The sequence below is a fragment of the Nuphar pumila genome, chromosome 3, assembly GCF_984573655.1.
Source record: "Nuphar pumila chromosome 3, dmNupPumi1.hap1.1, whole genome shotgun sequence".
In the NCBI taxonomy this organism is placed as follows: Eukaryota; Viridiplantae; Streptophyta; class Magnoliopsida; order Nymphaeales; family Nymphaeaceae; genus Nuphar; species Nuphar pumila.
Window position 1 is genome coordinate 147,375,193 of NC_143251.1, and position 60,948 is coordinate 147,436,140.

The 60,948-nt window shown below is 39.7% G+C and overlaps 3 protein-coding genes across 6 annotated transcripts; 1 reads left to right on the forward strand and 2 right to left on the reverse strand.

Annotated features, from left to right (window-relative positions):
* Window positions 1-19,318: 19,318 nt before the first annotated feature.
* LOC149844340 (calcium uniporter protein 1, mitochondrial-like) lies at window positions 19,319-28,362 on the reverse strand. Its single transcript, XM_090002152.1, has 2 exons — window positions 27,759-28,362; window positions 19,319-19,928 (listed from the first exon to the last, which is right to left on the reverse strand). The coding sequence occupies exons 1-2, from the start codon at window positions 28,185-28,187 to the stop codon at window positions 19,476-19,478; spliced, it is 882 nt and encodes a 293-aa protein (XP_089858278.1). The 5' UTR covers window positions 28,188-28,362; the 3' UTR covers window positions 19,319-19,475.
* Window positions 28,363-33,308: 4,946 nt separating this feature from the next.
* Window positions 33,309-45,763, forward strand: LOC149844341 (putative galacturonosyltransferase 7). Of its 4 annotated transcripts, XM_090002153.1 has the most exons (9): window positions 33,309-33,577; window positions 34,318-34,349; window positions 34,624-34,683; window positions 41,727-41,835; window positions 41,934-41,986; window positions 42,114-42,427; window positions 43,676-44,033; window positions 44,119-44,670; window positions 45,024-45,763. In XM_090002153.1, the coding sequence occupies exons 1-9, from the start codon at window positions 33,439-33,441 to the stop codon at window positions 45,300-45,302; spliced, it is 1,896 nt and encodes a 631-aa protein (XP_089858279.1). In that variant the 5' UTR covers window positions 33,309-33,438; the 3' UTR covers window positions 45,303-45,763. The 4 variants fall into 4 exon arrangements, with proteins under 4 accessions (XP_089858279.1, XP_089858280.1, XP_089858281.1 ...); XM_090002154.1 differs by lacking the exons at window positions 41,727-41,835; window positions 41,934-41,986 and having other exon boundaries at window positions 33,315-33,577; XM_090002155.1 differs by lacking the exons at window positions 33,309-33,577; window positions 34,318-34,349 and having other exon boundaries at window positions 34,650-34,742.
* Window positions 45,764-48,239: 2,476 nt separating this feature from the next.
* LOC149844342 (L-ascorbate oxidase homolog) lies at window positions 48,240-50,304 on the reverse strand. Its single transcript, XM_090001078.1, has 3 exons — window positions 49,783-50,304; window positions 48,767-49,608; window positions 48,240-48,643 (listed from the first exon to the last, which is right to left on the reverse strand). The coding sequence occupies exons 1-3, from the start codon at window positions 50,302-50,304 to the stop codon at window positions 48,346-48,348; spliced, it is 1,662 nt and encodes a 553-aa protein (XP_089857204.1). The 3' UTR covers window positions 48,240-48,345.
* Between the last annotated feature and the right edge of the window lie 10,644 nt (window positions 50,305-60,948).

A 60,948-nucleotide genomic window follows, 5' to 3' on the forward strand; every position in this document is an offset into this window, starting at 1 on the left:
GAAAGTTAGTTTTTAAAACTAGTGTTTTTAAAGGTGTTTTAAAAAGCCAAATGTAGAAAATGCCAAGTGGCATTACATTTGGGGATTTTTTAGGAAAGTCTAGGGGTTAATTAGGCATTAGTTTAGATAATTTAGGTTAGGGGTAGTTAGGTCTTTCCACCCAAAAATCACCCCCCCTTGTTAGAGTCCAAAAAATTCAAAATTCCCAATTTTTAAACCTAAAAAATTTCTATAAATAGTCTGCATAGGGGGGTCGATTTTTCCAACTTGCTCTCCTTGGGATTCTTGGAGCTTCTCTCTCCTCTTCAGCCCTTCCTCCATTGCAGTCACCTCAAGGTAATTATTTTGTTTAATTTTTAGCTTTTATTTCATGTTTTAATAGTTTTAAATCAATTTTAGCCATTAATACCTCCTATTTCATGGATTCAACCATGGTTTTACCTCAAGAACCATCAAGAATCAGCAAGAACAATCCAAGAAGGTGATCTAACCCTATTTTTATTGATTTACAGGGATTTTAATCCATTAGAATTGATTTTAATATGATTCTTTACATTATTAACCAATAAAATATATGATTTACCCTTTTAATGGGTTAAATCTATGTTTTAAAGGTGATATCAAATTCCAGCCATTGATTCCCTGTTTTTATTTTATTTTCATGGTTTATTCATGTTTGTTCTACGTTCTATAGCATAGAAATAATTTTTATTTACTGTTTTATGGTTTATTTTATTGATTTACATTAGTTAATGCATGGTTTTTCAAGTTTCTTAAATTTCTGTGTGTTTTAGGTTTAGAACAGTAAAGATAATGTTATTTAGGATTGAAGTACTCATTGTTTATTTCTGATTTTTTTATATGTGGTGCATGCATGAGTTATTGAGTTACTGTAGAAAAATCAGAGGTTTTGGATCTCGGGAACTCTGTCAAAAAAATCAGACATCAAATCGGGTTTTTAAAGCTTTAAAATCATGGTTAAAATCAAGAAGGTAACTTGCTGTTATGATATTTCTCTCATCTTATATCCTATTTTAGATCTGTAAATTGCTATGGATTGTCTGCTGTGAAATTTTCGGATTTTTTGGTTACTGTTTAGTATTTTTCCCCTTTCAGGGAATCTATTTTTAAATTTAAAATTCATTAGGGTTTACCAAAACCCTAATCAGACTTGTGTTAGTCATAAATCCCAAACCACAGATTTGATTCATGATCTGTAAAAAGTGAGTATTATTATTTTTCTGTCTACTATTCACCACTAAAATTTCAGAGATTTTTGTTTAGGATTGCTATTTATGTAGGTATTTTAAATCTGAAGTAGCTGTTTTAATCCCTGTTAAAAGTGATATATTTTAGCTCAGATTGCCGGAAGGGTTTCCCCCTAACCGAAGATGCTTTTTCCAATCTGTAAATTGGAAAATCTCTGTTTTTCTTCTTAGTTAGTCTCTGTAAAATTTCATAAATTTCCATGGAGATTTGACCCCTGATTCAGGTCTTGGATTGAAATTGGTTGGTGAATTAGGTCAAAAATAGCATATTTTTAGGGTTTAATGTAATTTTTGGATTAATTCAATGTCAAAAAATTATTTTTATAATTTCAATTCGACATTAGGGTTATAACAAGTGCAGGTACCAATTTTTATGGATTTTGGAATCCATTTGATCTCTGAATTAATAAAATTGCAAAACCGGGTTCTTGAAAGATCCCAAAACACTGCTAAAATCACAGTTTTTGTGATATTATTGGATTTTCGTGCATGAGCATATATTTTTAGGATTTAATCATGTTCATAATCATATTAAGATGCTTTAGGTTTAATTTTGTGCTCATTTGATTTCATTTAGTGCATAAAACCTAAGTTTTTATCAAAAATCTATTTCTAAAAACCCTGATTTCAAGGCCATAGTCTTGCTATCAGGGGCAATTTAGTTATTTGACCTAAATTTCGAAATCCCTAACCTTAATTTGCATGTGTTTAAGTATGTCATATCATATTTTAGCCTAATTTATTTGCATTCAAATTTCAAAACTTGCATTTTATCAAAATATCTTTCTAAAAACTCTAATTTCAAGGCCATAGTCTTGTTATTAGGGGTATTTTGGTCATTTTGACCCCAATTTCGAAATTTCATATCTTATCTTCCTTATTTATTCAATTTTATTTCATACTTTATCATTTTGATTTAAGGGAATCATGGCAAAAAGGCTTATATCTAGCAAAATCCAGCAATTTCCTGATATTGCTGGATAAATCTAGAAAAGCCAACATATATTCACTAACAAAGTTTTCTAGTTTTTGCAGGTACATTGAAGACTTTATTTTTCATGTATTTAAATTTTAATAGTGATGTAAACTAAATTAAACTTTAGAATAAGAATTTACATTTCATGCTTAGCTTAGGCAGCATTGCATATAGTTTATTTTTTTTAATAATGTGTGATGGATGATGATTCATGCATATTCAAACTCACCATGGTCTACACGAATGGCATATGCACTAGCTTCTATGAAGTTTATAAACTTGGTAGAATTTGTATTTATGGTCATAGTCAGAATACGAATGATACTTAGATTTATGATCTTCACATTAGCCATATTCAGCCTACACTCTTAGGCTAACTTAAAAAAATGCACTGCATTTCTCAAAAATACAAAAAGTATTTCTCAAATCCTCAAATCCATATTCATTCATTTCATGCATTTGCCAATTCCAATCTCATTTCAAAGAAGTTCATTTTCTCAAAATCTCCTAAGTCTTATAGCAAAAACGATTTTCCCAAAAGCATTGAATTTCAAAGAATATTTCAAGTGTTTTTCAAGTTCATAAACTCAATTTTCCAAAGTTATGCAGTCAATTTCAAAGTTTGAAGTTAGAATTTTTCTAAGTCTTATTCAAAAGAATATGGATTTGCCAATGATATTTCAAATATTTCCCAAGTTCCAAATTCAAATTTTCTAAGTTAGAATTTCAATTTCAAAGTTTGAATTCAGAGAAACCAAGTTTCTCAGAATCGATTTTCACCAAATGTCAAGGATTCCTCAAAATCGATTTTTATTTCTCTCAGAAGTACATTTCAAATCCCAATTCACGATTTTCCAAGATTTACATTTTCTAAATATTTCAATCATTCAAAGCAAACATCATGTTTTCAAATGTGCATTTTCTGAAAATTCATAGCACATGCCTGATTCTATGTGCATTTAGAAATTAGAATATGATTTAGACAAGTTGAATAAAGTAGAGCATAAGATTGATCCTTGGTTCAATTACCCCTGTTAAAGGTGGCAGGAACGGTTGAACCTCGTACCGACAGGCGAGTCCCATTCTTCGGAATTATCCCGCATTTTAAAACAGAGGCGAGTTATTTTCAAAATCTTTTTCAAAGGTCAGTTTGATTTGCAAAAGTTAAAAATTTTGCGATGATAACAGTGTGTCCGAAACGCCATCTTTGGGACGTCTTTTAAGTCCATGCATATCAAAAGATAACCAAACCTAAGGACCAACTTCAAAAAATAGTGCACCCCATGGAGTTCATCTAGCAACTCGTCGATTATCAAAACTGGGCATTTGTCCTTAATTGTAATTTGATTAATAGTCCAGTAATTGATGCAGAACTGCCAAGATTTGTCCTTCTTCTTCACCAACAGAACCGAAGAAGAATACAGACTCTTGTTGGTCCGAATAATCTCATTAGATAGCATCTCCCTGACCAAGCTCTCAATTTTTAGCTTATGGGCGTGTGCATACCTGTAAGGTTATACATTTGCAAACTTAGCACGCGGCTCAATAGAGATTTCATGGTCGTGGGACCGAGAGGGTGGTAGGCCCTTGGGCTTGTCAAACACTGTGCCCAACTCCTGAAGCAAGGCCTCTAGGTCAATCGGGGTCTCTGTAGGGGTCATGGATACCCTATTTGTCGATATCATCAAAAACACCTAAGAGACGCTCTCATGAACAACCTTGGTGAGTTATTTAGAAACTGCTAGAGACAAAGGTGTCCTAGGAGGAGCTCGAATTGAGAACTGATGACCCTCGTACTCAAACTCCATCGTCATGACCTTGAAATTCCAGCATACCAAACCCGAGGACTAGAGCCACTCATTCCTAAAACCATATTCGCACCCTTAATCGGCAGCATGAACATATATGTGGTCAGGATAGCTCTTTGGATCTCCAAACAGATCTTAGGGTAAAGGGAAGTACATCTGAGCTTGCTATTGTTCCATACCACTACCTCAAAGGGCTGCTGAGGGATAGTCATGCACTTGGCTCGTTTGGCCGTCTAAGCACACACAAAGTTGTGCATCAAACCGGTGTCTATCAACACTAAAATCATTAACAGACCGATTCTACCAAGTACCCTCATCGTCTGAGGCACCTCCACACCGGTTAGCATGTGGTACAATAATCTCTGGAACCTCCTCTAGAGTATTATCACCTATATCAGTCAACTCGGGATCATTGAGCTTATCGTCCTCAACCTCACTATCGATAAGGTAGAGATTCAGGACCTTACACTTGTGGTCCCTGGTCCATACCTCATCGCAGTAATAACAGAGGCCCTTCTTATGGTGCTCCTACATGTGATCGCGAGAGAGCCGCTTGACTTGCATCTTGGGTTATAGTTCGGATGGTTGACTAGGTGTCTGGGAGTGATCCATGGCCCACTTGGTAGACCTAGGAGGGGCAGTGTTAAATAAATTTTTTTGAATAGAGAAAGATGGGGCTTACCCAGATTTACAAAAATACTTTTCAAAATTGTGGGGACACCGTATATGCGCCTCGATCATCTTTCGCCTGAAGGGAAGGTAGGATCCATGCAAGTTCTTCAATCTACGTATCCCGATTTGCACCGACACGATGCTCGAATATGCAATAAAGATCAAAGTGTATTAGTATCCATTCTTTAAAATAATACAAAATGATATAAAAGAATGAATGATCTAAAAATTACCTTTTTCGGGCTTAGAGGCTTGTTAAGCTTTTAAGTTCTTTCTCGATCCTTGCGATGCTTCTGCGTAGGAATGGAAATGGTTGCAACTTCGACAGTACTTTGGCACAAACAGGCTAATTCAAGAGATGATGGTATGAAGAGGCTCGGACTTGTTCTCTCTAAGATCAAAGCTTAGAAAGAAAAATTTTAGATGATCAGACTATAAAGATGAGGCCCTATTTATAGTTTTCTGAGTGGGATATAGGTCACCGAATTTTTTAAGGTTTAGATCTGATTCAAATGGGTTCAAGTCCATTCTCAAATAAGGATAGGACTCGTCTAAAAGAGTCCTCCCCTCTTGAAAATCGGGCAGGAGGGAGGGAGGTTGGAATGGATAAGATGAGAATAAGCCAAACTGTTTGAGGGGCGGGACGATGGAACAACAAACAAACAGTTGTCTCGAGATGGGACATCACCCCTAGGCTAGACCAAACCAAGAAGACGGGCCGAACAGTGGCAACCCCATCATTTGGGTCCCAAATGGAGATCGAGAAGGAGTCGGATGGCAGAATGGGTTGTCGTTCGGATCTGAAATGGAGAGAGAAAGAGGGATGGACGGTGGGGGTGCCCATCGTCTGGAGCCCGAGATGGCAAGGGTACCTGCCATTCAGGGCCTGAGATTACCTGTTATCCAGGGAGCGGGATGGCGGGGTACCAAATGTCTGGGGCCCAACCAAGGGGGAAAAGAGGGTGGGATGGCAGGGGTATATGCCATCTGAGCCCCGAATGAGGAGAGCCATGAGACAGATGACAACTGGGCCACCGTCCATGACTGACCGAACAAGGAAGTCAGATTGGGGCTCGACCAGACATGGAGGATAAACCGGATGGAGGCAAGCCTGCCATCCAGGTCCCAAATATAGGAAAGCAAAGGTGTTAGATGGCAGCAAGTGTGTCGGCATCTGAGACAAGTCCATGATAGTAAGACAGAATGGAAAGGTGAGGGGATGATGACCTGGACATGATGAAGACACACAATATGCCATCCCCAGACAAGACTCCGAGGATTTGGACATTTTGAGAAAATTTGTGTACCTATATATGCCCCTCTTTGTCATTAATCGATATGATTCAATTTATGACAAAAAACTCGACATGCACAAATTTGAAATACTAGATTGTCAAGTTTATGCTTAATCTTGCTGAACGAAGTCAGACCAATTTAAAAACCACTAGGTTGTGAGGACCATTTGGGTCCCGCCGAATGAGGTCAGGTTAGTGTTTTGAAAGAAAAACTGAGTTATGGAGACCACTTGGGGTCCCACCGAACGAAGACGGACCAGTTTTGAAAATCACTGGGATATGGAGACAGTTTGGGTCCCATCAACCTAGGTCGGGCTAGTGTTTTGAAAGAAAATTAGGGTTATGGGACTGTTTGGGTCTCGCCAAACAAGGTCGGGCCAACATTTTTTTATGAAAAATTGGGTTGCCAAGGCCGTGTTTGGTCTCACCGAACTAGGTCAGGCCAACATTCGAAGGGAGAAGTTGGATTGTCAAAACCGCCATGGGTCTCACCGAATGAGGTCAGATCAGTCTGAGGACAACTGAATTGCCATGACCATTTCATGGTCTTGCCGAGCAAGGTCGGTGCATGTGCAGCAGTAACTAGATTGCCAAGACCATTTGGTGGTCTTGCTAAGTGAAGTCGGTGCTAGTGCAAGGACAACTGGATTGCCAAAACCATTTGGTGGTCTTGTCAAATAAGGTCAGTGTCAGTGTAAGGAAAAGAACTGGGATGTGAAGATCATTTTGTGTCTCGTTGAATAAGGTCAGACCAGTTTAGGAACTGCTTTATTTGTAGTAGAGAGAAAAAATGATGGGCTTCACACAGGAATAGCATAAGAGGATTGTGGCTCCCTTTTATGCCTTTTGAGCCCATTTTGATTTTTTATTCCTTTTAATGATTTTCTTTTTAAGAATTTATGGGGTAACCATCAGGAGTCCTACACCTCTTAAGGTTCATGAATAGGGTAGAGTTGCCCGGTAAGGCCTTAGAACAGAGGTGTCCTCCCTAGAATGCTCAATTCAGACATGAGACTTTTTGCCCCTACTAAGAGGAGTCTGGCACTGAAGAAAAAGGAGATGTTTTTGTGTACTCCTCAGACTTGGATCCATGTGGCTAGACTCTTTGATGCATTATGATGCATCCAATAAACTTTATAATATGCAGTGAGACTCATGCATTTATAGTAGAGTGAATAGTCTATGACAACCATAAATAATTGATCATATAAGGTCAATAATTTTTGTTTTTCTATCATTTCTTCTCAAGATTAGAACATTTCTAACAAGTTAGTTCCTACACTTAAGATTCTTACACTTTAGACTTTTCTCCTCTCAGGTTCATCTAAAATAGCGACACTTGGCTTTATTGAAAAAAAAATCTCTAATTCTGCCTTTGTTTTTTTTAATGACTAGTTAGAGGGACATGTGATCAAGTTTCAAAGCATTCATGTTTGGTCTAATGGTCCCCACTAAGGTTTGAACTATGAAGGACTAGTGCTTGATTGAGAACACATTCAAGTGCACCTTCTGCCCCTAGGTAAGTTTTATGGGGTCTTCATTTTTAGCTTGGGAGGTTTTATTCCTCACTTTTTCCATCTTTTGATTTGAGACCTGTCAATCGTAGGTCTCATGGCTTTTCAATCCAAGAAGAATACTCCTAGCTATCCAACCTTTGCCTCAAAAGGTCATATGATTGAAGCATGTCACCTTGTCATAAGTCTAGAGGTAAGTATTGACTTTCTCGTAGCACACACCTTTCTATTATAACCTCTACCTCTAAGACAGTCTAATGACCAGAGACTGTCACCTTGTCATGGACTTAGGGTAGGTGTTAGCCTAAATGCACTGCTCTCTTTTTTTACTTTACTTTTCTTTTTCACATTTTTATACTTTTCTTCTTTTTTTTCATGCTTTTCAATTTTTTTCCATCGAGATAAAAGAAAAGGTGCCTCAAGAGGCCAACCTATGAAGCTAATTTGCATCAAAGGTATCCAACAACTAACTCTTTTCCTGGAGAAATGGTTGCTTAGGTGGGTCTCACGGGTTCTAAACTTATACATTTATAATAATCTCATGCCCCTATAATTCATTATTATAGACTCATGGGCTAGAACTATTAGATTAAGGTATATTAGTCACTTTCTTATCTTTCTCCAAGACTTGGATGCCTTATATTATAGACTCTTGGGTGCAGGGTTGCCTTTCTCTAAGCACACTGATCTTTTTCAGAATGAGAGGTGAAAGGGCTTGAGTGATTGTTTGACTTTTGTAAGCCCAGGCTGAGTTGATGTAGAGGAAGTATCAATCCTATGTTCTCATATGCAACCAGACTCTCCACTGAGTTGATTATCGTAGACCTCTTTCTGAAGTGATCCTTCAAGACCCATGTGAGTTTTTCCCTTTTGCCCCTTTTTTGTTCAGGTCCTTCGTAACGTATAGCCTAGGTCCCTACTTTTGGCATTGTTGTGAGAGGCTCTCTTATGTCCAACTACCTTTTCCCAATCCCTCGAAAGGTTGATACCCCAGGTACAAAGCGATTTTAAACTATTTTCATATTTTTGCACATGCTAGTATAAGGGGTGACTCTTGATGTGAGAGTCGTTTACCCTGCCCTTGTTCTTGAAAGCCTTGGGCCTTTTGGAATGGTCAAACGTTGATGCTTGGCCCAAACTAGATAATTTTACGTTCATGATCGATCTTGATGATGCTTTCTTCTTCGGATAAACTACTGATATCTTGATTTGCCCCTTAGATTTGGACAATGGAGACTGTACAGAGAGGTCATCCTTTTTTGTGATCGATGAATGTCAGAGAAGGAATCTTGGTATATTGTTGTTTGAAGGATTCAGACAAATCATATTTATCTAAGGAGACTCACTTGAAATTTTCTGGTTTTCTAGAATTTACCTACTTTATAGCCTCATGCCTCCTTGGTGGTAGACTTAACGAGCCACCAGTAGTTGACAAAAGCTGGCATTGCATGCAAGGGCTCAGACAATATTGACTTGACCATTCGACGAGTCTGACTTTATATAGACATTATTGTCTCTGTTGTGCTTCAAAAACTCGTCATACACTCCTCTTTTTTATACCTATCTCAAAGGTGGCAGCCTTTTTGATGAGTTTGACATATGTTTCGACCTGAGCCATATTGATTTGGCTCCTCGAAAGTTAGGAGAAGTTGGCCATTATTATAACCAGGGCATGAGAGTCAAAAATTGGTTCCTTCAACTTATTTTCTATGGACCACCATCTATTGATAAATTCATGTGCCCCCATCTTTCTTTTGCTTCAAGTCGTACAACTGATTGATGGTAGGAAGGGAAGCAAGGTTGAATCAAAATTGATCCATGAAGAGGTTGATGATTTGTTTAAATTCCCTGGCACCTTGGAAGTTTAGGGTGGCAAACCATTCCAATGTCTCTCCCTTCATACTCTAGGGGAACCAGTTTATTAGTCTCTTATCGTTGTTTTGATATTTGGCCATACTTCCCATAAATAGGGTCATATGAGTTCTTGGATCACCTTTCCCACTAAATTTTAAAAACTTTGGAGGAGTATCATTATCATCATCATAACCCTTGGGTAGAAAATCTTTCAAAGAGTATTCTCTACGATTCTTATTCATATATCTCATTTTGGTGTTGAAACTTTAGACCATGTCTTCCAGGGTCTTTAATTTTTTGTCTGATTCAGATGCTAGAGTTTGAACCGGAGAGGTCACTCGGGGTCTATGAGCTCTTCTCTCTCAATCAAACACTTGGGATTCACCCCATTGAATGTATTCCTTTTCAGAATCTTACTCTTGGGCTCTCTTGTCCTTCCTGTAGGCTCGTGTATGCTCATGTTCAGAATTTAGGGCTCTTTTGGCCCTTCTGTTGGCTTGTGCCTACTCTTGTTCTATTTTCTCTTGTATGTCTCTTATTTTCTCTTCTATCTTCTCCATGTTCCATCTGGCTTGTGTTAGCACATCTCCTTCTTTAGACCGGGCTTTGGAATATGAGTTCTTAGAGGTTCGTTTCCTGGTAAACTCATTTGAACTATAGGTATCAGTCTTATACTATGTGGAAGGATTCTTATGAGAACGATGTGAGTGCCTTCTTGAGTGAGGTTTTGGGATCTCGGGTCCCTTTCATTTTCTTGGATCTCGCTCAAGCTCACCAAGGAGATCTATGTGGGGTCTCCTCTTCGGGATCCATGTCAAAGAGAGTATTTTGCATCATATGGGGTGACATCCTGTATATGAGATTTTCCATAGATGATATCCCATAGGTAGCATTTTCGAGAGATGATTCCACAAGAATAGATGAGGTTTGATCTTTTGGGTTTTAGATCACGTATTCATAATACCTCAAACAATGATTCACAAAGGCCCAAACAAATAATGAGAGTTTTCAAAATAATGGGTACCCTAGTTCTCCTCGAAAGTTGTGAGGTCTCTTCAAGTTTTGCAGACAAGGGCTCCCTTTTGAATCCACTATCGATATACCCAAGCTAACCTCTTAAAGGTACTGATAGATGAAATATCTGACTTCAAAAGGTATCACGACCGATATACTCAAGTTCACCACTTAAGAGTACTAGTGGGGAGATTCGAAGATCCAAATGATAGGACAGGATTTTTCAAACAAAAAATGGGCTCTATTCCTAAAAGATGGATAAAAATCAAAAGCATACAAAAGAAATTAAACAATGTCTCACCCAAAAATCCTAACTTACTGGAAGTGATATTTTCCTAAATTCTTTGTGACAGGATATTCTCCAATGAGGGTTTTCTAAACAGTGTTTATAAAACTTAGCCCTATTATGAATGAATGCAACTAATGCAAAAAACTTATACGCAAGGTGAGGAAAATAAATTATCCTAAAATAAATAAATAAAATGATTGGGAAGGTCACTAAAACGACCAAGTGAAGTGATTGCAAGGTTTTGAACAACAGGGGCCCGAACGACAAAACTCTGAATGGTGCAAGTTTGAAAGGCGAGTCCCGCAGACACATGCATCTACAGACAGCAGAAGCCAGACAACGAGGTCCAAAAGGTTTTCATATGGTGGGTTTGGGAACAAACCATTGTCTGAGATGGATGGACCCTAGAATAGAGTTCCAGACAATGGGTCCTGAGATCATAACATATGGTGGGACCCTGGAACAAGGTTCTGGATGGCGAGTCCCGAGATCATATCAGACAATGGGACCCTAGAACAAAGTTTTAGACGATGGGTCCCGATATCAAGTGTCAAACGACTGATCAGAGTCAGATGATGGGTCCTGCAGAAGATGCAAGGGAACAAACGGCGAGTCGTGCAAAGTTTTCAGATTAGAGCGTCAAGCCTGTGATAGCTAGACCAAAGAACAGATGGCGGGAGTCATACGACCTGAGGGTCGGACAGCCATGAGTCAGATGGAAAATCTCGTAGATAGAGGAACTACAAACTTCTGGTCTACAGACGAAGAGTCCCACAGATAGTGAGTCTACAGACAGCAGGAGTCCAGACAGCGGGGGTCTAGACGACCATGGGTCAGGCGGCGGGCTAGCCGGACAGTGGATCCCGCAGACAAAGAAACTACAGACTTCGAGTCTACAAACAAAGAGTCTCACAGACAACAGGAGTCCAGATGGCAGGGGTCCAGATGACGGAAGTTCAGATGGCAGATCCTGGTGGTGAGTCCTGCAAACAGTGGGTCTGCATACGACGAGAGTTTGGATGGCAGGGTCCGGACGGCAAAGGCGGACAATCATAGAATTTGATTGTCTAAATAAAATAAAAAATAGACATTTTGAGTCTCGAGATGCTTTTCTAACTATATAAATTGGAGAAAAAACAACGGCGTCCCATCATGATCGCCAAAGACTGTTAAAAAAAATCAAATAGGGAAAGATGGCACTTACCTAGATTTACTAAAATACTTTCTAAAATTATGGGGTATACGAGCCTCGATCATCTTTCGCTTAACGAGAAGGTATGATCTAGGCAAGTTCTCTAATCTCCATAGCCGAATTGCACCAGCGAGATGCTTAAATATGCAATAAAAATCAAAGTGTATTAGTATTTATTCTTTAAAATAATAAAAATAATATAAAAGAATGAATGATCTGAAAATCACCTTTTTCGAGTTTCAAAGCCCGTTAAGCTTTTAAGTTCTTTCTCGATCCTTGTGATGCTCCTGCATAGCGATGGAAATGGTTGCAACTTTAGTAGTACTTCAGCACAAGCAAACTAATTCAAGAGAGGATGGTATGAAGAGGCTCAAGCTTGTTCTCTCTAGGATCAAAGTTTAGGCCAAAAATTTTCAGATGATTAGACTATAAGGGTGAGACCCTATTTATAGTTTTCTGAGTGGGATATAGGTTACCGGATTTTTTTAGGTTTAAATCTGATCCAAATGGGTCCAAGTCTATTCCCAAATGAGGGTAAGACTCATCTAAAACAATCCTCCCCTCATGAAAATCGCGCAGGAGGGGAGGAGGTTGGAATGGATAAGTTGAGGATAATGGCCTGGATAGGAGGAAGACACACAGTATGTCATCCCCGAATAAGACTCTGGGGTTTTGGATTGCTTGAGGCCAGGTTCTCTTGGGACGTGTTCATCTAACTAGACGTCCTACCTGGTTGGGTTGAACGTGAATTCATCCGTAACAGTTTCTACTCGATCACCCATGGCAATTTGAAACCTTGCATAAAGGATATAGGTCATGCGGCCTGAACCTCGATCTTTGAATCCGGTTTGAGGCCAGCGATAAAGGTCACAATCAATAACTCTTGGAACCAGCCGATGATGAGGTTACTCAACCTCTCAAACTCTGCCTGGTAGTCGATAACATTACCCTGTTGGTAGATCTTGGACAGTGAGACATGGTGATTCACTAGGGCTCTGGAAAAACCCTCCTAAGTAGGCATCCCCAACTGGGACACCAACCAATGATACTAGTAGATGACATCTTTCTCGAAATAGATAGAGTCGAAGGCCACCTAGTCCTCCTCGGGCATCCTAGCAATAAAAAAATATTTCCCATCCTGAAACATCAATTGTAGGGTCGGGCCCTATAAATTTAGAAAATTTCAACTGAGGTTGGCGAGCCTGATAAAGTTTGTTGGTGGACCCCAAGGTCTGGCCGCCCGAGTCGGATTTCTTGTTACGATCATCCTGATCGTTATCGCGTTCATCCATGCACACAAAAAGCTATCGAAATCACTCTTATAGCTTCCCGTTGAGCGTAGCCATGTCATTGAACAATTTAGTGAGTTGCTCATCAACTCGAGTAGATCTAGAATCGAACACAGTGCAGAGTTCACCGTACATCTCCTGTGACCGAGTCATATCATGGGTTTTCAAGGTTATAAAAACAAGAAGGGCATGGGCCCTCACTGAATAGACTCGTGATATGAAAAAGAGTTACGGTAATGGTATCAGTAGCATTGCATGTGCAAACGACCAAGTTGGCATTGGGCTCCCATCCACAAGACCAACACGTCCCAGAACAATAGTCGAGTAACTTGGTCAGTCAAACCCTCCCAAAAGTACTTAGGTTGCACCAAAATATGTATTTAGCTTGGTGCAAGCTGGAAAAGAATTCAGCCATACATCTACAAAGTCGTTGGAATTGTTGTCTGACTCTTTGGAGAGCCAAAAAATGTCACGAAAAATGAAATTGAATCCTCCGGATTCAGGTTAGATTAGCATTGGATCTAATCTAACATTCCACTCGATAAAAATCTAATACAACGAAATTAAAAATATGATTCAAAATGTTAACACGTGTGCCAATTCATACCTGAGCGAAAACGAGAAGGGCATGGGCCCTTGCTGCATCGACCATGGCAGTCTGTTGGTCAGTGTGGCTCGCAAGATCAAACTACTCTAATACCAAATGTCAGGACCCAATTCCCAGAGGGGTCAATCCTGTGATTCTGGCCTTGCAAAGCATAAATCCAAGTTCGGAAAGGAACAAGACCTGTGCAGCAAAGGGTCGGGTTGGATATTAGGTTGTGGCAGGGCAGCAGCAAAGGAGGGTGGGAGATAGGTGTCGAACACGATACAGCGAGCAAGGTGTGTCACTGAGCAGGGACACAGCTAGGCAAGGAAGTGAGAGGCATATCCCAAGGTAGGGGACACAACCAGATAGGCATGGAAGGAGGCCGAGTGGCTAGGGCGTATCCCAAGGCAAGGGGACATGACCAAGGAAAAAATGATAGGGAGAGAGAGTTGGATGTCTCCCCTTGTGGACACGAAAAATGAGGTGAATACGTTCTCGACTTGCCAGCGATGAGCGGGGATGGACAAATGGATGGAGCAGAGTCTTTTCCTCGGAGAACAATCACACAAACCGGAACGAAATTTAGATATTGAACTCAATAAATCTCATTAAGAGTTAAAGTAATTATAAATGCCTATTTATAAAAACAAGAAAATATAAAAATGTAAAAATATACCTACAATCCACCCTAAAGAGGATTCTAGATATAGGGTCCCACCAAAGTCCCAGCCTGGGCAGGACTTCGGGCTTGGTAGGTCTCTTTAGAGAATCCTTGAAGAAGTGGGTCTCTCTCTCTCTTTCTCTGAACAGTCCCAGAGGGCGGAAGTCCAGTTGGGCAGATCCTGAGGGTGGATCCAACTGGTCACGTGTACTTACAAGTGCTACTTGAAAATTTGCACTCCAGAAATGTTCACTTTAAATTACAGATGCACAATGTGTGCGCAAGCTAGTTTTACAAAAAATCCTATGGATTACCAAGCATCCGCCTGTGTAGTTATACACTGCCGGTCCCAAGCCCGGATAAAGGAGGAGGGTTGCGGTAGGCCTGTGACAGCCAGCATAAAAACTTTGTCATATCCTATGAAAATGAACCAATATGAGAATTTCGTTGGGGCGTTCCCTACTGAGCGACGCGCTGTACTCTCTAGGCCCGGAGGCAGTGATAAATGTGCAAGGGTTGCTAGGTCGTCGCCCAGAAGCGACGCGTCACACCGGCGCCCGGGTGTGGTGTCAAATAGGCAAGGGTTCCCTCACTTTGTTGGACGGGTGGGGGTAAAGAAGTTAGTCCAAGACCATAAAATTAGGTTAGCCACTTGGAACATAGGGTCTTTAACTGGTAAGTTGGTAGAGTTAGTAGATGTTATGTGTAGGAGAAAGATTGATATTTTATGTCTTCAAGAGACCAAATGGGTAGGTGAGAAAGCTAAAGTGATAGAACCTTGGGGATATAAGATTTGGTATACAGGAATAAATAGGAATAGGAATGGAGTAGGGATTGTTATGAGTCGTCAGTTTATAGATAATGTAGTTGAAGTCCGTAGGAAGGGTGATAGAATTTTACTTATTAAATTAGTATTAGGTACGGATATTATTAATATTATTAGTGTTTATGCACCTCAAGTAGGTTTAGATGATTCCATTAAGCATCAATTTTGGGAAGATTTAGATGGAGTAGTACAAGAGACATCTTATGGAGAAAAGCTTTTCATCGGCGGTGACCTTAATGGACATGTAGGCATTAGTAGGGATGGATTTGAGAATATCCATGGAGGCTATGGTATAGGAGAAAGAAATGAAAGTGGAGAAAGGATTTTAGATTTTTGTTTGTCCTATGATATGATCTTAGCAAACACTTGGTTTAGGAAGAGGGAGTCTCACCTAGTAACATTTAAAAGTGGGGTTAATACGAGTCAGATAGATTTTTTCCTACTTAGAAAGAGAGATAGGGGTTGTTGCATCGATTGTAAGGTTATACCAGGAGAAAGTGTAGCTACACAACATAGAGTCTTAATTTTAGATCTTAGAATTAGACAATGTCGCAAAAGGGATAGACATAGGATAGATCCTAGAATTAAGTGGTGGGCACTGAAAGGAGCTAAACAAGGAATGTTTGTAGAGCAGGTAGTTAAGGAAGTTGATTGGTGTCTCGAGGAGGATTCAGAATCAATGTGGAATAAGATAGCGGGTGGTATGAGAAAAGTAGCTAAGGAGGTATTGGGTGAGTCTAAAGGCGGTGCACCACTAGGTAAGGATACATCATGGTGGAACGAGGATGTCAAATTAGCTATTAAGGTTAAAAGAGAGTGTTATAGAAATCTAAGTAAGAGTCGTGATAATGAGAATTTGGAGAAGTATATGATAGCAAAGAAGGAAGCTAAAAAAGTTGTTCGAAACGCGAGGGCTAAGGTATATAAGGAGGTTTATGACAAGTTGGATACCAAAGAAGGCGAGAAGGATATTTATAGGCTTGCAAAGATGAGAGATAGGAAATCGAAGGATTTGGGTATGGTTAGATGTATCAAAGATGAAACGCAAAGGGTTTTAGTCAAATATGAGGAGATTAAGGAGAGATGGAAAGATTATTTTGATAAGCTATTTAATGATAGTCATGCTCAAGATCTTGGAGACTTCTCCATTCCTTTTCATGAGATAAATCGTGACTTCATGCGCAAGATTCAAAAGAAAGAAATTGCAGAGGCTTTGAAGAAAATGAAATCAAGAAGGGCAGTTGGCCCAGATGGTATACCTATCGAGGCTTGGAAATGCTTGGGAGAGAAAGGTTTAGAATGGTTGACAAATCTTTTTAACTTGATTTGGCGAACAAATAAGATGCCTAATGAGTGGAGGAAGAGTACTTTGGTGCCTTTATATAAGAATAAGGGTGATATACAAGATTGCACAAACTATCGTGGTATAAAACTCATGAGTCATACTATGAAACTTTGGGAGAGGGTGATTGAGTCTAGGTTGAGGAAGGTTGTCATGATATCGGAGAATCAATTTGGTTTTATGCCTGGAAGATCAACTATGGAAGCTATACATCTTCTTAGACAACTTATTGAAAGATATAGAGAGAGGAACAAAGATTTGCATATGGTTTTTATTGATTTAGAGAAGGCATACGATAGAGTACCTAGGGACGTTCTCTGGTGGACAATGATGAAGAAAGGTGTTTCTCTCAAGTACATTAGTATAATTAAAGATATGTATGAAGGAGTAGTAACCAATGTCCGCACTTGTGGAGGGGTGACAACCAATTTCCCGATAACGGTTGGGTTACATCAAGGATCTGCTTTAAGCCCTTTCCTATTTGCGATAGTGATGGATGAGCTTACGAGATCAATTCAAGAAAATGTACCGTGGTGTATGTTGTTTGCTGATGATATTGTTTTGATTGATGAGTCTAGAGCTGGGGTTAATGCTAAGTTAGAATTATGGAGACAGACATTGGAAGCTAGAGGTTTTAAGTTGAGTAAGAGTAAGACTGAATATATGGAATGTCGGTTTAGTAAGCAACGAAGTAGTGATGGGAGTGTAGTGAAGCTTGGTGAGCAAGATATACCGGTGAATGATTATTTCAAATATTTGGGATCCATCATTCAAAAGTATGGAGAAATTGATGGAGATGTAAATCATAGGATAAAGGTTGGGTGGATGAAATGGAAAAGTGCTATTGGAGTGCTGTGCGATCGTAGAATGCCATTGCGGTTGAAGGGAAAGTTTTATAGGACGACTATTAGACCCGCTTTACTATATGGTACGGAATGTTGGGCTGCCAAGAGACATCATATTCAAAAAATGAGTGTAGCTGAGATGCGGATGCTTAGATGGATGTGTGGAAATACAATAAAAGATAAGATTCGGAACGAAGAGATACGTAAGAAGGTAGGTGTTGCACCCATTGAAAATAAGATGCGAGAGAATCGTTTACGGTGGTTTGGACATATTCGGCGAAGGCCTAATGATGCTCCAGTTAGAAGGTTGGAGAAATGGGAAAATATATTAGTTAAAAGAGGTCGGGGTAGGCCTAGGAAGACTTGGATGGAGATGATAGGAAAGGATATGAATGCTTTGAACCTCACCGAGGACATGGCGTTGGATAGAAATGATTGGAGGAAAAGGATTCATGTGGAAGACCCAAAATGAATTTCTTTTTTGGTTCATATCGCTGACCCCAATTGTTTTGGGATGAAGGCGTAGTTGTTGTTGTTGTTGTTGTTGTATTACCAAGCATCCTTATGTTCTGTCCCAAAACCATCTCTGATTCTCTATATGTATGTGAAAACTGTAAAAATCTTACATTTCTGCCTAATGCTTCAGCTTCTCTCACCCCAAACCTCTTCTGCCAAGTACAGGGTCTCTTGCTCAGTTTTGCTTTGGTTAAAATGCCCATAGTGTGATCGTTACCAGTTTCAGCTACAAGAAGTGATGCTAAAACTGCACTCAACTGCAAGTCACAAATATAAAATTTCTACTACCATGTGACCGTCCAAGTTTCACAAAACCCTGATTCTTGGTAGACGGCAATGACTTTGGTGATGCTGAGATTTATCACAGTTAAATGGATTATTAAAAAAAAACATGGTGTTAAATGGAAAAAACAGGGCCAGAAACTACGTAGCTTTTCATCTTTTACAAGAAAACCAAGAGAATTTCAATATCAGAGGCAGCGATGGAAATACAACACAAGCAAAACTCAAAGTCAAATAAAACCATGGATGCTAGATGACTGACAAAATAGAACACCAGATTGACATCCAAAGAAGGTTAATATGACATCACTCATGTAGCACGGTGCAGTAAACAGATCCATCAATGGCTTCACATGTTGCATTTGTCTTTCACAGTCATGGACCTAACAGATTCACAATGACCTTTCCAAGCATATTATTCCTTGTGTTGCAAAATGAGCCTTATGTTATTACTAAAGTTACACAGCATGAGTGCAGGTCCATGACAGCCTGAATCATGCATCTGGAATCTCAAGCCAAGAAGACTGCCTTTGGTGCCCCTCTGTGAGTCAGAAAAGTGGTTCAACACTAAGAAATAGAGATCTTTGGAGTTGTATCTTGTGATATGCATGAATTAGTGGGAGCAATAATAAAAGGAATGAAAGCTCACAAGGCCTGAAATAGGAGCATGAACCTACTCCAGCTAACTATAGCATAATAGAATAAATACTAAAAAGAGAAATAGAGGACCTACCGAAGTGACAAAACCAAGAATAGCACCATAAACAAGGAAAGAGAAAGAAAAGAAAGCTCCCATCCCATTGATAAAGGTGGATAAATGTATTCAGATCTCTCCACGAACAGAAAACATAAAGAAACAAACAAATAGTAGCCTTTTCTTTCCATATCATAACATATAAAATGCGGCAACAAGTGTGCTGCTCATGTTACATTATTCAATGGCTATACTCACAGTAAGAGACAGTAAATAGAAAGCTGGTGATCATTGAAGATGTTAGGTTAAATAGAAGGATCAGAAAACAGCAATGTTCGATGGCTATGTGCATACAGGAAGAGATGATGAATACACGGTGATCATTAAAGCTGTTAAGTTAAATAGTCATAGTATATACCCATCCAACCAGAATTGCTAGGCTAAAGTAATACATCAGATGGAAATATTACATTCTGGAAACGCACATACGTCTGCAACTCAGTGGAAAGCTACAACCATGACAGCTGAAAGGGAAAACGCCATGGATTGTCAACCTCTTATAATTGACTCTACCTCTCTTATGCCCTCAAGGGGAGACTTGAGTTTCCTCTGCAATTCATTAAACCGATCAACATTAAAGTTGTGTTTCTTGATGATCTTCTTCTGTCGTGAAAGAAAAAGCCTCTTCATCAGATCTTGGTATGTAGGATCTCTTGATGTGAAGAGGAAGTAAGCATAACCTATGAGCAGTCCAGATGTTGTTGCGAAGAATGCAATTGGCTCCATGACATCCCAAGAGAACTCCCAGAATGTCAAACGAAAGAAGAGGCCAACCTGGACAACAAAGAAGCCCAAACCAGACCATAGTATTCGCCTCACTTGTCTATGTGCCAAAGTGTCGATTTCTTCCTTCATTTTATGTAGCTTCTGCAACTCTTCCCTCCTAGGGTCATTTTCCGGTGCCAAAGCCAGAGGCATGGCCCTGCTCACAAGTTCAACAACCTGGAAAGGAAAAGAAGCAGGCGTTTTAATAGATGAAGCTTTCAATTCAGTTGTTTTTACAAGAAGACATCGATGGTCTAGTTGGAAAATTTTAATGCAATCCAAAATAAATAAGAGAGAGAGAGAGAGAGAGGCTTAGAGAGACTAAGAAAAGCTTTAGAGCATCCACTGTGGAGTCCGGCGAGGGTTTTCCGGCGAGGCGGCATACCTCAGACGGCATCACTGTTACAGTGACCCTGCAAAAACAAAAAAACAGAAACAGAAGAAACACAGGAAAAAGACAGCGTACCTGATGCTGCCATTTACGGAGGTTGGAGGTCGCCGGAGAAAAAGAATCTTCAACTCAACCTGTCTGCAGCCACCACAAGCGCAGGCCTCCTTATGCAGACGGTGAGTCGACCTCTTCCCCTCTCAAATTTCGGTATTTTGCTTATTTAAAGGGTTGCTTATGAGACCCTTTTATAAGCCACGAAATGGGAACGGTTGAGTAACCGTTCCCTCTGTTTTTCAGGTTTAACGGAAGGAACACCTCATGTGAGGAAGCGTTACCCACATCGTGGGTAACCACCACCAACGTGGTGGTTTAACCCAACATTCTCCCACTTGTTCCGACGATAAACCTTTTAACCTGAAAACCTTATGGGAATAACTTGATGAATAGAATGGCCTTTATATTCTATTCTTAAGGTCCTTAGTTGAATCTCTAATCCTTATGAGATTAACAACAACCAAAATGAGAATCAAAAAACTGAAAGTGATCACTTTATTTATATGCATATGTCAAAAAGAGTTTAACAATCTCATCCTCATTACATGTTCGGAATATAATCCCGGTGCTAGCCCTTTAGTAAGAGGATCAGCGATCATCTCTTTGGTACCAATATTGACAATATGCACTAAATGATTCTCCGTCCTTTCTTTAACAACAAAATACTTCAATTCCATATGCTTGCATGACGTAGTACTTTTGTTGTTGTTCGAAAAGGACACTGCAGCTTCATTATCACAGTAGACCTTCAGTGGCTTCCCAATGGAATCGACCACCATTAACTGTGATATGAAGTTCTTTAACCATATAGCCTGCGAAGTAGTCTCGTACAATGCAATGAATTCTGCCTCCATGGTGTGGGCAGCAGTGGTCGTCTGCTTTCCACTCCTCCAAGAGATCGCTCCCCCAGCAAGTAAGAAGACGTACCCAGTAGTAGACTTTCTACTATCAAGGCATCCTCCTAAATCCGCATCTGAGTAGCCAATGACCTCGAGGTGATCAACTTTATGATACGTTAACATATAGTCTTTTGTCCCTTGCAAATACCGCAAGACTTTCTTGGCAGCCTTCCAATGGGGTAAACCTGGATTAGACTGAAATCTGCCAAGTACCCCTACTGCAAAAGAAATATCTGGTCGAGAACATGTCTGCGCGTACTGCAAGCTGCCAACAACTGATGCATATGGATAAGCACTCATCTGTGCTTTGTCAATATCGTTCTGTGGACAATCCTTTAGGCTCAGCTTGTCACCTTTTGATATGGGTGTAGAAGTAGGAGAACAATTCTCCATCCCATATCTCTTTAACACCTTTTCTATATAGGATCTTTGGGAGAGGCCTAAAAACCCTTTTGCTCGGTCTCGACGAATCTCAATGCCAAGAACATAAGCAGCCGCACCCATATCTTTCATATCAAAATGTGATGCAAGAAACTGTTTTGTCTCTGAAAGTAACTTAATATCGTTGGTTGCAAGTAAGATGTCATCCACATACAACATCAATATAATGAACTTACTCCCACTTTTCTTAAGGTATATACATTGATCAATAATGTTTTCTGTAAACCCGAAAGTCACAATGACTTGGGAAAATTTAATATACCATTGTCGGGAGGCCTGTTTAAGTCCATATATTGATTTGTTAAGCTTACAAACCAAACGATCATTTTCAGAGAAACCAAGAGGTTGTTTCATGTATACCTCTTCATTCAGATCCCCGTTGAGGAACGCTGTTTTCACATCCATCTGATGTAGCTCTAACTCATAATGAGCTACGAGGGCCAGAATAATCCTCATTGACTCCTTAGTTGAGACAGGAGAAAATGTCTCATTATAGTCAATGCCCTCCATCTGGGTGAATCCTTTAGCAACCAATCTTGCTTTATGTCTCTCTATGTTACCTTTGGAGTCCTTCTTGGTCTTAAAAACCCATTTACACCCTACGGGCTTTACTCCTTTATGTAACGTGACAAGATCCCACACTTGATTTTTAGCCATAGAGTCTAACTCTTCTTTCATGGCTTCAATCCAGTGCGAAGATTGTTTGCTCTCAACAGCTTCCATAAAATTCAACGGGTCATCATCCATATCTATGAAATCACCAGGCTCCTGAAGGTACACCACATAATCAAGATGTATTGCAGATCTCCTAATCCTTGTGGATCTCCAAACAGGTCGTTCCTCAGGCTCAGATTGAACCTGATCATCATGTTCGTGCTCTTCCGCATTGTCCACAATAGGTTCACTTTGGATTTGTGCATTAACAATCGAATGATCAATCACACCATCATTAGGAATAACAATGTGGTATCTTTCGATGTTTTCCTTAACAGGTGATGAAACTGGATCCTGTATTTCCTCAAAACCAATGCTTTGAAGTGCACTTAATCCTACTGAACCATCTTCTAGGAATTTAGCCTTATCCGTTTCAACAATCTGTGGTGAGTGAGATGGGCAATAAAACCTGTACCCTTTTGATCTTTCTGGATAACCAATGAAATATCCACTGGTTGTTCTTGGATCAAAGGCTTTAATGTGGGGGTTATATAGTTTAGCCTCTGCAGGACATCCCCATATGTGCATATAAGACAGTGATGGTTTCCTACCTGTCCACAACTCGTAAGGAGTTTTAGGCACAGATTTCGTAGGAACCTTATTCAAAATATGCACAGATGTCCTTAAGGCTTCACCCCACAACTTTATGGGAAGTGTTGAATAATTCGACATAGCCCTGACCATTTCTTTAAGCGTACGATTTCTCCTTTCAGCTACACCATTCTGATAGGCACTACCAGGCATGGTATATTGAGGCACAATGCCCTCCTCTTTAAGAAATCGCGCTAATGGTCCTTCCCTTTGCCCCATCTCAGTAAACCTACCATAATATTCGTCACCTCTATCAGACCTGACTATTTTAATAACCTTATCGGTTTGTTTCTCTACTTCTATCTTAAATTCCTTAAACATCTGAAAAACATCAGATTTTTCAAAAATCAAGTAGAGATACATATACCGAGAATAGTCATCAATAAAGGTGACGAAATATTTTTCGCCTGTGTAACATGGGAAAAACGGTCCACATACATCCGTATGGACTATTTCTAATATCTCACTACTGCGTTTGGCACCCTCTTTATATGTGTTTGTATGCTTAGCCTTTATGCAATCAACACATGGGTCATTGTCAGTAAAATCTAGAGATTGCAAGATCCCTTCATTTACCAGTCTCTTTATTCTCTTTTCAGAGATATGACCCAACCTTCGATGCCAAAGCATGTAAGATTTATCATTCATCATGCTACGTTTATTTCCAACTAATGCGTATTCAGAAGTCAAAGACTCCTGAGTTTGGATCTTCACATTCAATCTATATAAACCATCATAAACTGATGCAGAACCAATTTCAATTGAATTTCTGAATATGAACAATTTGGAATTTTCAAACTTAAAACAATATCCAAATTTATCCAACATTGAAATTGAAATTAAGTTTCTACTATACGATGGAATATAAAAGACATCATGAAGATCTAAAACTACGCCTGTATCCAGAGTAATCCTGCAGGTTCCAACACCCTTCACATGTGAACGCATCTTGTTTCCCGAATAGATGCTTTTCTCATGCATTGTTGGTTCCCTTCTGCTCAGGAACAGCTGTAGACAGTTGGAAATATGAACAGTAGCACCAGAATCAATCCACCAGCTATTTTCAGGAATTTGTAATAAATTACATTCATGAGAAACAAATGACAAATTACCTCTCTTTTCCAACCACTTCTTGTACTTTATGCAATCTGCCTTTATGTGTCCCTTCTTCTTGCAAAAGAAGCACTTTATGGGAGCAGAGTTGGATTGCTTGTCTTGGGATGACTTATCCCCAGTTGGCTTCTTCCTAGCATTTCTCTTAAATGCATTCTTCCTTGGTCCTACCTTGGACGTATGAGAAGCCATATGTGCACTTTGCACCTTCTCACCTTTCATCCTCTATTCTTCTTCAACACACTTGGACATAAGTTCATTAAATGTTCATTCATCATTATGTGTGTTGTACGAGATTTTGAAAGGTCCGTATTCCAAGGGTAAGGACGTTAGAACTAAATGCACTAGGAAAGAATCAGAGATAGTGAGCTTCATGTCATTCAGCTGAGACGCTATGTTTCTCATCTCCAAAATGTGTTGGCGAATGTTTCCCCCTCCAGTATATTTCATAGATATCAATTTTGACATCAGGGTACTGGCTCTGGCCTTGTTTGAACTCACAAACTGTGTCTCAATGGCATTCATGAATTCTCTCACTGTTCTGCATTGTGGGATAGCACTCCGAATGTTCTTAGCTACTTTAGATTGCAAAAGCAACAAGCTAAGTCTATTTGAGCGCTCCCACTTCTCAAAAGCAATCTTTTGATCAGCAGTACTCTGATCAGTGAGGGCAGCGGGTTCATCTATCCTTAGGGCCAGATCTAAATCCATATACCCTAATGCAAATAAAACAGTTTCTTTCCAATCACTAAAATTAGATCCATCTAGAAAAGGTATGGAGCTAGAGCCATCTAAAATCACATAACTAGAAACTGCATGACAAAAGACATGTATCAGGAAACATTCATACGAGACTAAAACTTTAGTGGAAAAAGCAAAATAATAAAGGCCCTTGATATGCTTCTTTCCCGGCGAGTGAAGGGGGTCATCGGAGTCCTACTTTGGTAAGAGTTCTGACACGCGAAACCACTTCGCCTACCAACCATATTCGGTAAAACTAAGGTTCTTGTGAAGATAGACCATCAACACAAGGTATCTTTGGATACACATGTGTTATGTATCTCGACACATTTACCTTATTCTACCCTACTTAAATTCCAAACACGATAAAACTACCTTTGGGTCGTCTATCGTTTCATGAATATAAGTACAATGTGCATATCGGCTTAGGAACTGTATGATAGTATAAAATTCATTCATGACTCATGTGTATTCAGTCACTTTGGTGACATGAAAACACTGATTCATTTAACTATCCTTAATGCTAATATGCAAAATTATATTTTAAAATACTCCGTAAACCGAATGGACTAGACATATGACCCTTGAAATGGTTCTTAAACTGAATAAACCAGTCATATGTATCACGAACCGGTCTTAAAGCACTCTGAACCGGTCTGAAACAACCCCGAACCGGTCATCCAAGGGTCTGAACCGGTTCTGAACCTTATGAACCGGGTCAAATATGAACAAAAGTTCATTAAAACCCTATAACCGTATGCCAAAACCCCTATATTTTCTTATATTTAAGAAAACAGGGTCTTAGCATCTCGGAACCGGTGAGAAACTGGAAGGAACCGGCCAAAAACGGCTCTGAACCAGTCCCGGAAGGGGACTGAGTCAGTCCCTGATCCGGTTCAGGCCAAATAGTGCCTGGACCCTTCTGGATCCGGGTCAGACCCGACTGCTAACTGGATCCAATTCAGACCCGGGGTTATCCGGATCCGGGTCGGACCCGATACAGTCCTTATCCGGGTCGGACCCGATTACAACCGGATTCGGGTCGGACCCGGTACTAACCGGATCCGGGTCAGACCCGGTACTAACCGGATCCGGGTCAGACCCGGTACTAACCGGATCCGGGTCGGACCCGGTTACCGCTGGATCCAGGTCTGACCCGGGGTTTTCCTTATCCGGGTCGGACCCGAGCGGGTCCCCACCCGAATCCCTGATCCGATCCGAATCACTTTATGGATCGATTTCAGGTGGTCGGGTCTGGTTCAAAAAATGAACCCGACCCGAAAAAACAAAAATTAAGGGTCGAGTTAGGGTTTACAGAACCCCATTTCGCCCCTTTTTCAAAATTTGCAGGGTGTTGCCGCCGCTTGCCGGCAACCAGCGCCGGCGCCTACCGGCGACCAACGCCGCCATTCGCCGGCGACCAACACCGTCATCCGCCGGCGACCAACGCCGCCATCAGATGGAGCTCCAACTCCGGCGAAAACAACCATCCGCCGGCCAAAATGGTTGCCGCAGAAGTTTTTCTGAAATCCGGCGACTCAATAGTCGCCGGCGACGGCTCCCGCAGCCTCCTGATGGCGGATGAAGATGAAGATGCCGGCGGGATCCTCGCCGACAGGAAAAACCCCCATGAACAGAGGTAAGAACTTTTTTTTTATTATTATTATACTGTCGCCCAACGGCGACAGTCGCCGGTGACCAGCAGCAGGGTCACCCCACGGTGACCTGCGTTTCTGGTCAAAACCGGAGCACACCCCGCGCAGCAGGAAACGGGGTGTGGGCCCATAACCCAATGTGGAGTCCGGCGAGGGTTTTCCGGCGAGGCGGCATACCTCAGACGGCGTCACTGTTGCAGTGACCCTGCAAAAACAAAAAAACAGAAACAGAAGAAACACAGGAAAAAGACAGCGTACCTGATGCTGCCATTTACGGAGGTTGGAGGTCGCCGGAGAAAAAGAATCTTCAACTCAGCCTGTCTGCAGCCACCACAAGCGCAGGCCTCCTTATGCAGACGGTGAGTCGACCTCTTCCCCTCTCAAATTTCGGTATTTTGCTTATTTAAAGGGTTGCTTATGAGACCCTTTTATAAGCCACGAAATGGGAACGGTTGAGTAACCGTTCCCTCTGTTTTTCAGGTTTAACGGAAGGAACACCTCATGTGGGGAAGCGTTACCCACATTGTGGGTAACCACCACCAACGTGGTGGTTTAACCCAACATCCACTTGATGTTTCCTAATATTATAGATCACATCTGATGTGCCATACAGAAATGGCTGTGTTGCTTCCTTTTGGTCCAAATAATAAATTGGATCTCATTAGCATGCCAGAGTGCTTAAAACAGAGCAGCAGCTTACTTGTAGAATTGCCAAAGGCAAAGGGTGGAAAAAAAAAAGGAGGCATGTCGCAGTGATGCATAATGTGAGACAAACGTATAATTACTGCCATGAAACATCGGCTGAAGAAGTAGGATTGTATATAGCCGGAATGATCATGCCACGGTGGCATCAATATATCGAGTGTCCCCAACTCTCTTGCAGCATTTCTTTCTCGTTAACACGTCCAAACGCTAGGCAAGTATTTTCAATTGGAAAATCGCGGACAACAAAGACAAAGATATCCAAGTGCCAATACATGAACAGAACACGAATAAGGAAACAAGGAAATAAGGCAATAATAAATTCTGAGAAAGGGGAGTTGTTGAGGCTACTGGAACGAAAGGTGGGTTTATTTCAAATATAAACAAACGAACCTGTCATTGCTACTATGCACCGATCCACAAAAGAAAGAAAGAAAAAAAGAGGAAAAGAGAAAGGATCCGCTCGTCCAGTATTAGCACTGGAGAGAAAAAGGCATGACAGAAGAAAATCCAAGCACGGTTTTAACAAGGCAGAGGGTGATGGCTAGGTTCCAATTGCAAAGAAATTTGAATCCACATATCGGAAAAGAAAAAAAAAAGACAGCAGAATCAACGCACAAAAGAGTGGGTCGGGAACCAAATCGGTCGCTTCAAAAATGAAAGAGAGAGAGAGAGAGAAAGAGGGAGGGAGAGAGGAAAGAGTGACCTTGTCAGGGTGGAGATAGACTTTATCTCTGAAGAGGAGGACGACACCCGCCTCATCTAAGACCTTGGCGAAAGCAGCTGCTTCCCCTGTGGATCTGGCGACACCTAAACTCTCGCACTCCTTTAACAACTGGGAGTAGTCAATCGTCTCCTCACCTTCCATCTCCAATCGCTTCTTCAGGGCCTCGACGTTGACCAACCTCAGGAGCTTCTTCGCCTCTTCGTAGGATATGGGAGGAGGAGCAGACCCATCGACCGAAGAGGAGGAAGAAGGAGGAGGAGAGGATACGCCGCCTGAGAAGAAGGCCAATCTAAGGAATCGATGGTTTGCCGCCGAAGATGGAGGTGCAGAGGCTCTGGCGGATGCGGCAGAGATCGACCGCGTGATGATGGTAGACAGACCTCGGAGCGGGAAAGCCTGCCTCCACATTTTGCCACTCTCTGTACGTCTGTTTGTCTTTATATCAAGGGGGTGTGAGTGCGACGACGATGAAGGTTTAGTTAGAGGCTCCTCATTCCTTTGCTTTTCGATTCCCTAGTGCCTTGTGTACATGTACTGATTCATTGCACCTCCAGGAATATGAATATCCCTCTGTGTGTGTCTCTCTTTCCCACTCTGTTATCTATGTATGCAGCAGCATATACCAAAATCGGAAGAGATGAGATGATGCGAGCTCAGGTTAGGCGGTCGTAGTCGATGACTGGATGTATTAGTATCGGGAGGGCTGAGGTTCCGACTTCCGAGGCCGTAACGGCCTTCCGCCGAGGTGAACGGAAACGGGAGCGATGGTTTTTGCATAGGTTGGGTTTTGTTTGCTTGGGCCTCTTCGTGGGTCCTTCTTTTAACCCCCTACCCCTTCTTCAACCTTATTAGTTATTACTATTGCTAATATTTATTATTTGTCAGAAGCCGAGCACAAGGGCCAGAGAGAAACAGGGCATCAGAAAAACGGGGGATAGGGAGGCAGGCCCACGCGTGCTACCTATTTATGGCTTTCATAAAAACTTAAAAAACCACCACTTCCTGCCCTGACAGCAGCAGCTTACCCTTCCAACAATCTAATTACTAATATATTTTTTATTTTTAGCCCACGGACATCAGGCGAGCACGTTAGCCCGGTCACGTTCTCCTCCTCCTAAAAACCTTCCCAATCTCGTAAAAGGACTATTTAGGAATGTGAACCACGACCGGACCGAGCGAGTGAATCCGCGACGTCCAATTCCTCATCGGCCTGTTGAAAGCCTCGGGCATCGGCAACGTGTGGACAGTTCTTTGGAAGCCTCGAGCAAGCTACCCGGCACTCTCGCTTCATTACGACGCCAGACACACCACCCATCTAACGCCATCCGTCGACGCCTCATTCTGGTTTCAATGTTAAGACGGAGGCTTCGTTACCCCCGTCCAAATCCATTCAAATGGCTGATCAGCGATCCCGCCAACCTCCTGTCACAACTCATGATGCCATGATAAAAAAAAAACTCAAATCAAATACGCTCCCTACATTACAAATTGAATTTTGTTTGTACACGCTACGCTTTGATCCAAATAAAGATGTTTGTAGAATTATGAATGAAGAATATGCGATATCTATATATATGAGTCCCTATAATACGTGAACTGATTGTCACCGTCGGATCAGATTTTATCCAAAGGTGAATGACTGGTTCTCACATTTCAAAAAAAAAAATCATGACTCGTACGGATATTAATTAAACTTTTTCCTTTTTTTCTCTCTTACAAGAACCAAGAGTTCTCCCCCTCAATCACCGAGACCACCGGGTCCGTGTGTTTTGCCGATTTTAATGTCCGTTGATATTCTTAGTTCGTCTCTCTCTCTCTCTCATATGTCAGGCGACCCCTAAAACTTAAATGACTCTCTCATGAGATGTTGATAGGGTCCCTCTGCCTTCTCTAATGACTCTAAGGACCCGATCGAAAATGACTAACTAGCTCTTCTTGACGAAAAATCGTTTGATTGGGTGTCTGAGCCAATCAGACGATCAGAATCCAGTCCTATCTCCCTCTGCTTGTTCTAGCTCTATACCTTCCTAGGTTTTGACAATCTGACAACCATCTCTTTCCTCTTGAACCAAAACCCTAAGTTTTGCCCTTTTTCAAGCAAAATCAGTGGCTTTTTTATCCTTTTTATTTTTTTATGCACCACCCCGTGCACAACTGCCTAGCAAAAATTGATCAAGCGCATCTTCAAATGTGTATTATATGTGGCCTATGTAAGTTACATACATAATTATTCTATATTGATTAGCACTTCCAAAAAGTGCACTTTACTTAGTCTCGTGTGTTATAGAGCATATCGTGAACCCCATAGACGCCTCAAGCATAACCTTACTACTAAAGGGACAAGGTTTTTCGACCTCCAGTCCAAAGATCAATTGATGATTGTATATCATAGTGAAGATCACCATTGAGACTCGACGGTGCCTATGCATTCTCTCACCTAGCCCCCAAGTCATCATACTCAATTGAAACCACTTAATGTGATCCCTGAAGGAATTAACCCTAACTCACATGCACCATTGTGTTATCCAAGTCGAAAGGTCCTTAACCAAATCCCCAAAGGCAACATCCTCTTATCTAATGACACTACTTAACCAAACAATGTTCCATGTCTGTGCCGCCACACACTGTCACACCAACAACGATATTGTTTTCTATCGTATATCATGCTACCACCGCATGTCACCGGTCAAGCCAACACATACCGCACGTTCCTACACTCGATGCATTTTTCACTCAATAGAGCTCCGCACTACACATGCCCCATTTCGAAGGTTCGGTCCAAAAAATTCTACCACAACCAGACCATTATTGTTATCGAGAATGTCGATGCAAATAAGAACATAACATTTACTAATATATCAGTTTCTCTTTGCACTTATATTTTATCTTCTTTTCTTCACCCTACTCAACTTGTTTTGGTTTTCATTCACCATCGCCGCAACCTTAAGAATGCCAGGTCTCATTCATCAACGCGCCTCAAATCACTTAGACAACAATCTTTTGTTCCATCAACATCGAGCATTCTTCGTTCGAGGGACCCCAGTATAGTTTTATACACAATCGGGTCATTCTTGCCCGCACAACAAACTTGTCATATTCACATTCATAGTTGGGGCACCTTCTGACCCCAACAAGGGCAATTTCAAGCCCTTCATGGTCCTCATAAAAAAGAGCGACCACCAATGTGTGCCGCAGAGATATCAACTCCCTTAAAACACCAACTTATGATTTTCTAATGGTCCAAACTAGTCCTCAAGTAAAGAACGCCTACTTAAGTATCACCCCATAGAGATCTTTCAAAGCGTCTTCGTGGTCACTCGTTCACATAAGGAGTAACTAATGGCCCAACACTCTAACTCGCATCCAGAACCAATACGTTGCAACTCTCATTCAGAGCCAGCAAACACATTCTCACACAAACCAAATCGATGAGCCACGAACAACAACTTTTTTTGCACACACAATCAACAGAGGAACTCTAAAACTCAAGGGACTAAAACAACGAGCATTCTACTGAAGATAAGCACTCCACTAACCCGTAATCTTGGGAGAGAGCATAGAAGTTCAATTGAGTCTCTCATACTCAAATGTGCAAATTCATCCAGTTGAATCTAATGTGCATTCTATGCATGCATAAGGCAAATGTCAAACTCTTCCTGTGAGCCTGACGTACGATTGGTAGAAATTTACAGCTCTCTTCAATGTCGCATTTACTGAACAATAAGGTCTTCGTGATTTTTTTTTGCTTTGATGTTAATTTGTTATAGGCATAGAATTTTTTGCAAACCCGCGACGCTGCAGACTGCCCAGTCTAGCTAGCCTAACAACTAAAGACCATACATCAACACTTTTCCATGTGTTGAATCATTTTATTGGCCCTGCGCACCACCCTGTGCATAATTGCCTAGCGAAAGCTTATCAAACACATCTCTAAATGTGTATTATACCTGATCCATGTCACTTATGTGCATAGCCGCCTCATATCAACTAACACCTCCAAACAGCGCACAGATGCCTTAGCCTCACGTGTCATGAAGTGTATCGCGACCCCATGGGCGCGCCTCCAAAATAACCTCACCACTAAAAGAACAAAGGCTTTCGATCCCTAGTCCGAAGACCAGTTGATGATTACATGCCATAGCAAAGAGCATAACCCAAACTCGTTCTCTGGCACCTAGGCATTCTCTTGCCTAATCCTGAGTCACCATACTCGGTTAGAACCACCCAAGGTGATCTCTAAAGAAATTAGCCCTAACCCACATGCACTCCCATGTATCTATATAAAATAAATATGTAATAATTTTTTTATATCACGATATTATAATTGGTATCGGATATGAATCCAATTATGAACATATGTCTAAAATCATGGATTTTTTTTCAAATATGAATCTTGAATTAGATCCAAATACCATAACATAAAAATATTATTTAAAATCTAAATTCTTGGATTGGATCTAAAAACTAAAAAATGTTTAAAATTTGAGTATTTTGAGAAAAAATAAGAATTGATATTTTTTGATATAGAAATAATTTAATCATTGTCATCTTACATCTAATTATGAAAGTTTAGCATAAAATATCAAATCCTATAAAATCAAATTAACTATAAAAATCAAATTATCAAACCCTATTAAATCATAAAACCTTAAAATGCAAGAAAATAATAAATAAATAAATAAATAAGATTATAAACAATAAAAAAATAAATTTAAATAAAAAATTCATAATTCAAACCTTAATCAAAGAAAAAAAAATCCAACCCTAATTAAATACAAGAAAAGCCCTAATCAAATTAACTATAAAAAGCCTTAATTAAAAATTCGAGTGAAAGCTTTAATCGTAGAAATAAAAACAAAAACCGTAATCAAATCAAAGAAAACCCTAATCAAATTAACTATAAAAAGCCTTAATTTAAACTTTTTGATTCAAAGCTTTAATCAAAGAAAATCAAATAAAAAAACCTTAATGAAATTAACTACAAAAATCCCTATATGCCTACTCAATGAAAACTAAAATAAAAAACCCTAATTAATAAAAAAAACAAATAAATGAAAATCAAAGGAAAACCTTAATTTATGAAAAAAAAACATAAAAATGAGATAAGAACAAAGAAAGAGAAGGAATGTGGGAGCTTTAAAAATTAATTGTTCTTTTAGATGCGCCTTCTAGCTCTCTTTTCAATTATATTTGCGAGGTTATAAAAACTTTTAGTATCGTTAATTAAACACCATAATAAGTTAATTACTAATTACCATTTCACATATACAAGTTCTGCATGCACCTTTTTCTTAAAAAAAAAGATTTCGGTATAATATGTTTGAGGTGGGAGTCTGTGCAATGCGATTCATTGGCCAGTCTGTCCCTCCCTCCTTCCTTATTATTATTATTATTATTTAGGAATCAATTATTGTGTTAATCATAAAAAAATGAACGTCACGCTAGTAAATGATAATAATAATAATAATAATAATAATAATAATAATAATATAGGGAACCCGATATAACGTGAAAGGGGTTTTATTAATTGATGGTAGAGTGGGGAAGCAGCGATTCCAAATCCAGGCAACATCAGCAGCAGTAGTGCCAGCAGTGGAAGGAGGAGTGGGGAAAGCAGATCAGACGAAGGGCCCAAGGAGGAGGGAACGGGGAAAGGACGATGAAGGGTTCGTCGGTTTCAGCGAAAAAGGGCGTATGGAACAAGTTCACAACAGGTGTGATGGGATTGGTGGTTCTGTCGCTGTTGGTTCCCCTCATCTTCTCTCTCGGTGGCCTCCACAGCAAGGTCGGCTACTCAGGTGTGTACTTGTTCTCTCTCTCTCTCTCCTGATTCTCATCTCCCTTCTCCTTTCCTCTTTTTTGTGGGATCCCTTCCTAATCTGATCGATTCGTTGCCCTGAAATTACATGAAACAAAACCTGCTTGTCTCTCAGCGCCATCAGATCTGGTGTTATTAAGTCCGGGAGGAGTGGTGCTTCTCGCTTCTCTCTCTCTCTCTGCACCTTTTATTTGTTTGTCCTTTTTGTGTGTGTGTGTGTGTGTTGTGGGGGGGTGGGGGGGGGGGGTGGAGGGTGGGTGTTGGTTTTCCTTTTACTTTCTTGTTCCAAATGTAGAGATCTTTTTTGGAATTCCCTTTCTTTGGTTCTAAAACGGGAAGCTGTCAATTACTCCGCCGGTTGCACTTTTCCGGATTTAGTCATTACCGTTTCCTTTTCCGCTTCCCAATTACTCCAGAGTCCAGACTATTAGCGCACTGGGGCGTCTCCAGTGTCTATATGGACCCTGGGTCTTCTATGTGTATGATGGTGAGATCTCTAGTTTTTTCTTTCCTTTATCTTTAATTTTAGAAAGCTTAGATCTGCAATTTGCACTGATTGAGTTTGGGAGGAACTGCTGTTACTGTTCCACGTGCAATCTTGTTTCCTGTTAAAGCTGCTCCATGATTAAATTGCATCTATCTGTCTATTTACATATTTCTTGTGGCTTGTTTTTGGCATCTGAGGGCGATTTTCTTTATCTTTTCTCTGTTTTTCTTCAGGGTTGGGGAGTGAGGACACAGGAACTGACTTGGTAAGGGCTCTTTATCCTGAGATACTCCACGATCTCTCATGATAAAGCGTATTTAGTTTTTAGTGGACTCTTCTGGTTTGAAGATCAACTGACATGGTGAATTTTGTTTGCTCTTAGGGTGTTCGTATTTTTTTTTCTCCCGTATAATTGTGACTGTACTGCTGTAGAAAGTTCTGATCCTTTGGAGCATTCTTCGTAAATAACCAGTGTGTTCCCTTCAATAGTTATGGTTTATCTTGTTGAATTGAGATGCATGTTTCCCCATGCTTTTCAGGGAGGTAGGTCAAGTCATCTTGAAGATCTGGTTGACATTTCCTCTCCGACAATTAAAGATGTATGTGCCTCTTTCTGATGCCATTTTCTTTTAGAGGAGAAAGCAACTTTGTGCTTCAAGTAAATTTTTTTTTCTTGTTTGACAATTTCAATAATTATTTGATATTTCTATCTCCAACAAAAAGTCATACTTATCTTGGCATAATGCTTACTTGTTCAACAATTCATTCAAGATACTCATTTTTTTGGTATTCTAGCTTTAACTGAGAGTCCTACTGATCTTGACCAAACACTTGGGCCCTGTTTGACAGTATTTTTGTTTGCAGTTTATAAAAAGAAACACTCCTTATAACTTGAGAAATTGCTTTTGTTTTTAACTCATTCTCTGTTCGGATGACAAATTATGTATTATCATTTTTGTGAAATGTGCTTGGATGCTAACGTCATTATAGGATTGCCAATGAACCCTTTACTCCCCACCACCAAACATGCTGACTCCCCCCACTATAATATTCTTAGTAGGCTCGTCTGACAAGCATCATAAGTATATCACATTCAACATTATTGAATCAAACCCAACTGTGGCACCTCCAAAACAACACACCTCAGCCCCCTCCTCCACCCATGAACGAGATGATGATATAAAGCAGGTGAAAAAGCGATGAAGTCCAAACCCATCTCCATAGATGGTGAGGATGTCATGCCACGATCTTGAGCTACTGCATAGGTGGCAAATAGGATGAGGACCAGCGCAAAGATGGTATTGCATTCATTGATGCTTACGTTGGAAAACATAGAGGTCACTAGGAATGTTAGAGAAGGAACACACACACACAATATATATATACATATATATATATATATATATATATATATATATATATATATATATATATATATATATATATATATATATATATGAAGAGAGAGAGTAATGTCAGTGGTGCAGGAGGAGGTGATGGTTCTGATATACAACCAAACATAAATAAAAGTCATAAAAAACCTTTTTCCCCTCTTTTTAAAACGTGTTTTATTTTTATTCATTAAAAGCTCTAAGAAATAAAAATAACATTTCCAGACATGTTTTTTAACTGTTTAAAATAAACATAAATAAAGGGAAGCTCTTTATAGATACAACCAAATACTGCCTTGTTCAAAATTTCTTTGTGATTAATCAAATTACTTATGCTTTGATATCTCTTGCTTTTGAATCATGTGTGGTGAAGTAGTCTGGATATCTAATTGGCATCATTACTTTGGTTCTCCTATCTAAGCATGATATGATCAATGAACCAAAGGGATGGGCATTATTACATGCTGCCCTTTATTCCTGTCAAACAGGCCGGTGGTTGATGATGGTTCTTCCTGTGGTTGAGCTTAACCATTCACGCCATCTTCTCATCATTTGAGAGCTTTCACAATTGATATTTTAAAATATTGTAGGAAAGAAAACAAAAAATTATGCCAAAAATACTAATATATATTTTGCTTAGATTCTAGGAAAGGTTTTAGAAAAATAATTGTGATACTTTCATGCTAAATTCTGATTTGAGTTCATTTGAAAAGAGAAAAATATTTTGATTTGGGTTCTTTAGTTCTGCACCTTTTGACAAATATCATGGAAATTTCAAAACATTGACAATATTCAAAAAAGAATCTGCTTCCAGCCACTTTTACTTGTCTTTCCAAAACTTTTGTTTTTATGTAGTACTTTATATGCTTTCAGTTGCACTTTGAGATTCCACTAGAATTACATTTTACAACATTGCACAAGCCTTTTTTCCTTCAATGACCTATTGATTGTACATTTGGTGCTTCACATATGCACACACAGATGCATATTTATGTATATATTTACATGCATACCTGTGTGTGTGTGTGTGTGTTCATTATGCGTTCTTGAAGCTTTAGCATTTCATCTCTATATGTTTCGTTTGGGGTCGTTCTTGCTCTGTCATTAAGTTGGAAATGGTTGGAATTTGATTGAACCTAGTTCACTATGTAGGACCAGGTTTACTGGACCTGTTCCTTACATGCAAACTGTGATCATATTGTTAGATATTACATAAGTGATCATTCTTCAACTTTTGAACCATCTTGACTGGAAATGACAACTAAAAAAAGAAACAATGAGGGGAAAAGAAAAAAATGATTGTTATAAAGAATTAAGGGGTAAAAGATGTGAAATATGCATATTACAAGCAATAAAAACTGGACATCTGTTCATTTCATTCCAGCCTGTCTAGTCATAACTTAACTGCAAGTTTACGGATCCAGAACCTGTTCATACAGTGGCCAGGAACTTGATCAAGTAGGACATTACACCAAGCAACTTAAACCTGGTTGATGGTCCTATCTATCCACCAATGAGGTTTGTTATATGTTGGAGACAACTTTTACATGAAAGAAACAAATCCATTGGGATCTTGCTCTTTATCATCAGTCTTGAGTTGAGCCTGCAGTGATATCTTAATATTGTTTAATTTTTCTAATCTGTTTTACTGTCCTTTCTTCTGTAGCCCAGAAGAGTATTGCTCCCAACTTGTTTGCAGAATAGTATTCAGCCCGGAGCTTTATAAATGCTAAAATATGGAACTGGTCCATTATTTTATTGCAAACCTCATTTATTGCTCTTCTTTGCAAAAGAGAATTGTTCCCCTGGAAATAGACTTTTTGGACCATTACCACAATTATGTTTTTTTATTTGCAACTTCTACCATGCGAAAAACTTCACTGTTGTGTTTTTTAGGGAAGCTAGTTTAAATTATGTACGAAAGCATGAGGAAAAGAAACTGGATATGACACATGTTGGGCTATTTATAAAAGTAGTTTATGGAGCAAAGTGAAACCAAGCTTGACATTTATGAAGGTCACTGCCAATCTTGCAATAAATGATTTTGGGCAAAAGAGGGAGATATTTGAATAAAAGAAAGGGGTGGGAGAAATTGTAGTAAAATAGAGGTGGGGAAGGGTTACTTTTATTAAAACAAAAGGGGAAGGGCTTGCCATTTTTCCTCTCAGAAAAAAGAGGGGAGATGAAACCCTCTCTCTCTTTCTCTCTCTTTGTGCGTGCACACACTTGGGAGGATAGAAAGAAAATGTGAAAAACGTTGAGTCGTAGAGAGTGACCCCAAAATAGAAGCAAGGCATAAGGCTCTAGGTGCAAAGCGTAAGCCTCACAAACACATTAAAAAAACTTAAAATAAATTTTATTTTAAAAAATAAGTAAATAAAAAGAAATGCTTCACTGATTAACTAACATCCAGTAACATATAAAGAATTTAAAATAGATATTGAAAGGTCTGAAACCAATATATAATGCAGTAACTTAATCTATTTAAGTATCTAACAAATAAAACATGAGAATTCAACCAAACAATAATCGTATAAAGTATCTCTATTTCATAGCTAGTCAAACATGTTTCTATTTTATACTGATTAGTCTATTTACATAGTTTCTTATTTCTAAAAAAATGCATATCATGAATTGCCTACAAAAGACAATCGACACAAACAGCAAGAACAATAAAAGTAATGCTACGCAAGATAGAAATCTAAAAACCATAGTCTAGGAATTCCAGACTAGTCCCAAACGAATAACAATTATTTCCTATTCTCCTTTTTCTTCCTCCTCCTCTTCGAACTGTTTATTTCTATTGCCTGTTATATCTTCCACTAGCAGCCATTATTGACTTTTTTCTGGTGTTTCTCTGTCTTAGCTTTTCTCCCACTTACGTGACACAGATTCCAAATCTGCACTTTGTTTTCCAAAACAGCCTACATAATATATTAGTAATGTTTATACTTCTAAATTTTATTTCACTTGCACATTGTGTAATGCTCCTTATCCTCTCAGTGGCATCATCATTATAGAGAAGCAACAATGAAAACTTCAAAATTTCAAACATGTTACTATGTTTCAAGAAAAGCATTTTTTGGTTAGCAAGAGTTGAATCCATTGCATTACAGCAGAAGCAAACTACTAAGACTAAGCTTGTGTTGCCTGCTTAAGATCATATGGGGATTTTCATAATTGGAGCACTTAACCAAAAGGGACAAGAGAGAACCAGGTGGAGGTTCCATGTATGCTTTTTCATGCAGCTCCCCATTAAAAATTTTATTCTTTAAATTTGTTTGATACAGCTGCAGTCCTTGAATTGATGCAACAGAAGCATCTTAAATCCTAACAGTGTCATGTGAGAAATTGGTGCAAACATCTCTTGTTATAGTGTACACCACACACCCATGTATATTATCAGCCACAAGTCTGATCTTGTATTGCTCCAACACTCAATCTTTTTGTCTTTCAAGTTAGAACAGCTTTATGTGTAATGTTTAGAAATGTATAAGGGTATATCTGCAAATATTATTCCATTACAATATTCCAGTCCTAATTGATCTGAATGTTCTCTTGGCTGCAACTTTGTCTCTTAGCTTCTCATCTTCTCTCTTAGTGTGGGGCACAGTCTCCAAGGCAAAGCTTCACACATATGAACTACCTTGTATATAGAGTTACGCACTGGCACTAGATGAGCTTAAGACTATCAATATACTTGCAATCCATTTGCATTCAACAACTTTTAGGCTCTGTTTGGAAATTGGCAGCTGGGATGGGAGTTTGTGCATTTGGTAGATGCATGACTATGTTACCGGGACATGCGACTTTAGGTGGCGTACCCGTGTCGACACGAGTATGGGTACCAGACATGCCATTTTGTATTTCCTATATTATATTATATATTTTCAGTATATAATATATTATATTCAGTTTATTTTGAATTTATTTTGTATATATATATATATATATATATATATATATATATAGCCGTGTCCCCGTACCTACATTTTTTGGAATTGCCATGTCGTATCCTCCCTACCCGTGTGACATAGGTGCATGGTCAAACTACCTTGGTGATGGGTGTTTGGAAACTGGTAGCTGGTACGAGAGTTATTGCGTTTGGGAGAGGAAGTGAGACAGTCTCCACTTTATATTTGCACTAAAGAGGCAGCTACCACTTTTCCAAATGTATAAACTCCCTTGGACTACCTGTTTCCAAACAGAGCCTTATTGTAGTTAGAAAAATAATGTCCCAATTATGTAATCTTTTAAAGGAAGGCAACTCAGAAGCTATAGCTTATTTCTGCTCTAATTTCATCATCTTTTGATTCCTTAAAGATCTGAGAGTGAGATACAATAGACAAATGAATAGTCAAACTGTATACATTAATAATTTATCGTATACACCAATAATTTAGGCTGTGTGTGTGTGACATGCACATCCATACACAAACATGCATGTATCATCATAGTCCAGATTTAATATAGGTACAGTTTGATGGAGATCTCAGTTTACAAATGGATATACATATAAATGTAGGGATCAAGATGCAAGCTAGACTATCAAGCTGATTATGGATTAATAAATGACCTCAAAATGTTGGCTGAACCTTTCCTCTCTCTGTCTCTCCCCCTTCTTCTTCTTCAATTTTCTTTGTTCTTCTTCTTCTTCATTTTCGTATTGATTTCTATTATTTAGGTTTTTTTTTCATTGATTAAGTTTTTTGAATCAAATTTTTTAAATTAGGGTTTTTTTATAGTTAATTTGATTAGGGTTTTCTTTGATTTGATTAGAGTTTTTCTTTGAATTTTTATGATTAGGGCTTTGAATCAATTTTTTTAAAGCTTTTTATAGTTAATTTGATTAGGGATTTTCTTGTTTTTGATTAGGGATTTTTTTTATAATCTTTTGTAAGGGTTTAAATTAGGATTTTTTATTTAATTTTATGGTTTTTTTCTTACAGTTTAGGGTTTTTTGTTTATTTATAATTTATTTTATTTTCTTTGGTTAGGGTTTGAATTAAGGCTTTTTTTATTTAATTTTATTGTTTTTCTTATGGTTTAGGTTTTTTTTGGTTTATTTATGATTTACTTTATTGCATTTTAAGAGTAGTTAATTTGATTAGGGCTTTTCTTGTATTTGATTAGGGATTTTTTTTAATTTTCTTTGGTTAGGGTTTGAATTAGGGATTTTTATTTAATTTTTATGGTTTTGTCTTATAGTTTAGGGTTTTTTGGTTTATTTATGATTTTTATTATTGTATTTTAAGCATTTATGATTTAATAGGATTTGATAATTTGATTTTTTATAGTTAATTTGCTTTTAGGATTTGATATTCTTATAATAAACTTTCATAATTAGATGTGATATGACATTGATTAAATCATTTATATATAACAAAAATATCATTTCTTATTTTTTCTCAAATGACTCAAATTGTAAACATTTTTTAGTTTTTAGATCCAATCCATAATAAACATGTCAAAGCATTCATATGGTCGGACAGATCAAATCGTATAATCCAAAACGAAGTTATCCGACCCATTATCCGTGTGTGTTCATGCTGTCCACACACAGTATAAAACAAACATTGGACACAAGGAGCACAACCTCTTGTACAGTCAAAACAAACGTTGGACTTGGTCCAGTTGTTACAGAACGAGTTGTCCGTTCCGTTTTTTTTTTCATTTCGTCCAATCCTGGACAAGCCATCAAACAAGCCCTAAAGGAACAATAACACACATACATTGTTATGATTATTAGAGTCTCAAGAACTGTGTAATAGTGATGGTATATTTTTTCCCTCGAACTTTAGCTGCGTCCACATCCTATAGTGGCATGATTATGATGCTGTAGGGGTCTGCCTAACCCCAGCTTTCTCTGTCGAAAAAAAAAAGCTTGATTCATAGGCAGTCTAAAATTTGAAGAGTGTGATTTGTAGCAAGTTATATGCTGACCTTTGTAAAAGTGTTTATCTTAAACTCTGCACCATTCTAAAATAGACCAGACTCTCTCTCTCTCTCTCTAGTCATTAGTAGTAGTAAAATGCATCTTCTGTTTGATGAATATGATGATCAACCCTTACAATTCGAAATGCTGCTTCAACCCCCATGTTACATGTTTCTTTAGGTGCTAATATTAAAAGTCATAAGCTCAAGTTAAATAATTGTCTACAATATTTTGACTGACAGGATCTTTATATTTTAAGAAACTTACAAATTCATATTCTGTTTCTAATTTCATTTTGAGCTCTTCATGTTGACAGAATGCTTTAGAAAATATTTTCAAAGAAAAAAATGTTACAAATGCTGGTGACTCTGACATGGAAGTTAGAAGAAAATCAGAAGGAATTGTCAAGTCCAACTATGCTCATGGTATGATCTGTATTTGATTTTGTTGTAAAGAACACAGTAAGAATTTCGGATCCATATGTTCTTGTTTGTTACATTACTGCTTATATGTGATATTTTAGAACGGAGTGGCAAATCAGGGAGTCTGGTTCAGGCTGCTTCTGGTGACAGGGTTGTAAGTTTTCAGTCTGATACCCACCATTATTCTAATAGCACTGTATCTGAAAGTTTTAGTCTGATTACCATTTCCTGTTTGACTTGAACAAACATGATAATTTCACGACTTTCTTCTAACTATGTAGTTGCGAAAGAAGCTAGAGGATAAAGTTGAGGAGAGCACCGACCTAACAAAATATGGGGACAATGACCAGACAGATAATTCTTGTGAGGATACATTTGGAAGCTACTGTTTGTGGTGTAGGGAACACAAAGAAGTAATGAAAGATTCTATTATAAAAAATATGAAAGATCGGTTGTTTATGGCTAGAGCTTACTATCCAAGCATTGCTAAGAAGAATCAAACCCATGAAAAGTTAACTCGTGAACTAAAGCAGAATATTCAAGAATTTGAACGTGTTCTTAGTGATGCAACTACAGATGCTGACCTTCAGGGCAGGTAATCACTATTTGCATTATTTGACTATGTTCTTAGCTATTGGAACTATTAACTTGCTTATCTAATATCATTAGGTCATGCATCAGTTGAATGGCATACATCCTTTATTTTACTCCTGTAGTGCATTACCAGACATATGCTATTTATTATGGAAGCTCGAAAAAAATATGTTCTAATAGTGATATCCATGTGACAATCAGAGTTCACTTTCAACAACACAGGGCCCAAACTTACTCACTGAAGTCAGATTGGATCCTTCCATGTTTGAATCAAGTGGCTATTTTCACATAATCATGGTTCATTGTTGATCTTTTAATGTTTGAATCTTTGCGACGGGTGCTTGGTTACATATCTGGACTATTCAAAATTGTAACCATGGTTGTGAGAGTGGGATGTGGAAGTGGGAGGTGACAGCCTTGAGTTTCGAGAGGATTAATTGGGAAATTAAACAGGATTCAACTGGTCCAGTGAGTGTGGAGTGATGTTAGATGCAAAGGGGGAAAACTCTCAAAAAGGCACCGTTGAGTGTGTCATTTATCATTTCATAGAAAAAGAGAAACAAATCAAACAACGTTGAAGAGTAAATACGAATCACACTTCCTAACTAGTTAGAATTTTCAGGAAAACATGATTCCAACCACTAGGACTTGCATATCCCAATTATTTGAAATTGTTTGCACAATTGCAAGCATGCTTCCTTTGTTCCTCAAAGCTTCCCAACTTCACAGAAGCATCTTTGCTTCCACTCATAAAGTTGTCTTCCTAGGAAGAGAGTTTCCCATTCAGACCTAAACCTTACAATAACCATGGCCTTGAGCTGTCACAAGTCATGAACCATTTTATCCAGAAGCAAGTGGGTGTTGCATTCTCTCACTGGAGCCACTGGAAAATGCATGCAACCTGCATGTTAACAATCATATAGGTGGTGATGTTACCTCTTGATGCATGTGCTCATCTACCTATGCAAAAGCTCTAATTTCCTTTCAGAAGATGTATCTTAGTTTGGTTGCTTGACTGTGGGCTTTTGTGGCTCATGTTTCGTTATGATGCAGTGAGCCCTTTCATGCTAATCTGATTGACATGAGTACGTTTCTGATTTTCAGTTTGACACTATGATTACCAGTGTGGATTGTTTTAAAACAGAATTCTGTCTAGTTTAGTTGTACAATTCTTGAGTGGACAGTAAATGACTTTCTGTGATTAATTGTGTTTGATATTATGTAGTTCCATGGTCACTTTGTTTTTCAGTATTGAGCAGAAGTTACAGAACATGGAAGTTACAATAGCCAAAGCTGAAGCAGAGCATGTTGGCTGTTACAATGTAGACAAGAAGTTGGCACAAATACTAGATATGACCAAGGATGAAGCTCTCTTTCACAGGCGCCAGAGTGCCTTTCTGTATCATCTTGGTGTACAGACCATGCCCAAAAGTCATCACTGTTTGTCAATGAGATTGACTGTGGAATATTTCAGATCTCATACAGACCATGCTGATTCATCTGAGATTGACCATTCTTCTGCCCCAGACTTTCATCACTATATCATTTTCTCCAAAAATATACTTGCATCATCTGTTGTTATTAACTCAACTGTAACAAATGCCAAGGTATATCCAATTAAGTGTTGGTAGATTCATTGCTTCATCTATTGTTGAGCTTAAACTGAACCTTGGGGCATTTTGTATGTCACAGGAAAATGAGAATATGGTCTTTCATCTGCTCACTGACACACAAAATTATTTTGCTATGAAGCATTGGTTTAAGAGGAATCATTATGAATTGGCAACCATTCATGTGGAAAACATAGATGATTATAAGCTAGAATATGCTGCTACTGATCCTTCTAACCTGTTGCATCCGACTGCATCAGAGGAGTTCCGTGTTACAATGAGAAGCAGTGGACATACCTCTGTTGCACCAAGGAGAACTGAATACTTGTCTATGTTTAGCCAAGCATACTTCTATCTTCCAGAAATTTTTAGCAAACTAAAAAAGGTTGTTGTCCTGGATGATGATGTGGTTGTTCAGAGAGACTTGTCACCTTTGTGGAATCTTGACCTGGAAGGGAAAGTAATTGGTGCATTGGAGTTCTGCAGAGTAAGGTTTGCGCACCTAAGGGGTTACTTGAACACAAAGGATTTTCATAGTGATGGCTGTGTTTGGATGTCGGGACTCGGTGTAATTGACTTGGAGAGGTGGAGGGAGCTAAATGTATTCCAGAAATACCAGGAGTGGCTCAAAACAGTAAGTACTGCAAGGCGAACCCTAGCTGCTTTCTGTTATATTGTCTTTTTCTCTTAAAAAACTAATCAGCAGTTTCATAGATGTAAACTTGGTCTCCTTTTTGTTAGGTGATACAAAAAGTTTCTGTAATATATTCTCTTTAGCAAAGGATCAAAATCTAATCCTTTTGTTTGGTTATATATTCATTCATTATTCTTAAACAAAAAATTGATGCTTGCTTTCTGTTTCTCTTGCTATTTAGTCAATTTATTTCATTGAAATTTTCTGTTTATCTTTACTTGCTATTTAGTCAAGTTACTTCATTGAAATACCCTTCTTTCTAAGTCTTTTCTTGTCTTGTTAAAAATAAGCAGCAGAAAAAGGGTGAGCCTTTGTTCAGGACAAGAGCATTGTCCGCAAGTTTGGTGACATTTAACGGTTTGATCTACAGCCTTGATGATTCATGGATTTTGGGTGGTCTTGGTCATCAATATGGGATGGATTCTGACACGATCAAGAAAGCTGCAGTACTGCATTATAATGGAAATATGAAGCCATGGCTTGAGCTGGGTATCCCCCAGTATAAGTGGTATTGGACAAAGTACTTGAAGAAAGATGATCAGTACATGGATGACTGCAATGTGAACAGGTAACAGACGGTAAAATCAGCAATGAACCTGGTGATATCTCTAGTTTATTTGATGGGAAATTTGCCAGAGTGGATGGAAGCAGAGAAATCCATCGAGGTTGAGACGAGGTTGGAGATTCACCCTTTTTTATGATGATTCAGGTTGGATTAAGCCCATCTTGTGACAGGGTCCTTCCTGAATAACGAAGGGTCATTCTATTCTATTCTCAGTGTTTTTGGGGAGACCACGTACGTCGTTGGATGATACTAAGAGATTGGATATAGGCACTCCTGTTAAAAAAAACAGAGGAAAAAAAAGCAGTTTGAGTTTGGGAAATGTAATCGGGATGGATTGCAAATTTGCAAGTGTGCTGTGCGATTCATTCTTGCCCTGTGAGATGTAATATAACTGGTGAGTGTAGCTGACCACCGAATTCGTGGTGGCCGCTGTTCAGCAAGGATTGTTTCTATTTTTTCTTTTGCTTTTACCCTTTCTATTTTTTCTTTTGCTTTTACCCTTTCTATTTTTTCTTTTGCTTTTACCCTATCAGCTGACATTAATTTATAGCATCCCATTTTCTCAACCTAATTGATGTTAGTCATCTTTGCTCGATGGGCGGTTTTTCTTTTTCCTAGTTACATGGGATTTAGCGGTGGTTTTACACGGCTTCCCAATAAAAAGCTCATAACGATGTACATGCAACATAAAATCGTTGATGGTATCTCTGTCTCTACCTTTTCGCATGTGTTTGCGTGCGGGAAATTAAGACCCGACCGGGACGAACCATCCAAGAGGCGCAAAAAGCTGTAGCATGAGCGTTTTGCATGTGTTTGTTATTTATGTATCCATATTGTATTACAACTCAGGATTTAACAACTATCAATGTGGTATGGTGTTCAACCGACTTTCGTCTCGACCTTGGAAATTAACCTCCATCTTCGACTTTCTTTCTAACTCTTTAATGAAATTCTGGAAGTCTTCCTTGTGGCGAGGTTCCAATTAGCTAGGAAATGAATATCCCTCCTTTGCAACTCTTGTTTCTGAAAGGGATTAAACTCAAGGCTCCACCTTCCTGGCTAGGGGAACCATGGTTTGCCACCATGACATGGGATGACTGCAGGGGCGTCTCTTGCTACGAAGTCAAAGCTGAGCATACTTTCCTGCGGGTAGAAGAGACTTCAAGGGTTTTACCAACCAGATGCCTGTGGATCTATCGCAGTTGGTAATGGGGAGTTTTTTTCTTTGGCCTATCAACCCCAAAGAAAAAAAATTTTATTTGAGCAGATGATCGGGTACCAGCGGTGGCTTGGATCAACTAGGAGGAAAAGTTGAACCTGCTTCCCTATGAATGTTCCGTGTACATGAAAGATACTGCCAATCCCCGTGAGCAAAGCAAACACTTAATCCGGGAGTCGATGGGACCAAATCTCCTTCCCTGTGAATGTTCCATGTAAATAAAAGGATACTTTGCCCACGACCAGACACTTCATCCGAGACTCCACGCTTTTCATTAACGACATACCCGATCATTCTGAAGCCTCGTTCCACAAAAAAAAAGATAACGGAAAATAGCGACGTGATCCTGGACGCGGTGTGGAGGACTTGGATAGATGTGCCGTAAGGCCATACTCCCTATAATTTCATAATACAATGATGACGAGCCATCTTCAGTTCTGCTCCCCAACCCAGATTCTCTTTAATTCTTAACCATAAAGTTGTGATGGGTTTATATCTTGGGGCATGTTTGCTTTGATCATAACAGCTGAGAAAGTTGAAGCTGTGATTGTTGATCACGAGGTCACAAGTCAATCTTATGACCGACTTTCACAAGATTCGAGGCAGAAACAATCAAAACTGGCAATCATAATCACAATTTGTATTCTTCTCGTGTTTCACTAACCTTGAGAAAGTTTTGTGATCTTGTGAAAATCCAAAATCACAAGACATCGCAACATGCCCTTCGTTCGTAACTGTTTATGGATCCTGAATTTCTTTTCCCAGGTATGCGAAAATGAAAACCATGACATCCTTTTGGGTCATTTTAAGCCATTAGATGCATTCACACAAATCTAATTGGTTTCTCCGTAATCAACCCATTATACCTTATTATTTTCTGACATTTTTCTTTCGGTTATATTGATTCTTTATGCATCAGACAAGGATCAAATAAATGCAAAGACCTGAAAGCAAGCACCTCACTGATGCATGGAGGCTGGAGCTGCACTTGTGGATCAAATGTGATGTAGTTTTCCACTGAAACAGGTGTTTGTTTTTCCAATTCATCCAGTTACAGATTCGCTATTATGTGAGCTGCAGTCACATGGTTCAGGGTGTGTTGGTTTTTTTAAAAATTGAAGACCGAGAAAAAAAGAGGGAAGAAAAAGAGCGTCGGTGCTGCCTCTCACAGAAATCTTTGATGTAGACTCGCTTGATAAGTACAAATTAGATACTATCTATATCGTAAGCGGGCCTTTACAACTTGTAAACTCTAAAGAAAAAAACCAATCATATTATATGTACCAAAAATGAACGCAAAACGTCGTCAAAAGTAAACCTTTCGCTTAAGCGGGAGGCTTTTTTTTTTGACACATGAACAGGAATTACACAGAAACAATAAAAAACATGTGTATACGATAGGATAAGGGTCGACAGGTGAAGAACGTAAGAACAGAACAGTAGAACACAGTTGCACTTGGAATCTTGGATGGTAGCTACAAAACGAAGATATTGGTTGGCCATTTCTACAGCAGAGGGAGTCAGGCCAGGTGCCTGAAATGTATGCAGTCGCTGCAAAAGCCTTATTCCTTTATGCTTTACTTTATTTAAGCATGCATACAGAAAACGCTCAACACTCTCTCTCTCTCTCTCTCTCTCTCGGTGAAATTAATACAAAAAACATGTAGATGTAGATATTATTGATAAAAACAGTGTCCAAGTGTCAATCCAATCCAATACGATCCGGGATTAATCCAATCTGATTGGACGATCAGGGCAAAGAATGGGATTTGAGAGAAGGCTTTTTCCTCTTATTTCTTGATGCTTTCTTTGTCCTCTGGCGTTCGTGTTGTCAAGTGTAAGGAGCGGGCTTGGGAAGGCGCTTGACGATGCCGCAGAGTCGGGCGTCATCGGGCATGTTGTATTCGTCTCGGAGCGAGCGAGCTGGAGACATGACGCTCACGTAGAGCTGCTGGCCCAGATACTGACGGTCCCACATCTCACTCCTCAGGTTCCACATGCCGGCGTTGTCCAGGGTCAACAGGATGGCCGTCCACGAGTTGGGGTACACCTGAATGGTGTGCCTGCTCACCGCATCAAGGTTGTTGTACAGGCTGCGTTTCGCCGGGCTCCACTTACCACCCTCCATCCTGTGCATGCAAATGCAATTAAGCAAAGAGGCGATTACATACAACTCTTAATTAAATTAAGCCCTGCACCGGGGGACTTTTTTTCTTTCTTTCTTTCTTTTGCGACTAATCCGACTCACTCACCCGACGGGGAAGAAGGAGTATCCATCCAAATGCCATGTCTGCAAGCTCTTCTCGTGGTTCTCGAACACGATCTCCACAAAGTCACGGTACGTCCCGTTCAAGACAGCCGACTCCAGCCTGAGCGGTGAGGACTCGGGGATGCTGCTGGGATCGTCTACGATGGCGGTGTCGTTGTAGACCTTGGCGCCCACGCCAAAGAACTCGGCGAGCTTGGGGGGCGTGGTAGGTCGGACGTAGGAGACGCCGTTGATGGCGTACCGGAGCTTTCCCTTGGCGTCCTTGCCGGTGGAGCTGACGATCTTGATGGTGCGGGTGATGTTGATCTGGCCATAGTGGTAGGAGCCCTGGGGGTTTGGCCTGGCCGCGCTGGCCGTCAGGTTCCACCTGAAGGAACGGTACTGATTCAGGGACCAGGCGACGCCGACGGGTGCTGGGGGCAGCACCTGAGAGGCCGTCCCTTTGCCATTGGAGTAGCGGATCAGGGCGGTGGCGGTCAGGATGTACTTGGTGAACCTGGTGGATGCCACCATGCAGTAGTCGCTGGGTGCCTGGTCGGCGGTGATGAGCACGGAGTAGCACTGCCCCAGATGCACGTCCAGCGAGTCGTACACGTTCTGCACAGTATGTGACCCTTCAATCTCCACCAGCTTCATCTTGTGGCCTTGCACCCGGAAGTTGAGGGACGTCTTCATCCCTACATTGCAGATCCTGTATCGGTACGTCTTCCCTGCTTCCACGTCGAACACGGCGCTCTCGGCTTCGGTCCTGCCAGATTTGCCATTGATGAGAACTCCGTCAGGTCTGCCGATGGGTTGACCGCTTTCCAAGGTCCTCCTCAGCACCTGTTTTGTTTTAATTTGTGAGTAGAGTTCGTTTGTTTGTTTGCTTGCTTTGATTGATTCTTAATATCTTCTTCTAAGTAATTGAATATACCACTTCCTGCACTACACTGCTAATGTTTCTTGATCATGTTCCTTTCCTATTATGTTGAAATTTATCTATTGGCTCCAGCTTACCCCATGGTTTGTGGTGTACCAATCCCCGATGAGCACGGTGTAGTCGTCGGCGGGGTCATCGAAGGGAACGGGGATGTAGAGACGGCTGTTGACACGGAGGCCACCGAAGGCGCCGGCAGCCTTGTGCATATACGTGGAAGGGAAGTAGAAGTAGCTACCGATCTGGTCCTTCACTTGGAAGTGGTAGGTCTGGTTCTGGCCCCGTGGGATGAGGCAGTTGGTGCCGGGCACTCCGTCCTGCCACGAGTTCTTCCTATGCTGGATGCCGCTCCAAGTCAGCAGGAAGGGCTGATCCAGGTTGTTGAACACGTTGACGACGATGTTGTCGTTGGTGGTGGAGTTGATGTTGGGTCCCGGGAACTGCCCATTGATTAGGATGCCCTGCTGAGGCACGCCCAGCGGTGAGATGGTGCCGTACGTGATGTTCCAAGTGAAAAACCGGTAAGGATTCTCGGCTTCGACGGCGGCACACAGCAGCAACGCTAGCAATGCGAGAACCTGCGCCCTCCATGATGACGCCATCTCTCTTTCTCTCTCTCTCCTTTAGGACCTCCCTTAATTTGGCTTTAATTTTCCGTTCAAAATTGTTAAACGATGCAACGGCAAAGAAGAATAACCTGCAACAAGAGGGCATGTCCGTTTGGTGAACGAATAAATAAAACCAACCACGTAGATAAATTGTGATGAGAACAATCACCTCTGTACCTTGTATCGGTAGGATCTCAAATTAGCGCGAGGCCATTGTTGAGTTCCCGGCTAGCTTTTTATGGCTTTCAAGGCACAGACCCTGGAGAGAGGCCAACCGGGAGCGTGTTCTTCATCCCCCCATATCTCTCACGAATTTATAGCTTTTGCTCTCCATATTCTTGTCCTCCATCCCCGACGACGACGGCCAGCCAAGAGCGCTCGTTCAAATCCTCGCTCCCGTCCACTGATGAATGCCGCGTTTTTACAACTGGAATGGTGCGCAAACAAGGTTGGTTCTTTCAGTTAAAGCATTACGCGACGAAACGGCCCCACTAAGTCGGGGTAGTCTACAGATCTAACGAAAGCACCAATAACCTGGCACGGACTCTACCCCGAGCTGGATCGCTTTCATTGGTTCCAAGCATAACTCTTCAATTTTTTATAACATCCTTACAATAATCTCTTTGCTTTCTTATGCCAATTGTCACAAATGCAAATCTCTCTCTCTCTCTCCTCCCTTTTTACTCCTTAGTGCATTTGCCCACGTCCAGTGGCGGAGCCAGAAGTTTTTCCTTGGGTGGGCAGACTTCGGGTCTTGGAGACAATGCTATGGTCTTGAAGGACGATCCATTTATTCGGACCAGTGGCGGAGCCAAAAAAATTTCGCTGGACGAACAGTCATTCGTGAAGAGATAAAACTTAAATAAGCCTTTGAATTAAAATAACAATTGTTACAAACACAAACAACTAAATTTATGAACATAATAAGATAAAACCTTAAATTGTACTTTTAAACTAAAATAAAAATTATTCACTTAAGAAATACAAACAACTAAATTCATGAAAATTTTACAATTGGCATCTTCTATTTTTCATATTTTGAAAGCAATTCATAATTGCATCATCACTGATGGTATCAAATGTCTCCTTCTCTATGTAAGTAACCAAAGCATCATTGATCCATTCATCTCCCATTCTATTACGTAGACGACTTTTGATATTGTTCATAGCTGAAAATGCTCTTTCAACACTTGCTGTTGCAACTGGCAAAGTTAATGCCAACTTAATCAATAGATACACATGAGAAAATACAATGTGCTTTTGAGTTGCTACCATCATCTCTGCTAGCTCTGCTAAAAATTTTAAATTTGAAAATTGATCATTGTTTCGCATGTCTGCAATATATATATCCAATTGATTTTCCAGTCTAATTATGTTTACGTTAGAAAAGTCCTTAGGGTAAAGCTCAGCAAGACGAATCAACTTATCTTTATCAAAAGCAGAAAAAAAAATCTTTTGACTCAAGCATGCCATTGAAAGGAGGAGCTCTGTATTTGCTTCAGTGAAACGATCATTCAACTCTTGAAGTTGCAAATCAATAATAACATAAAACACATCAATACGATAATGATGCAATGTGGTGATCTTTTCAACCTTATGTCTTGGTCGTCCTTGAGGTGTATATGAGTCCCCTAGATCAGGAATCAGAATATCAAATCTCTTACAAAATATGAACACTTTGTTTATGAGAGTCCCATCCATTGTCTCTCAGACCTTGAAGGCACTGTTTTGATATAGTGACTAAACTCATAGCATTCACAATGTCTTGATCTTTTCGCTGAAGTGCTTGTGAAAGATCATCAGTTATTCTCAAAACTTTACACATCAAATATAAGCAAAACACAAATTCAAAATCTTGCAACTGATGATATAAAATAATTGCATCTGAACTTTTTTCTGAATATGTATCTTCTGCAATGAAATCTAACACTTGAATAACAGAAGAATACATACTGAGTAAATTAACCAAAGCATCGTAATGAGAACCCCACCGAGTATCACCAGGTCGTTTGGAACTTATTTCTTGATTTAATCCTCGTCCTGTTTCAAGTTCACCCAATGCAAGTGCTTCAACAATTCGCATAAATTCTACTTCTCGAATAAGCTCAGATCTCTTGCATGAAGTGGAGAAAAAAGTTGACAACCTGCCTAATATATTGAAAAACACATCAAGCAATGAATTTTTTTTAGCAACACCAACTAATGCCAATTGAAGTTGATGTGCAAAACAATGAATATAATATGCAGATGCATTTTCATGTAATATAAGACTTTTCGATCCATTAAACTCCCCTCTCATATTACTTGCTCCATCATAACCCTGTCCACGCAAACTTGATATGCTTAATTTATTCTTACAGAATGCTTCTTCAACTGCTTGTTTGAGTGACAGAGAACTTGTTTCAAGAACATGCACAAGTGTAAGAAATCTCTCAACCACTCGACCTTTTTCATTAACAAACCATAAAACAATAGCCATTTGTTCTTTAGTTGATACATCACGAGAATCATCAAGTAAAATAGAAAAAAAAGTATCTCCAAGTTCCATGATAATAGCATTTGTGGTTTGTATAGAAGCAGCCTTGACAATATCCTTTTGTATATCAGGAGATATCAATTTGTTATTTTCTGGAGCACTTTTCAATACAACTTTATTTATGTCATCATTAATCTTTGCAAATATCTTCAACAACTCAATAAAATTTCCTCTATTAAGAGATTCTTCAGCTTCATCATGCCCTCGAAATGCCAATCATTGACTTAACAAGTATCTGATTGCACTAACAGTTGCCCAAAGGCGAAGTCTATATTCATCTTTCTGTCGAACACTTTGTTGATAAAGTATAGAATCAATATATTGTTTTTGTTGCATCAAATTTTGACACTTCATTCGTGCTGAATTGTGAAAACTGCCAGAGCTTCCAACATGTTTATCAAACCTCTTCTTGTCTTTCCAGTTATCAAATCCTTCATATACGAATGCCTCTAAACTAATCTTCTCTGTGCTTTTTGGCCTGAAAAGATAACACTGCAAACAATATGCTTTATGCTTACTTGTACTATACTCCAACCAATCCTTATACTCATCATACCAAGCTGGAATGAACCTTCGTTTTTGATGGTTTAGTTGAAACATACAATCTCGAGGTTGACAAGGACCTCATATCATATATGCTGTACGAACATTATCTTGGATATTAGGATGATAACTAGAAATAGAAGGACGAAGTGTAGGGTTTGCAGGTAACTCTGATTCATCATTTTCCGTTTTACATATTTTCTGACTTGGTTCTCCATCTCAAGTTACAGAAGATTTATCAAAGATTGACCCTTTGGTTATAAACTTATCCATTCCTACGCAACGAAAAAAAAATATGACAATGTTATATAAGCCAAATCTCATTACAAAAAATGATCGAGTAAAATGAAATGACAACAAGAACAAGAACAAGGCACCCCTGTTGGCAATCAGAAGCAAAGCCCCAACCGATAATCGAGGGACAGAGGGCAAAGCCCCCTATCGAGAAGGGATCGCAGAGGCAAGGGGGATGAAGCCCCCACCAGAAAAACACAAGTTGGGAAAGTCAAGCGACCCAGATGAAGTATGAACTACCATTTCCATTCAATGACCTGACAGGATAAATCTTATACATCTTCCTACTCAGATAGCACAACCAAGCAGAAAGCATTCACACTGGCCAACCTAAGCTCCAAGCAAAACATTGACACCACAAATAGTACCTAGCAGAAGTCTCAGAGAATTGTAGTCCTATACTTTATAAGCATAGAAATTGCACCAGAAGTGTGAAATATAAAAGGGTCCAGTTGATCTACAAAAGCCAAAAGAACTGATCCATTGTGGATTTTGCATCCAAAATAATAGACCATCTAAGTAGATGGCCAAGAACCAGAATGGAAAGAGAGGTCAAGTGGTAACAATAAATTCATGATAAAACACATGGGGAAAGAAATCATAAACAACAGCAAATAAATGAAAAGATATGCTTTATTGTCTAATTTGCAAGTATATATAACTAAAGCAAAGCATTAGAGCGAAGAATCAACATGCAAAGGAAACAACCATTCTACATACCCATATTCAGATGCCCTTAACATCCTATAATAATGAAAACAAAAAATCTTATACATCCGATATGAAGAGAAACAAAAAAATAGAAAGCGACATCACAAATTCATATCTTTACATGAAATTTAGGCTTCAACAATAGAAGTATTAGAAGAACTATAGATCTAAAGAAACCCCAACACCAAGAGTAAAAAATTTAATAAAATAACAAAAAAAAGGATAAGAAGAGGCAAGAAAAATGATTCAATAAATCGAACCATAAATTTGAAACAAGAAAATTTGAGATAAAGAACACAGAAATAGCGACTCCCTCTTGTTGTTGTTTGCAACAAAGAGAGAGAGAGAGAGAGAGAGAGAGAGAGAGAGAGAGAGAGAGAGAGAGAGAGAGAGAGATTAGGTTACCTGTCATCGACGAAAGCTCAATCGCTGATGCCAAAAATGGTGGCGAAGGCCAGAGGGGGATGGACCGCAAGAAAGAGGGGTCATGAGATTGAATGGAGATTCGAGAGAAGGAAAGAGGGTTGGGACCTCCTTTAGGCTTTGAGTCTGTCACCAACGCTGGAAAATGGTGGGGGAGCACGATGGTCAAAGGGGGATGGACCACATGACAGGAGAGAGGGGCTGAGTCTGAGATTGAGTTGAGATTTTGAGAGGGAAAGAAGGGTAATCGTAGTTCTAAGGTTTCCAAAATGAAAAATCAAACCAAAAATAACATCCAACCTTGGTGTTACTACTCAATTGAAAATTTTCGGCAGATAGACTCTGTTTTACATCAGCAGGGTTTTTCCCCTTTTTGCTTCCACCGGTGAGGGTCAGCTACCTCGATCAGGGTCAGCTGCCATCACCGAAAAGTACAGAGGATCAGATGTTCGCCGAAGTCCGCTCGGCGTCGTGCTGGCAGTCGTCGCCGACAGGTCTTTCGGTCGGCGACATGGGTCGTCTGACCGACGCTTTGCGGTTTCTGAGAAACCGAAGGCTTCAGTTTCTCAGAAACCGCAAACAGGGTTTAGGGTTATCGTGTTTTCAAAAGCAGGGTTATCGTGTCTGCCGATCGACTAGAAAAGCAAGAGAGAGGGGTGGTTACCTGCGACAGTGCGACGGTCGGCGGCTATGCCGGCTAGCAATGGTCGTCGGCGAACGAGGAGGAAGGTCCGACTGCTACAGCCGTGCCTCGCGTCGTCGGAGCTTGGGGGGCACCGCGGGTTCACCGAAGGGAGGCCGGAGACAGTCGCCGGTGGCTGTAGAAGACAGGGGAGGAGAGCCGGCGAATGGGGTTGCCGGTGACGGAACGCCGGAACAGAAGGGCAGAGCACATAGGAAAGAGAAAAAGTGGCGAGGGTTTTACCCCTCGCCCCCTTTCGGCAGGCTCTAGACTCATCGAGAGCCTGGGTCCCGAGTCGACTCGGTTTCACGAGTCCCGAGTCGACTCGGTTTCCCGAGTTGACTCGGTTTCGAAATCTAGGGTGGGCGGCCGCCCACCCATGCCCACCCGTGGCTCCGCCACTGCCCACGTCACATGGTTAACTAACTTTCATTTTGATTCATGCTTCCACCTTCCCCACATCTTTCACATGTAACTGTTTCTACCATTTGGATCCCTCTCTCTGGGTATAGCAAGGAGCATGAGTTGAACTGGAAGTTTGAAGTCTTAAATCCACACGAGGAAACAGTCTAACGAGGCGTTTAGACTTCGGTCTGTATGATTTGCCCAAAATTGTGAAATAAGTTTTTCCAAAAATTGCCACCACCGTCGGGTCTCGCCAGGGGGTGGTTGTGAGAGTGCTGATATCAAAGCACCGGATCAAACCCGACAAGTGGTCAATGTGTCCGTAGCTTTCAGAGGTGGGTAGGGTCGAAGTAGGTTATATGTCCCCCCCCCCCCCTCGAACAGGGCATCTCATGTTCGGGGATCCCAAAAAGCACCACGTATTTAAGCTTGTGCATCTCATATCCCCATGTTTGTCAGCATTAATTAGCATTGGAGTTTGATGCGATTGCAAAGACTTAAGTACCCTCTTCTCCATTGGTGCCAAAAAAAATATAGATTCTAGAAAAAGAGTGATTGTAAAGACTTAAGTGCCCCGAAGATGATTATTTAAGACCCAGTCTCTGCACTGCAGGATTATCCGAGAAAGAAATCTCTCCTGGAGGAGGCCATGGACATCAACCCTCTCACTCTCTCTCTCCCTTCTCTTTCTGCTTTTGTGCACATCCAGTAGAAGATCCTACATTGCTCCATCAAGCACCGACTGACCTGCACATTGACTGTTGTGGAGCCTGATTCAGAGTTTTTACCCTTACAAGAGGAGGGTTTGGGGGCTCCTCCCAGCGTGGGTAGCATCATTCAACTAAATGAGTTGTAGATCCTGATTCAGAGTTTTTACCCTTACAGAAGAGGGGTCTGGGGACTCCTCTCAGCGTGGGTAGCATCATTCAACTTGAAGAGTTGTGGAGTCTGATTCAGAGTTTTTACCCTTACAGAAGGGGAGTCTGAGGGCTCCTCCCAGTGTGGGTAGCATCATTCAACTTGATGAGTTGTGGAGCTTGATTTAGAGTTTTTGCTCTTATAGGAGGAGGGTTTGAGGGCTCCTCCCATCGTGGATTACATCGTTCAACTTGATTCGTTGTGGAGCCTGATTCAGAGTTTTTACCCTTACAGAAGGGGGGTTTGGGGGCTCCTCCCAGCGTGGGTATCATCGTTCAACTTGATTCGTTGTGGAGCCTGATTTAGAGTTTTTGCCCTTACAAGAGGGGGGTCCGGGGGCTCCCCCTCGGCACGGGTCCCGGGTGTCGTGGTCAAAAAATGCACAGAGTGTCGTGGTGAGAAAGACATATGTTTGTTCCAAGCAAGGTTGGAAGAAATCAATGGAAAATCCTACAAGGAGAATGCCAGAATCAAGATGTGGATGTCAAGCAAGAATGGTGTTGTGCAACTCAAATAACATAGAATAATAGGGGTCTGGTTTTTAGTTAAAATGGGGAATGAAATGATAATAGAAATCACTGAAAATTTACAAGAATAAACTAGACTCAATAACGAAGACACCACTTTTTACGGATTTGGAATAAGACCTCCGGTTAGGGAGATATGGCCCTGACAAGTTGGTCCTAATTCGGGTAGCGATTTACAGCGATTTGCTTACTGAATAACACTACAAATTGCTATAGTGATTTGCAGAAGACACTACAAATCGCTATAAAGATTTGCGAAAGACACTAGAAATCGCTATAGTGAGATCCAACAACACTATAAATCGTTGTTGAAAAGTCGGATAACACTATAAATCATTGTGGGGCTCGTTGGAGACCCGAAAATACTACAAATCGTTGTAGGAAAGCCCGATAATACTACAAATCGTTGTTGGAAGCCCTCCAAAAAATTTGGTCCGGAGAGCGCTGCCCCCCTAGCCCCCCGCCAAGGGCGGCCCCCTCTGGACCCCCGCTCGCTGACTGTGCAGCGGGATCTGCGTCGGGGGGGAGCCCCCGGACCCCCCTCCTGTAAGGGCAAAAACTATGAATCAGGCTCCACAACTCATCAAGTTGAACGATGCTACAATAAGTGTGCAGGTCAGTCGGTGTTTGATGTAGCAATGTAGGATCGTCTGTTGGATGTGCACAGAAGTAGAGAGAAGGGAGAGAGAGTGAGAGGGTTAATGTTCATGGCCTTCTCCAAGGGAAACTCTTTGCTTCCCTTGATTTCTTCTCTAGAGAGAGAGGGTTTTACAGTGTTTTACGGAGAAGGAAGAAGAAAAAGATGGCAATAAAAAGTTCAAACGGACATTTTTGATGGCTCAGGTCAACATCATCCTCGACTTTCTGAATGGAGGACATGTTTGTCCTGTTTTTGAACTGTTTGTTTTTTCTTTTTTGAATGAAGGGTATTTTTATCATTTTCTCAAACCATCGCTTTATGAGAAGAATAACAAGAAAGGGTACTTAAGTCTTTGCAACCACACCAGACTCCAATGCTAAGTGATGTCAACATACATGGGAATACGAGCCCCATGTGCTTGTATATGTGGTGCTCATTCAGACCCCCGAACACAGACGTGGGATTCAGTGAATCATCGGGGGAGAACATACACCACCCTCATGGGTAGGGTAGTCATGGTTCCCCACCCGGGGTTTTCCTCTCTTCGGCAAAGGTTTTTCATCATAACAAAAAGTTTTTCAAAAAATGGTTAGGCTCATAAGCATGTGCATTTATGAGAAGACACACATATTTGACCTTATGGATATATTCAGTCAAAATAGTAGGAATTAATCTATTTTTACTTATAACATGAAGCAACTACACCCACCACAATGACCACGTCACACTATCTCAGCCTGCCATACCTAGGGTCATCGTGTCAGTAGCGTAAAACTTCAAGGCTAGGACCCCTGCCCCAAGATCTATGCTGGGCGTCCGCTTGCATAGGATAGAAGAGAGCTGCTCATGAAAATCTAAGTTTGACCACTTGTCTAGTGGCCAAGGCCCCACCCCACTACACCAAACCCCCTTGAGCCGTAAGAATAGACCCTTGGATCATAGTTTTTTAAAGTAAAAATATGTTTTTCTAAAGTTTAAAAATTTAGTATATTATAATTGATTTTTCAACCCTCATGACAAATGCATCAGAAAAGCATGATTTAAAAGTCACTATTTACCTAACTTAATAGGTAGATCAACGGTCAGTTGTGCAAAAAAGATGAAAAAAATAAGGATCTTTAGCCCTTAATTTTAAATATGGGGTTCACATTTTTTAAATTTCAAATATAAGCCTTTTTTCCTTGAAAACTGCCAAACAAGGTTATGTATTTAATGTCATATCACAAGCCAATACAACAGTGACCTTCATCATTAAGAGTTCAAAGTGTTTACTTATTTTTATGGTGATGAATGAGTACTTTTGAATTTTTGAGGGACAATAGATGAACCAAAAAAAGAATCACGTTTTCCAAAATGATAGATGTTGACCAGGGTCCCTATTTGATTATTTTCAAAGAAAGGTTTACCCATATTTAGATTTCTAGAAAGGTGTGGATCATATTTGCAATTAATTAATGACAAAAGGATTTTCCCAACAATATATAAATATGGCATTTTTTCAAAGACTTGGAAAATTTTGAGAAAATCGATTTCTCTGAAATGGAATTGAAAAATAAGTTAGAAAAAGGAGTCTGTGGCCCTATGAAAGATTTTCATGATGCACTCTAACTTAAATGAATGAATGCTACTTTGAAAAAATATTTATGGAAAATTGAAATATGCAATGTTTTTTGAAAATAGCCTAAGAGTATAGGTTGAATGTGGCTAATACGAAGATGACAAATTTGAGTCTCATTCGTATTCTGACTATGGCCATAAATACGAATTCTACTGAGTTTGTCAACTCCCTAAAAGCTTGTGCATGTGTGATTTATGTCAACTATAGTGAATTTGGAAAAAGTGCATGAATTATCATCAATCATATATTCAAAATTACAAAAAGAAAACTATATGCAATGCATCATATTCTATGCAAAAATGTAACTCTTATTCCAATATTACATTTGATATTACATTAATGAAATAAAAAAATGAATAAAATCTTCCTTCTAAATATCTCTGCAAAACTAGAAAACGAGTTAGCATAAATATGTAGGTTTTTTTCGGTTTATCCGATAATATCGGGAAATTATCAAATTTTATCTAGATATAAACCATGATTCATACCTCCCTGATATAAACATGAGAAATAAATGATGAAAATTCGAAAATAAAGTTTTGAAATTCGAAATTGAGGTAAAAATGACCAAAATACCCCTGATAGCCTTGAAATCAGGATTTTCAGAGATAAATTTTGTAAAAATGAGAGTTTTAAAATTCAAATGAATGCAAATGAAGATAAAATCAAACATAAGATGATATGATATGATTATATGCATGCTAAAACCTTAAAAATGCAAAAAATATCACAAAACACTGAATTTCGTTTGAATTTCGCCTTTCTTTTGACAGTTTGACTAACACATATAAAAATTGAACTCAGAATCAAACCAAATTTGGCATGGATACCTATATTAATCCTAAAAATGGAATGGAATATGAAAACCACTTTTTTTGGTATTATTTCAATATGGAAATTAATAAAGAACCCTAAAATGCATGACTTTTGCCTACCTATTCTAATGACAATAGATTTATAGATTAATCTTACCATAAAAATTTCTAAGATTTTGCATGATGACAGAGGACAACTAGAGAAGGATTTGTGTCTTTTACAGACTTGGAATTCGACCTATGTTCGGAGAGCTATAGCTTCGACAATTTAGGTCAGAATCCGGCGACCTTGAGATTGCAGACAAACTAACAAGTTTTGGTAAAAATTATAGGAAAAATAATAATCTGTAGCAAAAAATGTTGAAATTTTAGGAGGATGTTGAAGACAAACAAAGGATCAATTCGTCATTTTATAGTTTTGGCATCCGATCTACGGTTGCAGATGGCACACTAGGTTATCAGACACCTAAATCTAATAAAATTGGAATAACAGAAAATTGACAGGTGAACTTCTAAAATCTATAAA

What these genes read in the sequence shown, in the direction of transcription:
- LOC149844340 (XM_090002152.1), bottom strand. Translation starts at nt 28,187, where the DNA reads ATGTGGAGGCAGGCTTTCCCGCTCCGAGGTCTGTCTACCATCATCACG. An exon ending in TCTATCTCCACCCTGACAAG is followed by an intron (nt 19,929 to 27,758) that starts GTCACTCTTTCC and finishes TTTCCTTTCCAG; the next exon opens with GTTGTTGAACTTGTGAGCAG.
- LOC149844341 (XM_090002153.1), top strand. Translation starts at nt 33,439, where the DNA reads ATGAAGGGTTCGTCGGTTTCAGCGAAAAAGGGCGTATGGAACAAGTTC. An exon ending in AGGACACAGGAACTGACTTG is followed by an intron (nt 34,350 to 34,623) that starts GTAAGGGCTCTT and finishes CATGCTTTTCAG; the next exon opens with GGAGGTAGGTCAAGTCATCT. An exon ending in CAACTGTAACAAATGCCAAG is followed by an intron (nt 44,034 to 44,118) that starts GTATATCCAATT and finishes TGTATGTCACAG; the next exon opens with GAAAATGAGAATATGGTCTT.
- LOC149844342 (XM_090001078.1), bottom strand. Translation starts at nt 50,304, where the DNA reads ATGGCGTCATCATGGAGGGCGCAGGTTCTCGCATTGCTAGCGTTGCTG. An exon ending in GGTACACCACAAACCATGGG is followed by an intron (nt 49,609 to 49,782) that starts GTAAGCTGGAGC and finishes AAAACAAAACAG; the next exon opens with GTGCTGAGGAGGACCTTGGA. An exon ending in TACTCCTTCTTCCCCGTCGG is followed by an intron (nt 48,644 to 48,766) that starts GTGAGTGAGTCG and finishes TTGCATGCACAG; the next exon opens with GATGGAGGGTGGTAAGTGGA.